We start from the raw sequence: 72,089 nt of genomic DNA, 5'->3' as shown, positions 1-72,089 counted from the left end.
GAAATGCTGCACAGCATCCCGGTGGATTAATGGTGGGGCTACCACTGAGGAGAGGAGAGGAGAGGAGAGGAGAGGAGAGGAGAGGAGAGGAGAGGAGAGGAGAGGAGAGGAGAGGAAACAAAGGTCAGAAAGAAATGAGGTGATAAAAAGAGGTGGATGGATGGAGAACTACAAGGGCATTCAAAGACACACAGCCAACCCATTGAACCTAAGTGAGAAAATGTAAGTGTGTAGGTGAGTCTGACCACCCGCTGAATTTCCGTGTGCTTACGTGGGAATAGACATGAGAACTGAAAAGGAAAATAACACTCATGGCAGAGATGTAGGAGCAGGTAAAAGAGAACAAAAGGCAGAATAAAGAGAGATTGTGGTCATATGTGAGTGTTTGGCATCGAAAAGGGTTTTGACTGTTGAAACATTTAATATCTGGTATCCACACAGCGTTTACTTAATATCGTGTGCAAATATCAGTTACTGTCAGATCCCTGCTCTGTCTTACCCCCTTTCAACCTGTTCAAATACACAACAGATTTACTCAAGCATTCCTCCTCCATCCTTTCTTTCGCGTTGCTCCGATTTTGCTTTAATGATAGCCAGACTGTCCGGCCCTCCTCGTGTCACTGTGATGCAGCCCAGGCATGACTAACACCTTTCTGAAGGCTGTCCATCTGTGGTGGGAACACAGGAGAGCCAGAGCCGGGGTCTGAAATGAAGCAGTCCTGACAGGCAGATGGCTCAGCTCTTCGGTGCCAGGACCGTGCCCACTTCCCCCCGCCCCATAACTCACCCCCTCTTGGCTCAGCCCATCTGTGGACTGGCCTTGAGGGGAATGAAAGTGACCCACCTGGGTTGAATGGGAGCACCCTGAACAGTGCCCATTTTGTCTTGATTCATTTCAACAAGTCAAAGGTCTGACAGAGCTTTAACATTCACTATTGTCCTGCTGTATAGTGAAACACTACAAGGGACAAAGTAAAGGGACTGTTACATAATGTGGAAGTCCATCTTGCGCTACAAAGTGATCATCAAACAAGTGTTGCAATGTGTTACGCTCTCACTTGGTTAGTGGTTGAAAGAAACTTCTGTATTCTCTACGTGTATCCTGTGACTATTTGTGTTACACAAACTCCATCCGAGTTCAGAGTGACAACAATATGCATCATGTTTATCCTTTATCTGTCTGTTATATTTGCTGTAACAAATTATATATGAGTGTGATGTTTGAGGAGCCCAGGTTAGATAGTTATAGCTTCAAGTGCTAATGGGGATCCTAAATAAACCTTAAAACCTTGAAATCACACTTGACAAATGGGAAACCACCCACACTCATCAAAGGAGCTGCCCCTCTAAAGGTAAGTGAAAGGTCTTTTTTTCTTCTTCTTCTCTTTCTGTGACAACACTCTTGGCTTTCCATGGCAGTTGCCATGGCTACGATAAAGTAAGCGACCACCTGTGGGCTCGCTTCTGATGTAAAAGAAGAAAAAAAAGAGACAAACCGCCAGACTGAAAACTGATTGACTGAGAGTACCCTGGAATAAATCCAACATTTCAGTCTCTCTGATGTTTCAGAACATTCACGCAAGCAGATAAGAAACATCTTGATTCAGCAGACAGCAGAGTCTCCTGATCAGTCAGATAGGGGCTCAGTCACAGTGGGCATGGTCGGCACATTTTAGGCTGGGTCAGAGCTGCCCTAACCTCCAGAGCCACTCACTCCACGTATTCCCCTCCTGCTGGACATCAATCTTCAGAGCTGCTGTCTTGGCAAAGAGAAGATTTGATTTCTCTGCTGAACAGAGCTCAACCCTTGACCTTCCTCCCCTTGTAGCCCTGGTAGTCCCAAGTAGTTGCTATGGTTACTGTAAATCGGGTGGTGGTGGTAGTTGCAGCCCTGCAGGATGCAGAGCCACTGTGAGCATTATAGGACCAGATATAAATTTGTACAAGCATCTTGCGAGGTGTAATTGAATGTAGTCAAGAAAGCCAGCCCTGTCGATAAATTACCTATTTATGTCTGGCCTTGAACAAGGTGACATGCATGTAATACGTGCCAGCATACTGTGCGGCATGATGCGCCGAGTCTAAGCAGAGGTGGATCTTGTTTAAAAACACAGTCATGTCTGAATGCGCTCCACCCCTGTGCAGGCACAGCAGTGTGTGTGCACGTGCGCACGCACAGACGTATACTGTATGTGTACGTACACGTGTCCAAGTGTTTGAGTGTGTGTTGACTCGGTGCCAGTGGGCTTCTCGTGCCAGCGCCGCTGTCTGGTGAGGCAGAGCAGTATGTCGGCTGCACAGCTGTGTGCGGGCAGCTCCCATTGGCTGAGGTTAACGAGGTAGAGAGCACATCTGCATCAGGGTAGACCACGGATGAGTGAAGCTGCAGCAGCGGATGCCGCCGCACTCTCGCTGTCTGACCTGCCTGCGTGACTGTGGATTTATTTATATGTCAGGGAGGGTGTCAATATGTCAGTGAAGGGAGAATAGCATTCATTCTGGGGAAGGATTATTTGCATGAGTTTTCCAAAGCGTTTCATGCATGTGCAATTTTTCTTTTCGCAGCCAGTTTGAATGTAACAGTCTGGTATGAATCGACTTTCTGATGGTTTAAGCTGTTTAATCTGTAATTAAACCACCGTTTTCGAGTATAGTAACAGAATTCTAGTAAAATAAATGTAAACAATTTTGCTACTACTCAGTTCTATATTTAACTAATGAACAACACAATTGCAAATGGTGTTCTAACTTTTCTTTAATGTCTAACTGTCATAATTAGATTAGATATCATTATTGTGAAGGCGGTGCAGGAAAAAACATCTCCATACAAGGTGACGAGCACCATAAATGCAAATACGAAGCATGTATTGAATCATATTTTTGTGCATGTAAAAGTTTGCTGTGGGTGACTCCACAGGTATTTAAACAATTTGGAGCTTCCACATGTAAGGCAAGTCTGTCTTTCTGTTGGGGAGATTTCCCCTGTATTCCTAGACTACAAAAGTACAAGCTATGATTTGAAAGATAAAGCCTTCGGCTCCATCGTCCGTGGGATAAACATGAACAGAGTCATGGTGGGATTTGGCATAAAACGTTCTAAAGGAAATAAGTTTGTGGGGCAAAATTGTACACTTCAGTATTTGGGCTGTTCCATTTTGCCCCACAAACATATATGACGACCAAATCACAGAATTAAAAAATGCCAAAATGTTTCTACCTGAAGGATTAATCCACCTCAAACTGGAGAAAATGAAGAGGATGCCAGGTGCATCTACTTCAGCGTGATGTGGAGTAACACTAAACACACAGATGCCATGATTCGATGCACTCGGTGCATGCAATGCTCTCATACCAAATGGGCTGGCGTGGATGACAATGACGGATGATTTCGTTTGTGACTTCTGCGAGTAACCATGCAGCTGCTATCAGCCCGCTATCTGCTGTCCACAGGCAGACTCAACTGTAGATCATTTTTTTCTCACCGATGGTTAGTTTCTGGTGATTTGAATGTTCAAGAGCTTGTTCACACTTCTTGTGTAAATTCAAATAAGGTGTATCGTGGTAGGCAGTTCATTTACTTTGTGTAATTGGTGTACTTATATTCTACTATACCAATTCATAGGTTTTGAGTGCAAATCTACATATTCTGAATGGTTGAGATTTCAACTTGTGTTTTACGTTGCTTTGTAGAGTTTGATCATTTTATATAACATCGAAAACCCACATATGACTAGTTGAGTTCTCAATACAATCTTTTCTCAATGCAAATCACTTCATGTAGAAATGTTCCACTATGAAACTGACAAAAAAAAAAAGTAGCAAAGAAAGCATTCTCTCTCATCCTCTCTCCTCCAACAAAGTGACAGAACCTGTTTTGGTCTGGGTCCACCATGTGAGAGCACTATCAGTGTTGTTCTCATTTTTCCATCAGTCACAGTAGTCAGGTACTCTGCCACCATGTATTCTCTGTCTGGGCTCAAATAGATTTCTAATTTACTTTGGGATTTAGTAGTTTTGTTCCAGTATATGGTTGTTGTTGTTTTTTTTTTTTAATGCTTTTCTCAACATCTCAAGCCAGCAAAAAAGAAGCCGCTCTTCTAATTACTGGTGCATCAGACATGAAAACAAATTCAGCAAACTTATCATGACAGGGAGGGCAGTCATGCAAAGGCAATAAATTCTGTGAATAAGCATGCTCCATAACTAATTTGGCAAAGAGGAAAGAGAGATAATGTGATTCTATTCACTGCTCATCAAAGTTGAATGCTTTCATAAAGGATTTATTTACACACCTTCACTAAGTATTTTTACAAAGCTCTACATCATCCAAAAAGAAAGTGAAGCTTTGAATGGTCCCACAACAAAGACAGTCCAGGACAAGTGCAGCAGCAACAGAAGTGAACTGAATGACAGGATGTGTGGACGCACTCCTGACTGGAAACTCATCTAAATGAGAGTTTGTTCTTGTTTATGCAAGTACCTTCCCCAGCCTCACTATGGTCTACTGCTAAGTATGAATGTGAGTTCACTCGGTCATGCATAAACATGCCTTTGTACTTAATAGTGTTGCAGTGCATCGTAGCATCTATCTAGGACAGTAGCATGTAGTGATGGTTGTTTACACAGCCTATTTACATTAGAAAGCCCTGTAACAATAGACATTCTCACCACGTAGATCCGATAGCTGGGGGTTTTAACGTAGAAGCCCATGGTCCTTATTGTCTGTCTCACCCAGGGAATGTAGAATTAACAGATTAGTCAATTGGAGGGGGGGTGGAAGAAGAAGAAAATGCCTGCATCTGCTGTTTGATTTAGAAAAGGAAAGACAGTAGTGATTGTTTGAGCAAGCGTATATGAATTCAAATGTCTATTTGAGGATAATGACTGAAATCGTGTGCACACAGGACCTGATGAACGTAAGCAGGCCTTGATAATGTGCTAAAGCGAGAGTCTCTCTTTCTGCCCCCCCCCCTCCTTTTTTCTTTTCCTGTGTATGTGTGTGAGTGGAGATCGAGTCTATGAACTGACGCATGTATGTAGAGCGAGACCGAGAGACAGACAGAGAGCGATTGCATGGAGACGGAAGGAGAGAGAGGGCAAGCATATTCCTCTTTACCTTGGATTCACTGGTTGAGTCACTGCAGATGGAGGGCATTTTTCATGCTGCATTGCTACACAGTTCTCTTTACTGCGTTATTTTTTATGACACTCCTCCCCAAGGATGTAGGAGTCTTAAGGAGGCCCCTGACTGTGATTAATATAACTGGCTGCTGTTACCGCCTGACATTTGAGTCCTTCTCCGACATGGTTTCACATCTGCTTCGGTCTTCATGGTGCAGGTGATGGAGACCGCCTCGTGCCATGCTATCATATGTGTGGATGGATGATAGTTAGTAGATAATTCAAAACTCCATCTGGCTGTTTCTAAATCCATTTTTTTATTGTACCTTCATTGTCTTCTCAGTGTCCCTCCTTCTGTCATTCACCGCTTTTCTTAGATGCTTTTTCTCTCTCTTCTTTCAAACGCACTCATGTAGCATCCGCCTCAGTCTGACTGATTGCTCGTGTAGCTGCAATATTTCCATTTCAAGTAGGCTCCAGATTTCCTTCTTGGCTGGCCAAACTGAATAAGATTCAGATTGAAATTGTCAAACACAGCTTGTTTGCCCTGGGAAAGTTTTTGGTGTAATTATGCAGCGGATTCACTGTTTGTTAGGGTCTGGAGTTGTGTTCTGAAGGAGTGTATTGCAGTAACAGCCCCCCGTAGAACAAATCAAAACTGGGTCAGAGCTTCAAAATATCAAACAAGGCGCCTTATTATCATTTCTGTGTATTGTCAAGCTTCATATCCTGCCAGAGATAAACTCTATAAACAATATCTTGGCACATTTAGGATAGCGATGAGGATAACAGAGGGAGAGGAGTACCCAGACTCCAGATGTCAGAGAACGAGGCTCTGTGGTGATATGTGTTGGTCCAATGCGGCCTCTGGCTTTTAAATAACCCATCGTTAACATCTCGGTGAAAGATGTCTCTTGCATGACGATCAAAGCCTTGAAATCTGGGTCTCTGTACCAGTTGAACTCCCAAATCTCTGGAGAATATCTCAGGGTAGCCCTGCTCACGTGGAACTGTGAGTGGAAAACCTGCCTGTGTGTCAGTGTGCCTCAATTTGCATCTGGTGTGTGTGTGTGTGTGTGTGTGTGTGTGTCACGTAAAGTATGTGTGGGTGGTTAAATATATATGTCAGTTAGGCACAGGGAGGTGTGCGGCAGCTGCACCCATCTGACTGCGTGTGCATGGGAGTGTGATGATGCGAGGTTGTGTGTGTAGGTGTGCCTGTCAGTGTTGTGAAGGGGGGAGGTCTGAAGGCATTTGGATGCTCTTGATGGAAAATCAAATGCTCCCCGGTTCCCTCCTCCCTCGCCTCGACTCCCCGTGTGGAGCTCCACATTTTTAACACGCTCCTAAAAGACAGCCTCCATCTGGGCGCCACGCTGCAAAATACACCCATCTCGGCTCTTCGCGTCGAGGATTGAATCTTTACATCTTTTTTCTCCTCTGAACAAAATGAATACACGTGACACAAAATGAAGTACTTTGACAAGTTTACAAACTATGTTCACCTGCTATAGCAGGCAGGTGGTAGGAGATTACAGCCACATTATTATTCCTGAAGCCGAATGATTTGTATTTGTAACAAGTTGAATATTCACACTCATGTCACTTTTTCAACTTTTAAATCATAGAATTTGTATTTCGGCTGAAAATGGTGAAATGCACCAAAAAGCTTTCACACAAATGAAGAATAAGCAAAAGAAGCTATAAAACTAAAGTGCCAAAATTTATTTCTTTAAAAAGTTTTTGTTTCGTTTATTCCTCTCTTGATTTGTTGGCTTCATACGAGCAAACATTAAACAGTATCTCCTGTGCAGAAGTTCTGATCTTCTTCTCAACAATCCGATCTCTCAAAAATAATGAGATGGGGTTTTTTTTTTGCACTTTAGTGGCAGTAATTGTTCTCTTTTTGTATGCCTGGGGAGTTTGTGTATTAAACTATATGGACTGGTGTGCCAACAACAAAAGTTGTAACAAGCATTGTGATAGCATGGGCTGTGTACAATGTTATGTTGAATGTGAGCAACAGTTACAATATTATATATACATATATAATACATATATATACATATACATATACATATACATATACATATACATACAGTATATATATATAAAGTACTTTAATGTTGTCAGGCCCATTGAGTTTACATTGTTAGTGTCAGGACTGAAGATTCAATATAACCTACAGTCGATCTATTAATGATGGATTTAAATAGCAGTATTAGTATTAGTATTAGTATTAGTATTAGTACTAGTATTAGTGTTAGTATTAGTATTAGTATTATTATGATTTCACATTACTGGGACTGATTTTGCCTGATTTGAAATAGGAAGGTTTAAAGATATAATACCTTCCTGTTGATTACACCCGCAAGTATGTTTAGGTTGACAATTTCAAATCTTTACTACATTTCGTGAGTTGGTAAGTACTAAGAATGCTGTGAGGCGACTGGATCAGGTGGTGGAGTGCATTGTCCTTTAATCCAAAGGTTGGGCTTTTGATCCTTGGCTCTACTTGTGTCTCTGCTAAAGTGTCCTTGAGCATCAGTCTGAACCATAAGTTTCTCTTCAAGCGGCCTTGCATGGCAGCTTTGCAGCCACTGGTGTCTGAGGAAGTGGCTGAATCTGACTAGCACTGTAAAGCAAATTTGAAACTGCTACAGAGGTGGAAGGTGCAATATTAGTCAAGGTGGAAGCCTGTTTGTGTGCTGTGTGCTTCTCCCTGTATGCTCAGTTCCTCTGGCTTCATCCCATAATATAAACACATGTAAGTTAGGTTTATAAGGACTCTAAAAGTGCTCCTGAATGTGTATGTGGATGACCATGTCTTTGTCCATGCAAACCGTATGATGAGCTTCAGACCTGCCCAGGCATTTTCCTGACTTTCTCCCAATTTTTGCTGCAATAGGTTATTGGCTTATGTTATGTATAGCCATGGCACAGGATGCAATATTTATTTTTACACTCATGGAAAAGCCACACAGGCACCCTAAAATGCACAAACACAGAGGCATATGAGGTGAAACACATGTTCATACGCATTCACAAACGCACCCCCACCATGCAGCGCATTAATACAATGATTGTATTTGAGCTCCCTTTTCTCCAGGGTGATGATGAGTCTTTTTTTCCTCTCATATGGTTGAAATGAAATCCAATTATATCTGTAATGGCTCTTCAACTCTTCTTCTGCTTTGAAGGAGTCAGCTTGCTTGAGTCACCAGTGTTGGACTCAAATGTGCTCAGTAAATCAGTGATGCGCAATGGAGCAAATGTGCAAAGGAGACAGATGCAGTGTGTGTGTGTGTGTGTGTGTGTGTGTGTGTGTGTGTGTGTGTGTGTGTGTGTGTGTGTGTGTGTGTGTGTGTGTGTGTGTGTGTGTGTGTGTGTGTGTGTGTGTGTGTGTGTGTGTGTGTGTGTGTGTGTGTGTGTGTGTGTGTGTGTGTGTGTGTAAGAGTTGTTTTTTTTCAATGCCTCTATTTTAGGCAACTAACAGTCAGAAGTGACTTAACCTTCTGTCAAACTTTGTCACTCTCCTAAATGTGTCACATGTTACAGCAATGGCTGTCTATTTGCATATTTTAATTAAATAGCTGGAATTTAGAATTAATCACTTCCTAAATTTATGGGGTAATTATATGGTGTTTGTCCTTGACTTGGCAGTGTCACCCACCCATGAATAAATTCATCACAGTCTTGTGATGGCAGACAAAGTTACGCTGACACCTGCAAACTTGGTTTCCTCTATACTTATCCCTCAATTACCCTCTTTTTATGTTCTTTTCTGACATAATAAATCACATACTGTCACAATGTCTTTGTCATTGGGCCACTGTGACAATTTGATCGCAGAGATGTGTGGGTGGAAAACATGTGGAGAAAGTGCATGCGTGCGTGCCTGCGTGTGTGTGTACGAGCACATGTGCGTGTGAGTGTGCGTTGAGCCCTCAAACTGGGGGCATACAAGACTTGAAGATAATGGAGGCAAAATGGGGGCCCCCATACTGAGTTAAGATCTGGCGTGTCAAACATAAAGCCCATGGTCCAAAACTGGCCCACATGAGGCTCTAATCTGGCCCACGAAACCACCAAGCAAATGGTAAAAATGTAAAAGAAAACTGATTTGTTTTTAATCAAATTTTACAAGTAGTGGGCACAAAACAAGACTGAGGCCTGAGTTGAGATATCAGTGATGCTGCCATAAACGCTCCCATCAGCTTCAAACCCATGCAGTCAGGGTGAGTTTATAAAAACATGCACAATGCTACAGCTGTAGGAGAAGCTGTTGAAGTTTTATGGACAGTTCACTATATTTTGAACTATATTTTGATAAAAAGATATGATTTCAACATATACAATTAGAGGTAGGGGCTGTAAAAAAAAAAAAAAAAATCATTGTGTCGGTGGTAAGGCCGCACAAAGCTATGTTTCAGGCCTGTGTGTCTGTGTGGGGTGTGTGTGTGTGTGTGTGTGTGTGTGTGTGTGTGTGTGTGTGTGTGTGTGTGTGTGTGTGTGTGTGTGTGTGTGTGTGTGTGTGTGTGTGTGTGTGTGTGTGTGTGAAGAGATTTCTCCCTACTAAGTGAAGTCGTTAATAGATCTCTTTGATAAACCGGACATGAGCAAGGTCTCATGTGTTTCCATGGCAGCCTGAAGAAGCTGTTGTGTGCACAGAGTCGCTGATTTAGCAAAGATGCTTTGATGCAACTGTTTTCATGACCTGTACAGCTCACTCGAAACACTAAGACCAGAGACATGTGTCAACATAAAAACATCATAGATCTCTATATCTTGGCACTTTTAGGAGAGCTTTTTTTTTTTCAAGCAAGAAGTGAAAACTTTATTCTGAAGTGTCATGTTCTTAAGGAAAGGGAATTGTATGAGGTTTTAAGTTTGACATCAGCCACATTATGATGGCTGAAATACTGTGTCAGGCCATTATTAAAGCTGCAGCTCTAGCGGGGTTGTCCCTATCCTGCACTGGTAAGTATTTATGAAAAAACTGTTCAAGGAAGGACGAGCAGTGAGCCAGCAACAGGGTCACAGGAAGCCAAGGCTCTGTGATTCACATGGGGAGTGAAGGCGAGCTGGCCCATGTACTCTGATCCAACTGATTATATTGTTGCTCGAACTGCAGGAGTTAATGAGTTAATTCTGATCTGGAACTGCATAGCTGCAGAACAGTCGTGATGCACTTGCTGAACCCTGCTCGCCACTGAAAGCACAACAACGGATACAAGAATTTGAGCAAAGTTGATCTTCTCGCATCACGTGGACCAAGATGCATCCTGGGAAAAGCAAGTCAGCCAGGGCATTTTGATGCTTCAAACAAACAGATCAGTGTACATCACCTTGACATAAACCTCTTCATCTGTCTAACAGATCAGTGATAGAACTTGTTTCATTCACAGCCGTATGGCCTTTTTTATGCTTTACAACAACTTAATGCATAATAGTTTGAAAATGTGCTGCTTATAAAAAGTCAGAAAACAATGGCAGTACAAAATGGAGGCAGAAGCAATGAATAGCCAATTCCCCAGACATTAGACTTTTGCCAAATTTCTACAATTGTCAAGATGTTCGCTGGAAATAGACGACAAATAATATCTGCAGATGATCCTGTACCCAGCGTACAGATGCAATGTATCCACATTGTGGTAATGCTTTTAATTTAAAATGTGATTTCAGCAGATGGATAAAAATCCAACTGCTTTTTCTTTCCCAAAATACAAACTGGCACCTGTCATTGTCCATCTGCTTTCTTTTCTCTTTTTGTGATTTAATATCAGCGACTAATAAACCCTCGAACCGTAAGCTTGTGCTTGAACCACGTGGATCCTTTTAGCTGTAGTTAGACTGAGTGCTTTCATGCAGCACTTTGGTGATGTATTTTCACTTGACAAATGTGTGCATACAGTAAGATTGAATGTACTTTGAAATATTGGCTCGTCTGAAAACTCAATAGTGCCACAAAAAAAAAAAAGATCACATATTTCCTTTTTGCTTCACTGCTGAAGTCGGAAAACACAGGCATCCTGTTTTCTCTTCACTCGGATAAAACTGCTGTAATAGAGCTTGTCTCTAGGTAAATATAAAACTTAGCACAATTGAGTGTATGCATCTGGTTTTTCCTTGGTCTGATTATCTCAAGATTTATGAGCACAATTTTCTCCAGACCTCTTTGACCTTGACGAGACAGCTGCTTCAGCTACACGAGATTAACAAGCTGGTGTGGTGGCTACTACACTCACGCATCCCACAACAATGGCGTAGAGCAAAACAACAAGGGTAAAGGTGTTGCACATTTATAAAACAGCTTAAAAACATTTTAATCAGCCCAGCAACCATAATCCTAATGCTTCTCAGTCGAGAATTCATTTTCTGACTGTTTTATTGTGCAAATCTCCACAATCTTTTTTTTTCATGTCGTACAAATTCTAGACTGGTAAGTTTTGCTTTTGAAACAGAGTTAAATCAACAATAATGACAAAAAAAGGTCAATTTATTATGCAAAATTATCTTTATAATGGTTTTATAACAGTAAAATGTCTCCCCGTTGCTTGTGTATGAGGCCCCGAGAGTGAAGAAAGTATGTCATCTTCTTTACTTGCTGGCCCCACTTTTAGCGAATGTGTGCTCATCCAGGAAATTCATGACGTCAACTGGGGAAATAACCGCTCTGGTGGTGGATACTCCCTTTGACCCTCCCACAGGTAGACGAGCTCTGCCCTATAAAACTTAAGAGAGGGTGCCATTTTTTTTTTTCTCCTTGCAAATGCTACCAGAGTGGGGCATGGACATACACAGATCATGAGCATTTAAAGGTACAAACACTGAAACAGCCTGTTCTGAGTAGAGCTCACAAGAAGGACTTTCACGTTTCCACCGCACGGTAATGTCCAGCCAAGTCGGACTAACTCGGTGTGCTTTACACCATCCGTTTCGCTCACACCTTAGTGATTATTCATTCTGCCGTGCGAGGTGGTCTCCGGGGCTCAATGATGTGTCAAAAGGCAAAACCACAATTGAACAGGAGGAGCTGAGGATTGAACTCCCTGCAATTCCATTAGTGGACAATCCTCTCAGCGAATTCATGCCCAGCTGTAACCCTTGTGTGTTCAAGTTTGTGTGGCACGCCTTCCTAAATGGCACATCCTGGTGAGGTCAAACTACTTGACTGTTTCTCTCAGTAATAAATGTATTTACTACTTTACAACAGGTGCTCTCGCTGATTCCCCGGTGAACTGCACCCCTCAGACATGCTTTCCTCTAAGTATATTATGATTATCCGTTCTGCAGGAAATGAAGAGTCCTGGGATGAGACCGATAAAAGGAGAGTAACTTTTCAGCAGCCAGAGTAGTCGGGGTCAGGGGCCACATGTCATTTATCGATGTCAGGCTTCTCCCTGCCTTGCCTGTCTGAATGCTGATCACTCACACGTGGTTTTGGACAATACGATTAGACTTAATTAAAACAGTCCATTAGCATAGAACTCGGTGTAGGCTGAGGACAATTCTGAGCAAACAGGCCTTTCTCCTTCGATAACATAGTGACTGTGTGACTGTTTACTTGTGTCATGAACGCAGCTGAATGGATGGATATTTAGTGGCCAAGACTGTTACAATAAACAAGTCAGCAATGTGTGTTTCAGGAACATGTTTTGTCATGGTCTGGAAGCCTGTCATTTTAACCAGGAACTAGTTATTGATCAGGTTTTTCTCCAAGGTTTTGCTGTAGGGCCACCAGTTTACAATCTCCCCTTGGGGAGATGACTAATCATTTGCAGCAATGAGAATTTGACTTAGTTAATCTCTGGATTGAATGGAGATTAACCGCCATGTGGGGTGATGACTCTCTGCTTTGTGTTTTTGTCTGGATCGCCTTATCTTATCTCTCTGCCTCGTTTCTGCGGGGCAATTCCCAAACGTTATCAACACAGGTCCATCAACATGGAAATCAAAGCTTTTGCAGATGCAGAATACAATTAGAGAGGGGGAGAGGAGTTCATGGTAATATTATACGATAACAGTTTATGAAGAGCAGGGAAGCTGAATGACAAGAAACACTTTCTTTTTTCTTTTTTCTTTTGTGAAAGTGGATGGTTGGATAAACAAGGTGGGACAAGCGTGATGTGTTCATGTGCAACTCATGAAACATTTCATCTGCGAGGTTTCTTTTTGTCTCTGGGCCTTGAAAACGAGGATTAACTCTCGCCTCACAGGACCCAGCTGCCTGATTCCACTGCTGACACTGACCTCCTTTGTTTTTATAATGACCAAAGAGTAGATGCCTGTGTGCATTTGTGCGTGTATCTGTGTGTTTGTGCAGGGGTGGCCGATAAAGGGAGGGAGGGTTACATGGGGGGGATTAGATCCCTCACAACATCAGCCTTGCCGCCCAGTAAACAAAAGTACATGGTGCTGTACAGTGTGTGTGTGTGTGTGTGTGTGTGTGTGTGTGTGTGTGTGTGTGTGTGTGTGTGTGTGTGTGTGTGTGTGTGTGTGTGTGTGTGTGTGTGTGTGTGTGTGTGTGTGTGTGTGTGTAAAAAAAAAACGTTACACTGCTTCTGCTGGTGACACCAGACAAAAAGAGGAAGACTGAGTCCATCTGTGAAAGCAGCGGGATTAAGCTGTGTTCAAGCCAAAAGCTACACGTCAATCAACCACTAAGTGTTTGTGCGTGTACTTCTGCCAGTGTGTGTTTCTGTGTGTATACAACAACTGCACCGGCTGTGAGGACCCCCAACACTGTTGTTTTCATTTGTAATCTGTGGGATGGAGCGAAGCCAGAGATACGTCAGTCACACACCCTGGCTCCTACACAGCAAAAAAAAAGAAGCAAAGAAAAACTTTTTTTTTTAAATCATATATGAAGAGCTTTTATGCCTCAACATGAATCATGTATGACTAATAGCTCCTTGCCGCTGTAATATGCAGTGTGAAAAATGCTTTAACACCAGGAAAGCTGACATATGAGATGCAACAAAACATATTTTATGCTGATTTATCTGCTGGAATGTTCCCCACCCTCGGAGCCCAGACTGTGCCGGCTCTGCACACAGCGGTGACCCCCCACCCATTCGCCCACCCGTCCATTGCTGGTGCTGTCTCTTTGAGACTTGTTGTCGAGCTGTCAGGACCCCCAACTGTTCCCCCATAATGCACTCGCACTTTCTGCATGGCACCCTGCGGGGGCCAGTCTGTAGCCACCAGTGGTGCAAGCAGCTCATAAAGGCCAACGTGTTCATATAGGTGTGTGTTTGGGAGCTTGACCTGGATGTAGTTGCCCCCCTCCCGAGTTGGCAGACCATGAAGTTAGGGGGGGAGTCATTATTACCCCCACGCTGCATTGCCAGTGATTGAACCTGGCTTGCTCTCCAACACCTTTCACCCTGGCTGAAAGGGGAAATTGAAATCAATACAGCCTATGATGAGGCGACTGGAGTGGGACAGGGGTTTGGCAAGAGGGAGGGGGGAGCTATGGCTTGACGGATGGCTGGGTAAAGAGGAGTATGATCAATTACCCTGATGGATTGCTTTTTTGAGGGATTTCAGAAATGAGACGGATCTCTGCTCCTTAAAGGCAAATTGTCCACAGAAGAAATGGGTGGCGGGCTGTTTCACAGCACTTTGCATAACAGTCTGCGGGCTGGAATATTATTCACTTACATCTCTGTTGTTGTGAGAAGTGGCAATGGTCCCTCCTCCTCTACGGAATCCTTTATTTTTTCGAAAATGTTTAATCCTCTTCGTCCCCTCCCCCCTCAACACTGCCTCCCTCCAACGGATCCCCTCTCACTACATTATTCTCTGTGCATTTTAATTTTTTTTTCTGTCACCGGGGGCCCAGTTTCCCCGCCTACTCTCCTCATTTTAGCCTGAAACTGGAATAGTGGAGCCAAGAAATAGTTAATCTCTCCGGCTGCTGCTATGATTGGCCGCTGTATGCAGCGCTTCAGCCTCCTTGAATGAGAAACAGGGTAACCAGGCAACTTCAGTGCTGGAGAGAATAAGATTTTTTTTTTTTTTTTTAAAGAAGAAGAAGATAGAGATTTTTACTGGATTTCAGAATCAAGGGGGGGGAAAAAATCCAGCTTTAAAAAAGCGAATGCACTGTGATTTCACCTTGTGAGTTCGGCAAATGGAATTAACAAATGGATTTTCTTAAACACGCGTTCTCTCTCACTCCCTCTCTCGCTCATTGGGGGGAAATAGAGCGCTCAAATGAAGGGGACACAGATGTGGATTAAAACGCATAAATGGGACTCCTCTGAAAAGCTTCCACCAAGAAAAGGTGAGTGACATCTCTGTTGTTGCCTTTTCTGTCAAAATGTGTCTTTTAAAGTATGGAAGTGGAGCTGTTTGAGGATGCAGCTTCGGCGACACGTCAGGATTTATTGGATAGGATGCGCTGGCCACTGAATGAAAATGGGCTGCGGAACAGTCCGCTATGACTGAGACGCTCTCACGTTTACACTCAAATTCAACAAATATGATCACAAACGAATCCGCGAGGTGGATCATCGATTGTGCCCTGCTGGATTTGATTCTGGGATCCTGTGAAAAGCAAACGCCGGTTGCCTGTCAAATAACCTGCTGTCCCATATTGAACTGCGCATAATTTGGAAATTGACATTGCGCTTTGAAATGATTTCGATGAGCCGGTGACACATCAGAAGGACGGTGCGTTAGACTATCAGCTGTCATGTAAAAGATCCAAGTGTAAGGAAAGACTAAAAGCTTCTTTTTTCCACCTCGTCTCAACCCCCCCCCCCCCCCCCCCCCCCCCCCCCCCCTTCAAATGAAGAGGTGCTCTGGTGCAACCCCCCCCCCCCCCCCCGATATTCAAATGAAGAGGTGCTCTGGTGCAACAGCAGTAAGTCATCTTCAAATGACTGCGTGTTAACCCACTCTGATGCTAAGTGAATGAGTGAATGATGACGCATATGTTGATAAATGTATTGATTTCTGTGTGGAAGCGGGTGGGAAACGCTCAGCAGTCTGCACTGGCGGTTGAGTACCTGTGGATGGATGCTTGGATGGGAGCGCACAGCACAGCGCAGCGCGGCGCGACGCGGCGCGGCGCATCGGCACCGATGTGACCGGCAGCGCGGAGCCTCAATCAGCCTCAAGCCGGCGCATAGACCCGCTTATGAGACTGCCCTGGTCAAGCAGCGAGGTTCATGGGTCATGGTCGGGGCGGTAACAATCCAATGAATCGTGGAAGGTGTCCGCTAAGGGGGCGTTTGCACTGCGTCACAACTGACAGATGCGCCAATGTAGGGGATTTTCCCAAAGAGATATGACTTTATTTCACTCATCTCTCCCATGCGATCATACAACGTCAGTCTTCTTCTTTTTTTTTTTTTAATACTCCGTTGGGGTATTTGATTTTATATGCCAAACATCACCCTGTGCTTAAGATACACTTGAGAGGGTTTAATGTTCAAGGTTTAATGTATTTCAATTGGTTTGATTCCATGTTTCTCTGTGGAGTTCGCATGTTCTGCCTTTATATATATCCAGATGCTCCAGGTTTCCCAAGATCTCAAGAGATGATTGTTGAGTTTAGGTTAGTGACTCTAAACAGGTGTGGTAGTGATTGTTTATGTTGAGACTTTTGCCCTGTGATTGGCTGCAGCTACCAACAACCCCAATGCTCCAAGTTAGATACCAGTTGGATAAAGTATGTATAGAACATACATGTATGTTCCTTCTCAGAACGTCCATTAACTCTGCAAAAAACTGGCTATAAGCCAACATAACTAGTTCAAATGCAAAGTTCTCCATAGACCATATGTTGGTCATGACGCCTTGTGTTTTCTCCCTGAATGCTCTTCTAAAGGGAGGCCAACATTGGAAAAAGCCAAGGCCAAGAAATATAGTCACACAAAAAAAGGCTGCTGGTGAAACAGTGTGGCTCACCTATTGCACATATTGCTGCTTCAAATGACCACCAGTTGTTTATATCGTGGCACAGTGGGATGTAAGCAAAGGTCAGTGTTAGCATTTTGACTCTGGTGCCAAAGTTCATTCGCCACTTCTGCCAATCGCCCAAACTGCCTTTTATAATCTCCTTACAGAGGATGTTCTGCAACAGATCCTAAGCTGCACTCGCTGGCTCGATTGTAGGACACATGTGTTGCACACACACACACACACACATTCACACACACACACACACACACACACACACACACACACACACACACACACACACACACACACACACACACACACACACACACACACACACACACACACACACACACACACATACACGCTGTGCAATTTCCAGTTGTCATCCCAAGATAGTTCTTTGCAGCCCAGTGTGAGTTGTGGGGCTTAAGATGGAGCTGAACAAAACACTAGAGAGCATTAGCTTCTCCAGTAAGGGCTTCTTTGTTGGGTCTCCCAGTGGAATCAAGACACTTAATTTAGCTCCTGACAGCAAAAGCCGCAAACGGATATGGAAACTATATCTTATCCGATTAAGGCCATAATAAGGTTTCCCCTTTTGCAATTACTGTAAAATGGTGAAAGTGGGTTGGATATTTCTTTTTCATGTTATCACAGTACAATTCCGGAAAAACTAGAACATTTTGGTTGTTTTGCACTCCTGACATCCTTGGGGTGGTTTCATGAATTTGCTCATAGTGTTGCTCCGTGCGTTTTTAGCCTGATGCGTTATCGCCTCTGTTGTTTTTCCTCATATCACAGCAGCATTACCTCAACTTGAACTCCCTCAAGATTTCCCAAGTGCTCAGAGATAATGCATCTAACGAACAAGGGTTACGTTGACAGTATTGTAGCGTTTCAGCATTAGACACACAATCGGTGGAGTGGCCTGAATCTTTTATAACAGTAGTTTTAATGAGCTCACAAGATTGTGTCTGTGTTCTCATTTTGCTGGTGGCCTTATCACATTTAGTTCTTTCATTAAAGAAAATTTGGCCTCTGGCAGACACAGGTCAGAGGTGATTTGGGTTGCCTCAGATAAACAAAAGAGAGAGATTTCTCAGATAGTGGTACATTGTAAATGGCTGAATGATGCACATGCTCCAGTGGGAGTGTAATCAACATGACAGGTGCATCTAAAGTTGGGAGCAGAGTGGGTTGGGGCAACCAAATGTGTCAGGATAAAGGAATCAACCTACAAGCTGGAGAAGTAGGAAAAGAAAATCCAATTCCCCCCTTGGGAAATCGGCCAGAATTGCTGTTGGACAAATATTTTACCAGCCTGGAAATAGTCCAGTGCATAACCTACCAAAACAGAAATTACAGCAAAAAAAAATGATTTATAAGTTTGTAGTTGTAACTGATTAAATAAAGATTAAAAAAAAGTCTTACCAGTGAGCTTCAGATGTGTTTGTCTACATGTTCAGCCGGAGCCACACTAGCTGTTTGTGCCTGTCTCCTGTCTTTATGATAAGCCCAGCTAACAGGCTGCTGGCTCTAGCTTCATATGCAGTGTTACTATTTCCTCATCTTACTCTCAGAGAGAGCTACGGCTTCTGCTCCCAGAGAATCACCCTGCAAAGAAAACCAAACATTTAGCTGAGACAAACCTCCAATGAGGCACTATAATGGAAAGAAGACTCAATAAATACACCATCAACAAGCAGTTATGCAACATAAAAAAAACTGAGATTGTAATATTTTCTTTCCAATGTGTTTTGTTGGACCTGCTTGAGTAATAAAATTAGAAATAGGCACACACTTTAAATTTCCTACTGAAGGCAAGTTATTATCTTGCACAGTGAGTTAAGTTTCTTCATCTTGTAATGAGGCCGTAAATTGCATCTATGTTTTTGTTCATATCCTCTTGCATTTGAATTCATTCAGTTCTATCCAATGTACATATTATACCAGGAAAATATGAACATTTTGTCAATTAATATCATATCTTATCAACATGCAGCTCAGATCTGATGAATATTGAACAGTCAACCCAAGAGGAAGCACTTATCTGAATAACAAAATAATTAGTGCCGTACTTGTTACAAATTAATGAAAATGTGTGTTCTGTGGTTCATTTGAACCCAGATGTAATTTAGCCAATTGTAGGTATATGTGTGAGTGATGCAAAGGCAACAGTCAAGCACCATTGACTTTGAATGTTTTCCCACGATTATGTCTCTTGTCATACTGACCCTGTCAATGTGACAACGAGGCAGCGACTCCTCCACCATGGAGAGTCTTTCTCCAGTCAAATGGGGCAGCGAGCTGCCAGCCCATCACACAATTATTTCCATTGTGCAGAGCTGGTTGGCTAGTGATCCTTGTGCCATGGCCTGGAACATCTGGTGAGTGAGTGAAGTGTTCACTGTGAAGCCAGCAGTGTCAGCATGCCTCCTATGTTTAACCAGAGCAGCCATCACTGCTCGCTTCACTTCCAGAGGACTGGGCATCTTCAATGCATCAATGACACCAGCCATCACAAGGGACATGTAGCACGCCAAACCAATGATTCATTAGGACTCGATTAGCTGGGAGGCATGGGGCGCCCTGCCATATGCCTTGAGGTTCAACTGCAATCTGTACCCACTCCCTACAACTGTACTCTCAACTGTCTCTGACACTGCACAGTCTGTACATGTGTGTTGCATCAGTGCTGGTCTGCACCAAGTCAAGGCTGCAGTCTGCTCCTTTCCACCCGGGACGTCGTCTTTGTTCCATTAAACTAAGTCAGGAGCAGGAATTTAGCGGGTCTTTTTCCAGCCACCCAGTTTCTGAGCTGGAAATGAGTCACAATGACCTTCAGCTCAACTCATGTTGCGCCAGTTGGCACCGTATGAAATACTCATCCATCTCCTGAAGTATGAGACTGTGAAGCTCCAGATACTGTAAATCTTAGGAGGTAAGAAAGGGCCCCCGCTCTGTATCGACTTCTCTTCTCTTGCCAAGAGGCGGCATGTGCTGCCGACAAGATCTATCCGCCCTCAAATCTAGTTTGTCTTCTTATCTGTGCCAAGGTAAAGGGCCCCTCCACCACCTAATTCTCCATGCCCCCACCCCCTCAACCAATCAAACTCTTCCACCAAAAGAAATTAATGAAATTAGATTGGAGCCGAAATCTTCCCGGAGGGCAACAAACACACCAAGATCTGTGATGAGATATGAGGTGATGTGGCATGTGCACACGCTGGCCTCACATTTCTGTTAGTAGATGTGAGCTGGATCCTAATATTGATGCATTAATGAGGATTGCCTCAAAATTTCTAAAAGGTCAACACTGATAATTTGCCACACTGTTACAGTGATATTCAAATATTTTTCTTTAGTTATTTTTAAGGCAAAGCAGCTGTTCTATGTCACTGGCTTACATGTTTTCAAGTGAATATTAAAGAAGCAGCAGAAGACCTTTAATCCTCACATCCCTTTTCCCATCCCATTTCATGAAGTAGGAGACGGGAGGAATTAAGTGAGATCTCACAAAGTCACATGCCGCCTACGTTTGATATGCTAGCCTTTGTGGTTTCACAAAGGCTAGCACTAATGAGGTGGGCAACCTAGACATCCCAAATCATGGGTACATTTATGCGCAGGCCCCTGAGAGCAAGACAAGGAAGTAATTGTCATATAAAATCCTCGCTGACTCAGAAAGATACACAGTCTTAGACTTTGATATATCACGTGACTGCAAAAACGAAGACAGAAACTTCAAATTGTTGTGATGATCGGTGTTCTTGTGAATGTTTTCTGAGAGAAAATCCAACAATCACAAAGTCAAAATGCAGACACTTGTTTTGAATGATAGAAAAGTAACCAATAGTTAGTTACTATGTAAATTTTCTCTGATTCTGAAAATATTTTTTCTGTCGTTTTTGTACAATTTCGAACTTCCCTGTGACTGTTTTGAGATCAAACCAAAGCCTGTAGCTTTGAGAAGTTGAATGTAAACAAATGTTTTGATTTTTTTTAACATTTGACTCCAGGAAATGGGGGGGGGGGAAAGCATATTTTAACAAATTGAAGGCGTAACTTTTCAATAATGCCAGCAGCACGAATAGAGCAGAAAAAAGAATATCAAGTGAAGTTACAACAGCTTTGCCCCAGTTGTAGGCACGTGCAGCCACCCCACTGCACTCCTCCAGCAATTTCACCGCATTACCCAGAAACACTACGTTCGTGTGACCCAATTTATCAGCCTCTCCTCCCCATTCATCTGCTCTCACAGATGCACTACAGGAGGCTCCATAAGCAGCAGAGCATTCATCACCTCTGAGTAGTGAGGTCCTTCAGTTTCATCCCGTTGGCCTGTTATACAACCCTATTCCCCACAGGCAGGACAGCAGCTCCATATGTGGCTGATGATGATAATAGCGTGGCGGGCTGGCAGCAGCGTGCACTCCAATAGCTGAGTTGCATTTGTGCTTGCATTTGTGTTTGTGTTGTATAAAATATGTAATCAAATATAAGCTTAGCACTGCCTTTCTTTCACTGACAGTCAGTTTAAATATTGTATCTGCCAGATCTTCGTACTGCGGCGCTTCCTCGGCCTCTGGAGGTAATTGAGATGTTTAGTTCAGCCTGGAGGAGCTATCTGACACAGTTCTCATATGATTTTATATTCCCCTGATTCGTGGACTTTCTAACTGCGCACAGTGCATTCTTTATATTTCAATAATTTACATTTTGGGATTTTCCAAAATTTGCTGCTGTAGTAAAGTATACGAGATCTTACATGGTGTTGCAAGTAAGACTGAAAGTCTTGTCTCTTATTTACTAATGAAAATGTTGAAAAATTAAATAAATGTTAGAGGGCATTTTTTGTGTTCTAGTTAATCAGAATATATTTAGAGATTAAAAAAACTGATTTCAAGGAAACTACTTGATGCTTTTTGAGACATATTCCTGCAAATTGATCATTTTATTTGCCGATTTACTTCTATTAGTTTGTACAGTACAGAAACTGCAGATTGGGACAATTTCTTACCAATTTGTCAGCCGAAGTACCCTCTGTAGTGCCCATTTTCACTCCTTTTTTCTTTTTTTTGTGCCCATTTTCACTCCTAATTGAAAAAACAAACAGTGATTTGACTATTGAGTGCTAACGTCAGGTTTCCCTGACATTTGTTGTCACAGAAACATAAAAGATGTAGTTATAGACTTTCTATTCATTTAGATTTAAACAGCAAAACTATTTGTTAAGGTTAAATAACAGACAGTTGGTGAAAATGAAAACCATCCTTCTGTCAGGCAACATTTTCTTAAAAGCACTCAAGACCTCCCACTCCAGTCAATAGCACTGTATCTTATAAGTTGAACATTCGCACAAATATGGATCACTTCTCCAGAATTAAACTACAGGATGGTTTAAAGTTGTGTTTAAGCTCCACCGAAAAGTGACGTCAAATCTGTGAAATCAACCTGAAAAAGTCTATAAGCTCAGATGTATAAGATGAATCCTCCATTCATCCATTTACCCATCTCACAACATCCCCAGTGTTCTCACTGTACTGGTTGTCAAATCTTCACTGGACAAACACAGTCAAGACCAACAGTAACACACTAAAAGGACAATTAGGAGACGCTATTATTGTTATTCATTCAATAGATTTAGACATGAAGCTTCCATTCTAATGTAACCTTAATGCTGGGATTGTGTGTTGCTGGTCTATAATATATCTGTTTCTATGTTGTGTCTCTGGGGATCTGGCCCCTCTGTTGAAACCTTTAAATTTCCCCAGGGGGGTGACCCCTTCACACATTTTGCCATTGTGAGAATATGTACACTGTTTAATGTGAATACATGTATTGAGGGAATCAGAGTAGCCAGAGAAAACCTGTGAATGCACATGACGAGGGGAGAGTGTTAACCAAACCACAACTATGGCCTATTATAGTGACCTTGGGCAAGGTGTTCATCAGTTAATTTGATATTTAAGTGATAATCTCGTCTGCTTTTTTCTTACGGACTTCATGAATGTCTGCAGAGGAGTTCATCTGTTTACTGTAATATCAGTCAGTTGTACACATTTGTATCAATCCAAGAGATTCCTTTCTCTTGCAGCACTAACATTGTTCTCGAGCAGTTTTACCGAGCATGGGAGTTAGACTTTTGAAACACGGCTGACCCTGAGTCTTAAAAAGCCACATTTTAATATGCGGTTCTTTTATGCCTCATTTTCATTGGTGTCATCAAAATAAGAAAGAATGAAAGACTCCATCCATCCATCCATCCATCCATCCATACGCATGCCCACACACACATCAACATTCACACCTTAGGTGCTGATTATAGTCACTCACAGTCAGAGTACCAGGGAAAAAAAACATGCTTGCACAGGGAGAACATGCAAACTTTGCACAAAAATGCTCCCAATCCCACTTGAACTGGGGATTTCTTCGCTGTCGGGGGACAATTTGTGTTAATCTATAAAATCTTCCCACTCCAGAGGATTCTATAAGTACCAGACTGAAGGATGAATATTTCACCCTTAATGGCCAACAGCATTTGATTTTTACTAAACACTTGCACTTGTTCTAATTTAAAACTTTGTAGCCTTTTTAATTAAACGTGTTTCCCGCTTGTTGCCACGCACGCAGAGAACAGCTTTTATATTTTTGATGCGTAGGTGCGCCGAGCATCAAGCATCTGGCACAGCATCGGCGGTCAGCATGACGTCTTCTGACGAGACCCTTTAGATCACTTCTCATCAGAGCATCGCAGTTGGAAACTACCCCGATGCGTCGCTCTAATCAGCCATCAAGTGTCATATTCAAAAGGCTTCACTGAGGCTTTTATCCAGCCTCCGCTTTGAGTTTATACACAACAACACAAAACACTGCAGAAGCAGCTTCTTGGAGGGACAACACTGGCACCGCTTGTGTGTTTTCGCGATCTCTGGGAGATCTTGACCTTGCGATGCCATTGTAATGAGAGGCAGTCGAATATTTCACTTATCATTAGCAGCATGATTAGCTGCCAATGGGCTGTGCCTGGCGTGGTTTAATCCTCCCAGTCTCCAGGGTGTAATAACATATGAGATGACAACAGTTTCACACCCAGTTTCACACCTCCCGTGGTTCCATACGTCGCAGCAGCCTAATCACTCATGTGAGATTAATGAGAGACGTTGAGGTGTGGTGGGAGATCCACTAATTACACCCGTACATACTGTATTGTAGTCTGGGGAGTCGAGAGTTTGTGTGGGTGAGGGGTTTTTTTTTTTTCAACTATTGTAAAGTGCAATTTTACTTGTTAGTCGGAGTGGTAGGAGATGAGCTACAACAAAGGTGCCCTCAAGAGAAAAGATGAAATACCTTTTTTTTTTAACAGTGCCTTGAAGAAATGACAACACCTGCACTAAATCTTAAAAAACCAAATCTCATAACTACAAAACACCCCTAACTGGAATGCTAACAAAAGTTGTGGCAGAATTCATTTCAGTTTCGTTTCATCTTCCTGCAAAAAATTAAGTAGTTGAGGCATAAAGGTAAGAAATAATTATTCAGCGTTGCCACCGCAACTCACTCATACAGTTGAAATAACACAGACAGTTTCTCTGGTTTCTATGAGGAAAGGCAGTTTGGAAGAACAACAGTGAAAGCGAGGCAGTTTCATCAAACTCCACCTGCCGACTGTGTTGCTAATATAGTGAATAATATGAAATTAGGTTTATACAACCTTGACTAATAAATGAGCAATGCAGAGGAGAGTCACTTTCTGCAGAGAGAAGCTTGAACCCAAGAAGCTGTATGAAAACTATTGACATATCGAGACCCTTTTTTAGCAGAACTTTCTTCGGAAAAAGATACGAAATCTGTAGATCTTTTTTCAGTCACTTTTAAAAATGATTTCAATTGAACAATAATGTCATGATGATGTGGACGTCGTTCTCCAGAGAGTAGAAACTGAAGAGGAGATTACAAAACTAAATGAATACATGTAGCAGACAGTCAGTTGAGTTGCTGAAGCCCAAATGCTGAGAGGACTTGCAAATAGTAAGTAGCTTGAAAACAAGATCAAAGTTCATTAATAAATATGTGGATACATTTATATCATTGACATGAAGAGTCCAAAATAGTAAAAAAAAACAAATAAATAGATTGAATAAAACAGGGATAACTTGTTTAAAGAAACACACAAAAAAAAAAAATACCGCCATGGGAGTTTGGCACTAAATAGTTATGGTCAGTGATTGACCTCACATGTATGTTTTCTGGCCTGTGAAAGTAAACCCGTGCATGCACAGGGACATGTACACATGTGGTCCTATAAACAACAATTAAATGAAGAATGAAACTCTCTGGGGCCCCTCTTCTCCATAAATAACACAATGTTGGTGTTTCTGTCACATCACTTTGCTGAATTTACAGTACCTGGATCTGAGGCACACATCCCCCGTGTCATTGATGAGTTGTAGTTTGTTCACTGAGAATAAAGACAGTAATATCACTTTCTGAAGTGAGGAAAGGATAGTTGCATGTAAAAACAAAATAACAAGATACTTCAAAGACCAGGACTTTGAAGTATGTCCATGTACACACTCATTAAATGAAACTACTCAGTAACACACTGTGTCTGTGTGTGTGTGTGTGTGTGTGTGTGTGTGTGTGTGTGTGTGTGTGTGTGTGTGTGTGTGTGTGTGTGTGTGTGTGTGTGTGTGTGTGTGTGTGTGTGTGTGTGTGTGTGTGTGTGTGTGTGTGTGTGTGTGTTTTAGCATCACTCATGAGACAATATGACAGCGAGTCAGAAAACAACAGGGCTTTTCTGTGTGTCCCCTCAGCTTCATTAATGCTGTCTCGCCGACTGCAGGTAATGTTTTTTTTTTTTTTTTTTCTGTGCTCAGCAGTTTTGATCATTTCAACTTTTATCTTTACTACACAGAATCTCAGTCGTGTGTGATCGTAGCGCCTGTCCTCAATGCTTCTGAATTAAACGTGTGCCTGTTAGGACATAAACACTGCAAACACCAAACTGAAACACAGATTCACCGTCTGGTTTCACGAACAGGCTGCTTGTATATCTTAATTATGTCCATGACCCATGCAAGCCATTAAAGAGGACACCTTTTGGCTATTTATTTAGCTCAAAGAGAACACAGAGGGAGGAGGGGGAAAAACACCCTAATTGTCTCATTAATTAATCTCTGCGTGAAATAATGACCAGACCAAGGTATCCACAGTTCTTTTGTAACTCACAAAAGAAAGCGGGGCAGGGGGGGGGGGGGTGGCAGCAAAATAAAAACAAGCTGCAACCTCTTTTTCACAAGCGGGCATTTTCCTGGAACAGAATGAGATGTAGGGAAAAGAGGGCAGGTGAGAACAAGGGTAGGAAGAAGAGAGAGAAAAAGAAGTAAATATGTGATTCAATGAATTGGGGAGGGAAAAAAGGCTGTAGAGATTAGGAATGATAAATATAGAGCAAATCAAAACGAGCTGAAAGAGAGACAGAATGAAAAAAAAAAAAAGATTGGCTGTGAGGTAACATGGTGTTTGTCCAGGCCTTCTGGAGGCAACCCAGTTCCCTCTCTCTCCCACCGAATGTGGTAAATAGCCTGTTTTAACACACTGTTCAGACACCGAGACACAGCACAACAACACACCAAATCAACAGTAAATTAAAGACTCCTCAGGGAAGCCACAGAGTAACATTAGAGGAGGTGTTTTGGAAAGCCAGATTCACCAATTAACTGCTCTGAGAGAGATCCAGGACTCTCGGCTTCTTGCCCCACTATATGCAATGAGTGTGATTAGATAAATAAAAGAGGATATGTAGCCCCTCTTGTTTTCATGCTATTGTTTACCGCCACCATGGGGAGCTCGTGACACTTTATTAGCCTGAATATGTCTGTTATAGAGGCAGCGGCAGCCTCAGAGACGCAAACTTTCCAAATAAACCCCATTAATATTTGCATCTTGAGATCTCTGCTGTGATCTCAGACGCACACAGACATGTACACATTTTTCCCGTCCTCACCCTTCAAGTCTAAATTGGGCCCTGTTATCCTGCAGCTGAGCTCGTGAAAAGGATAAAGCAGGAGCTCTTCAGAGGGCAGCTCCTCGCTGCCATGCCCAGCCATGCTGGAGCCACGCCTGCCTGCCTGTCTGCCCTGCTCAGAGGCCTTTGCTGACATAAATCTGCACAGCAAGACCACTGTGTGGCAATGCTTATTTAGTTTACCAGCTGTAGCTGCTGAACCCGAAGCAATGAGGCCTCTCTTTCCTTCGGAAAGTAAATGAGAGCGCTTCAAACACCCAAACTGTATTTTTTTGGTATGCATTTTCTCACTACACCACCCGCCCACCACACACACACACACACACACACACACACACACACACACACACACACACACACACACACACACACACACACACACACACACACCCATACACACACACACCCATACACACACACTAACCTTCCTCCTTCCCTCCATCGCACACTTCACTGTTCCATCGTCAGAGACCCTCCATCTTGTCAGAATGAGGTGAACTAATGGGCCGTGGCTGAACAGCCTGAGCTCAGAGGCTATCAGTTCCCCCTGGAAGGCCAGGAAGGCAGAGGAAAGGAGAAGGAGAAAGGAGCAGTCCTTCTCTATTTTCGCTGCAATATTTCAGGTTCGCCATCCATGCAAAGGAATGGTTTAAAGTGCAATGCTAACACAAAGTGGTCTCTTGCTTCATCTAATTCAATTTCATTTAAATGTTATTCACACTTAGTTGCTTAATGAAAACTGGGCAATTTGCTCAATTTCAGTCCCAAAAATGATCTCCAGTGTCGTCCTGAACAACGGCTGTTATTTAGCTCAGCTTGGTCTCCAGGAACACATCTTGCAATTTTACCTTTTTACAAATGATGGCTACACTGCTGTTGTTGATATTAGAAGTTTGCGCTTTTCTTTTTGCCACTGGTATAATGAAAGGTGAGCTCGTGTGGCTGTGGCTTTGTTGACAGTAGCAATATAGAAAATTTGAGTTGCTGCACAATGAATTCTGCATTGATAATCTCAGAAACCAAAGATTGCTTTCAGTGAAATCAAAACTCCTATGAGAAAATCAATGAAACGTGAAGTGTGAAAAGTATTTATACTGCAGAAGCGAACATATGGACATCGATGTAGTTAGTATGCCGGACCATGGGAGGGCGCTGTTGCTTGATTTTGTAATGAAACCACACAGACATATGTACAGAGAAGAATACGCTATGATGTGAAGAAAATGGAGAGTACCCGACACCTGCATGGACTGATGGCGCATCGGATGCTATCAGGGGTGAGTCTCAGCTATAAAACTGCTGATATGGACGATAAAACTGGACTACTGAACCGCGAGTTATACCATTGCGGGTCGCCATGTTTGTTTACAAGGGATGGAACGGGAAGGGAGGGGAGAATTGCGCACGCGCAGTACAGGCTAAATAGCCTCCAGTACTCTCGGTAGGAGGGATGAGCGGCCGTGAAACGATCTTTCCACTTTGGGAGCCGGACTAAACATTTTGCGGATACAGTGCATTCGCACACTGGTGCCGTGTAAACGAACCCCCCAAACAATGAAGAAGGTTTTGCGGATAGACTCGTAATCGCTGTCGTGTAAACAGAGCCAGTAAATAACTTCATACAGCACAGTGGTGTTGTAGTTTGTTTTTGTTTTTTCAAAATTAATATGACCAGACTACAATCATGCCACAAGTGTGAACAATTATTTCCAGCACAACGACACGTATATATATATATATATATATATATATATATATATATATTTATATATTGAGCTTCAATTTTCCCAGCTCAATGACTTACATCTGCAGTATTACAACGTTTTCCTATATTGTGAAGAATTGTGGCATTGACATGTACTGCATCACAAGAATTTGAGGCCAAAAGAGGTCATGGATTGTTTCACATTTTCTTTGCCTGGAGATTAACATTTATAATTTTTACTTGAAATATCTCAACAACTATTGGATGACTTGCAATTAAATTGGCTAAAGGAGTCATGATCCCATTGAATGAACTGTGTGATTGCATTGATCAACACTTAACTCCCTGTCAACATTGAGTCAATATTTCAGGTTTAGTAATCAATATAAAGTAGACAACGACCAGATCGCTTTCATTATACATTTTTCAGTACACTTTGTGATACACTGTCATAAGCATTTGGCTTTAAACACTGTTTAAATACATCACAGAAACACTTGGATGTTCGTTTCTAAATTAGCATTTTTAAATTTCTTTCTCTGTGGCCATACAGCCTTTTTCTGAGTAATACGATTAACCCGCTGAATTACATGGTCAGAAATGTTAATAGATTGCAGTGTTACCCCACAGACTCATGTGCCAGTCAACTTCCCGCTAGTCAGGAATTTAATTAGTCCAACAAAAGCAAATTAACCTTTTTGTAGATTTAATGGCCAGCAAGGACTTTTAACACCACACAGAGGCCAGTTTTGTTGATAGCGAGGCTTTGATAAGAAGTGACGCATGTGCTATGTATGAATATAGCAGGAGGTATTCATTCTTTAGTGCCATAGGTGACACAAGGTAACACAGCAGGCCTGTTCATGAAGGAGCCTGTGCAGGCCAGGTTGTGACAGTTGTGTCCCACTCCATAAGCTGAGGGACATTTTGTAACAAAGATGACCAGCGCGAGGTGCCAGAGCCGGTCTGTCGAACAAACGCTCCAACAGCCCCGGGCCATGCCAGCCTTGGCCTGGAAGAGACAGCGAGGGTCCGGGGGAAGGGGGCCTCCCCTCTCTGTCGTAGTCACGTGCAAGCTGGAGAGTGCAGACTGCACCTTCCGCCGGGACCACTGTGAATGGAGGTGTAATTGGCCATATCCAGTGATAGATGGCTGTTCAACCTTTGTTACTCATCAGTGGCAAGATGCGCAGAGGCTTGTCTCACAATATGAGGTTGATTGTGCAGTCTATTAAACGGCAGTCTCAGGAGGAAATGTTACTTACTGGAACGCCGCAGCTTAGGAGAATCTCAAGAATGATCTGATTTAAAAATCAACTTGTGTTCAGTGATTGCCCATTATATCGCTGAGACAGTAAACATGATTGGAAAACTGATCGCACCTAATGAATCGTTTTCATTACAAGTGCAGAAAGCCGACAAGACTCAATGCAATTACTGGTAATTATCATCTTTTGTTTTTCTGCTGCATAAATTAAAAATATAAATTACAATTTCTATTTGATTACAGCAAATTGGCAAGATTTGTTTATTATTTATTTTCTTGCCTTTACAGTTGCAGGCCTTAATTCCACCGTCATGAGGAGCGTCTCCTCGTGATGTTTGTGGCGATATGTGTTTGAGTGAACGACTGATGTGCTAAGTGTTAGGGACGAAAGAGTTGTCATACATCAAATTAATATTACAGCACTTTCTGTTCAATAAACCAGATAGAGGGCAGAACGAAGCTGACAATAAACAGGAGACAAACATTTCAAGAAAATGATTTGTTGAATTCAGGTGGACAGAAGCAAAGGGAGCGGCGGGTTGATGGAGGATAGGGAAGAAGTGCAAGTAGAAATGAAATTGACTTTTGCTCAGGGAAGTTTTCCTTTGCACTTGACAGAGGTGGCACTAAAACGGAACAAATTAATAAATAAATAGTGGCTTTTGTCGAAGGCTTTTGACATTCCCGAACAGTTGGAAAAATGACTGATGCTCGTTAACTCTGACCCAAATCCTAAGAGACGGAGGGAGCTGTTAAAACACGGAGCAGATTGGGGAGTCTGGGTGACCTAGATAGCATTGGTTTTGAAAAGCAGCCATACATCACATTAAATCGCTCTTCCGTCTAATACAATGAGACGTATCTCTCTCGTTGGTAATGAAAATTACATTCTGATAAGGTTCTTTGTGACATAGAAAATACCTCTCCCACCACTGACACTTTGAGTGTATGTCTGAGACGTACTTGTGGGTAGATTGCTCCTTCATCTGGACCGAGCTGACATTATCTGCCTCATAAGTTCGCGTGAATCGTGACACATTGTCTAGACAGCCGAAGAAGAACCGCTGGTGCCGAGGCAACCGCAGCGACCAGCTGTTGTTCAGGGGAAGTAAATGTGTCTAAACATTGCACTTCATTATAGAACAATGGAAGAGTTAAAGGACTTGACTGCAGGAGGTGGAGGCAGAGAGACGTCTGTATATTTTTAGATAACTCTTTTTTTTTTTTTTTGCATGTGTTTTTTGGGTTAGGCGAGAGACACCTGTGGGTTCACAGATAGAGCGCCTGAGGGCAAAAGCAGCTCGAGTTCTTCAGCTTTGGTACCTGAACCGTGTCTCCATGTATGTATGCCGTGTATACAACACAAATAAACTCTTTTTTTTTTTTTTTTTTATTTGTGCTATGTAGCCGTCTGTCAATTAAGGTTTACTTTGTACCAATATCCAAATGCTTTATAAAATTCATCAGAAAAATCTAAATTCAAAAGCATCAGCTATGAGATTATGCTTTTTATGACCTGTAGGCTTTTTATGGCTACAATTTCTTTTGTACTATCACCATCCATCTATCCATCCATCAGTGCATCCATCATCAAATCCATCCATCTTTTGCCGCAGCTTCATCGAGGTTAGGGTTGAGGGGAGCAAGAACCCATTCCAGAAGATGATGAGCGATTGGCAGGGTTCAGTCTTAACAAGAACCCAGTCCATCACAGACGTCGATCTGTATAGACAGGCAGTGACAATGACACACACACACACACACGCACACGCACAAGGGTATTGGACTGTGAAGGAGATCACATTGGCCACCAGGTTCAAACCAGAAAAGGACTTATTGTGTTATCATGCCTTGCTTCTATTAATAATGTCACAAGATGGTTATCAATGACAGCAGCAGTGAGAGTGCAATAGTTCACTGCAGTCAACCAATATTTTGCGTAAGATTGTTAAGATAACATTATCTTCATAACTCCGAATAATAGACCTTGACTTGAAAATGTACTGTTTTCCGACACGCTGACAATGTCATACAATGTCACACAGGATAATGTGCTGCCCGGTGCAGCAGCTCTTTTCAGGCCAGTGTAGGCTGAGGGCCTGTTTCTCTAACAATGGCGAATCACCAAGCAGTGCCAGCCACGGTGCCAGCTTGGCACAGCCCCCATGTTAGCAGTGGATGATTCAAGGGCATTAAAGCACAATGTGGGGGGCTTCCAGTTTATAGACGGCTGTGCCAGGATTCCCACCGCAGTTTGCCTTGAAACAGCCCGTCATTCATCGCTCTCTGCTGCTTCCCCTCCTCTCGTGCTGTTGGCCCGAGCTGGGAGAGTTCACAATCCATCTCCTGAAAATGTCCTTTGCATGCACAGAAGCACCGGTCATGCTTTAAAGCCCAATATTTACTTGGAAACAATACATAAAACAACAGCGTTAAGTATTTCACCACAGGTCTCCTTCAAGGGTGGGCGCTGAGCGGCAAGCACGAGCTGCACTCTCATTAAGGATTGATGATCCAGAAGAGATAATAACATCTTTGTTGATTTGTTAAATTGGTGCCTGCCATTTTGTATGTTAAATTAATGTTGTAATGAGTGATCAAGGCGCATGTGTCTTATTAATTTTTAACCACCTCCAAGTTTAACATTCACCATTGTTCCTGTCTTTGCAGTGCTCAGAGTCAGTGACTGTGATGGGCTGTCCGACCGCATCTGAAGTACTCTCCCAAAGAATAATATCCACTCCTGACCTACTCTGAAGAACAATATTTGATTCAATCAATGTTGCAGTCTCCCCCGAGGGGAATTACTCCTGAGCAATAGGTGAACCCTCAGAAAAGAGCAGCGGTGGACCATGTGATTCCTGACCTTCACGAAGAGAACTCAGGTACACTCCAAAAGATGTCAAGTCTGATGTGATACTGCTCTCAAGAGGATTGCCAAGCTTATAATACAATCATCTTTCAATGTTTTGTTTAGCAGCACTGAAACACAATGGGCCCGCAGTGACCAAGCATACCTATCAATGCTGGATCTTCATTTATTGAGGAGTCCCGGACAACTCAACATGGATTTGAAGGATATTTTCCTTAACACAACGCTACTGTGAGAGACACCGGAGTGGTGGAAACTGGACACTGGAAGCTGGGAGGATTAGCGAGTGTGCTGCTGCTAACCCATGGTGGATCTGCTGTGAGCAGGACAAGGGACTCAGTGGTGGAGGATGTCAGCAGAGGCCGAGCTCCAGCCGGGTGTCAAAACCAGCCAGCGAAGGGAGTCGAGGAGGATCAAAGGTATGTGGCATCGTAACAATCTCACTCCGCTATGCAACAGCAATGCATCTGCTCCATTCAGTAATTCTGTGCCTTTGTAGACTGGAATGAAGTCCTAAAGTACTAAAATACAACGAGAAAGAGGCCAAGTGTGCATCTAGCTGCATTTTCAAGTTTGGCAGGCAGTCAACATAACTTTGTACTTTGTTTTGATGAAGCTAAATAATGTTAGACAACATGGAGAGAAGCTTTACTCAGTAAAGTCTGCCGTAAGGCTCCCCGTCTCATCCCAGGGATCCACACGTAGTAACAGCTATTCCATGTAGCCCCGGGGTTCGGTAGCGCCATGATTTAGGTGTCATGGACAGGGTAATTCACACTCTGTCGCTTTGATGAACAGCATAAGTGATGTAATAGAACGAGGCATTCTCACAATGTTCACTGGGAGATTGAAATGGGATTGAATTGGCTGAGAAGAGGAAAGAAGAGGTGGTTGAGGGCTTGAAAGCATTGGATTCGCAGGAAAGAGAGAGCGAGAAGAGGATGCTTTCTTATTTGCCCTCATTCATTAATTTTTTTTAAATTTTATTTTGACATTCGCTTCTTTGAGAGTTTATTTTATTTTATTTTTTTTGCCCCTTCTATTTCTCTGTGCATGTTTAAAGCCACTCCAGCTCGTCTAGTAAATCTGGCTTCTGTGGGCTCGCTGTAACGAGGCCGTGGGGCCAGGTCCTCGCTGGCTGTTTCACTGGCTCTGTCGCCTCCTTAGATAAATGGCCCGGCTGGAGGAGGGCCCATCGATTTGAGTTAAGTGGAGGGGGAGAGCGGAGCGAGGTGGCAGTTACACACGTGGCCATGCGGCTCATCAGAGGGAGGCTATCAGCTCAGGCTATCAGCCCCTGACTTTACCATGTTAATCACATCTGCTGCAGGGACCATTGTCACAATCAGCAAAGATGCTATTTAGATCCATATAAATGGAAATCGGGCAACATAAATGCATGCAGTCTGTCAGAAGCATAGCCTGTGGTGGTTTCCATCCTACTGGGACCAGGTGAAGGACACTATTGAGGATCAGGCTGATGACATTCATTTAGATAAAGCACTGCTTGAATTCATATGAGTGGAAAGCAGCAGAAAGAAATGATTGTGATTTAAAGGATGAGGCTGTTTATTTCTTTCTACTGGCAAGTGACAGTGAAAAAAGTCTAATGCCACCAGGCTTAGATGTTTCTTAATATTTTCTGATGTCCTTCTGGAAAGGAAGGCATATATATATTTTATTAAAGTGGTCACAGATATTTTGATGGCTGTGTTCATTACTAAAACAACTGTCTCCTGTGAAAGCACAGTGAGTCGTGTATTTCTTAATATCACATACATAATTTGAATTAAAATACGCCTCGGTTGTTTTGAGTGAACATTGACATTTTAAAATATACAGAGCTATTCATTTGTTCATTTCTGTGAGATACATGAGACATTTCATCACTCACTCTCATGAGACTGTATTCAAGGTAGATTATGAAACACGCCCTAACGAGACACAAAGGCTCAAGGGGCCTGTAAGCCTGAGCCTTTGCATGAAGTCTTTTCGATTAACTTTGTATTTCTGTCATATTGTCAAAGGCTTTATACTTTTGTGCCAACAACAAAGCCCTAAAGGTCTTACTGATGGGATTCATTCTGTGTATCTTAAGTATAAATCCTTATAATGTACAGGGAAATCATTTTATTCATCTTTGTCCAGGAGTCTATTGTCTTACAATTCACCTATGTGCATGCTAAAAACAATGAGACCTGTATCTACTAATACTGGGAAGAAACAGCAATCCAACATATTAATACCAACAATATTTGCAAAGTGCACTAATTGACATGCAAAATTCTTATTGCCAATCTGTTGAGATTTGTTGAGAAATTATATTGTGATTTGAGAGAATTGTAGACTAGTAGATAAGTTAGATAATAATTAGACTGCTGAGACGTCACGACAAGTGGATATGGCAGCTTTTATGCTGTGAAATACACTGTTCTTTCTACCCAGTCAAACTGATTTTCCTGGTTTGAGCAGTCCGTAGTTGAGTTGCACTTGGCTTACTCCATACTCTAGCTTGCTCAATAGGCAAAAATCAACAATCTCAATGTATGAGAGTGCATTTGACTGGGCCTTTACCAAGCACATTTTGATATGGTTTCTATTTGGTTGAACTTCAGTACCAATACAAGTGAGGGATGGGATTTACTAAGTACATGATAAATATAGATTCCAGTCTTGTTCTCCAATGCAACATGTGCTGCTTTTTCTTTGGCTTATTGATTGATAATCATGCAATTCTAATGCACTCGTGAAAACCACAGAGTGCCCAGGTTACGTGGTGTTTCACTTTAGGTTTTCAGAGCTAAGGATTCATCCTTTTGAAACAGTTTTTAAAAAAATAAATAAAAAAAATCCATTGCAGCAAAAGTCTGCCTGCCATAGTAAAGCCAAAGCTCCCCTCTACCCGTCGACAGAATTACTTTACATGCGTGACTTTACTCTATCTCCATAGCAACTGTTGCTCTCCCACTGTAATCTGTGCACAAGAAAATGATTCATTTCAAAAATACAGACAAGGAACGGAGGACAGAGAGACATTGAGGGGAAGGGGAAGAAGACACAAACAGCAAATCACATCACCAGTCACCTTTCATGCTACTGTAAGAGGCAGTGCAAATACCAACCAATTCACCATATCCAAACACAATTCCTTCATTTGACAGAAATATTTGCATTTAACCAGCTGTTTCTTCACGCTGCTTCTCCATCAGTATGATAAAAGGGTTGCGGAGCGCAGCCGCAACCAACACCAGCAGTACCTGCATGTAGCTCTGCAGTGATTCACTGATCTATGCACAGCATTGATAATGAGCCCAATACCCTTCATTAACTCTGTAATTGTTTTAACGATCTGTCATTTAACCAAAACTTTGACGCTGTGTTTGGTGCCAGAGTCGAGCAGGGGACTTTCAACATTAGTGCGGGTTGGACAAGGGAACTTGGGCTGCTGTTCATGTTTGTAAATGCAAATATGTGTGTTTGCATGAAAGTTATTTTGTGCACATGGGGGAGGCGGATGGAAGGTACAGATTTGACCTCCTCAGACATCCATTCTCTCCTGCTGCTAAAAGTCATCAGCCCCTTTTACTGATAGAAAATGCCGACTGTTCCCCTTTTAGGTACATCAAATGCCCAGAGGTGCACAAAATAGTGGTTACTACCGCATTTTTCAATCCGATGAAGGCTCCTTGCAGCTGAGTGGCTGGTGTTTAAGCCAGTGTGTATGCATATATGTCCGCGTGTGTATTAATTCTGGTTGTAGGTTTCAAAATCTACCTTCAAACTCATGTTGTATGGATTTGTTGTCCTTGTGTAAATTAAATCATTTAATTATTTCCTGTGTTTTAAGGTTACACTAATGTTAAGCTTAGAATAAGATAAGGAAAATGTTGAAGCAAGTGGTACTTGGAACAAATTCAAAGCAACGTGGCAGGATATTAAGTAAATCAATGTAATATCCCTTAAATGCATGGACATCTGTGTGCATGTGCATGAGAGCACGTGTGTGTGTTTGTGGCCTACTGGCCGACGGAAAGATTGACGAGACGAGACGGTCAGACACGGATGCACACTCAGTGAGGTTCAAAGGTTAAACTTCCCTGATGCCCAGATCCCCAACAAAAAGTTTCTAATTGCCAAGTCCTTATATCTAGAGGGGCACTTCTGACTCTCCATCTGTTGCCATCTGTCCCTTCGCTGTCCCCATTCTCGTGTGGCAAGAGATGGATGCAACACTATGATCAGAGACAAGCCCTGTAACAGTATGGAGCAAGCCAAACAGTAATTGTTCTCTCCACGGTCCTGGTGAACAGACCATGTGTCAGGTGGGGGATTATGGTTTCTGATTTGAAGCCCACTGATATTCTGGATGTCAATTCTCAGCTCCACTTCTGGAGATTTTCCCATTTTACCCAATTAATTTCCGGTAAAGCTGCTGGAAAATGAGAAGAAGAGGAACAATATTGTATCGAGAGAGGTGCGTGACGAAGGCTCTAACTCTGAACACTCTGAACATGTACGTCAGACCACCGGGACTCCCAAATGGCAGAAGCTCGTGTGTACCGTACTATATGGAGACAGGCAGCAGACAATACTTCAGGCAATCATTGGCCAGACAAAAAATTAGCATCGTGCTTGTGGACCACAAACATTGTGAGGACCGCTCAACCTTGCATAATTTTAAATTCAGAAAGCCAGAGAAATATGTGTCACCTCTCTTCACAAACACACACACACACACACACACACACACACAGACACGCACACACCTTCTGCTCGCTTCTCTTCTCTTACAGTGTGTAACAACATGAAACAGCATGCCCCACAGCTCTTTAGTTTTCAAATATGGCACACTTGTTCATCTTGATCTGAACCCAGAGCACGTCGTGTGCGAGTTATGCCACTGAGTCGAGGCTCTCATTCGATATGCAAGGCCTAGTTTTTTTGAGGATCTGTGCATAAACCTCTAAATCTCTCCTGAAGTGTTATTAGGGGGAAATGGCACGCTGTACGTAAAGAAACAAATGGCACAGAACATCTGGTTAGAGCTCATCTGAAAGAGTTGCACTGAATTGGACCGATTGTATTTAAAATGCAACTGGAGCAGCATGCATTTTACATTACATTACGGAACGTATGAGTCAGTAAAATCAGGATGGAATATATAATACTGTGTGAATACACCACCGTTTCTTTGGCGTATGGATTCCGCGAATCAAGAACAACACTAATTGTAATGAAAGTCGCAAGTTTTTGTGTCCTGCTGGGTTGAAGAAACAGCAAACGCATCCCCACGGTTCTTTTTAGGGCGTTTTACATGTTGATCTGAAAGTTCACATCTCCACATGGCTGCTGTGTGCATTGTAGCCTGGTTGATGAGCCGAGGTGCATGGTAGCTGTATGTAAGACTCATTATCCTCTGGCAGGGAAACAAGTCTGAATTAGACCCAGATTTGACATTCACTTGCTTAGAGACTTTAATGACTTTAGCATCGTCAAGCCCTCCTCCCCCCCCCTTTAGAGAATTGCGCCCTCATGAATTAGTGAGAGGGTGTGCATAGCCAAGACAAGTTCTCGCATTTGAACTAAGTCGTAATTTTTTTCCCCCCCTCCATTTGCACAAGCTCTCTAATTTGTTCTTTTCCCAATTTTCCAATATTTCTCTTTGATTTTCCCTTAAAAATTGCAACCATGGTAAAAAAAAAAAAAAAAAAGGCATTCCCTTTTGGTTTGATCTTGGATGAATGGGAACAGTGTGTTTCAGGGCGGAATAAGCTCATTTTGGCGTAGTATACTCTTGGAGTAGAGCCTGACAGTTTCTGTTAGCGATGTTACACCTTGTCTTCGTCTCGTGCGCAGCTTCACCAGCCACTTAGATGTGCTCCTAACTGATGTGCTACTGTGTGGTCTCGTGACCTAGATTTGAATGAGGATGGGGCCTGTAAAGTGTAAATTCTCCAAGGTGCTGGTGACCTTGATTTGAAATCCTGCTATCTCTTTGTGTAAATGCAGGGAGAGGAGCCGGTGTTTCACGACTTGGCAAACCCCACTCGTACAATGCAGGAGATAGCGACTGAGACCCGCACCCTCATAATCAAAACGGGGCGACGGCAGACAGCAGGGAGACAAAATGAGAAAGGTGTCAGTGTCAAGGAGATGTCGGGGCAGCTGTGGAGACAGTATAATCAGCAGGAAGGAGGGGATGGGGTGGGGTGGGGTGGGGTGGGGTGGGGTGGGGTGGGGTGGGGTGGGGGTGGGAGGGGACGACAGCATAAAGCCTCGGGCCATCCAGAAACACTCTTGTGAAACCCCCCCCCCCCCCGCCACCCCCACAGCTCACACCATCATCCCGCCACCTTCCTGCCACCATCCAACATCCATCACGCACGAAAGGCTCGGGTGGATTGTGGGTGAGCGCTCGACCGAGATGATTCCCCTCAATAGGGACCATTCAAGCTGGTTTGTCACCGGCAAGCGCACCCATGGGAAATGCTGGGTGCAGGGGTGCAGCATGAGCAACCCCAAAACCTTACCATCCGAACTTGCTGTCTAAATGCTCCACACATCATGGTGTAAAGTGTTTTAGCGTTTCAGTTGTTTCCTCATTTGGTCCACCGGCTTTATACAACTTCATTTCCAATTTCAAGTTCAATTTTCTTTCAATCTTTGCTGGCTGTTGTTAATTTGCAATTTGCTCTGCATTTCCTATACCAGCAGAGAGAGCACGCACACACACACACACACACACACACACACACACACACACACACACACACACACACACACACACACACACACACACTGAAGTTGGTCGATTCAGTTGAGCTCACACATCCTTGTTTCCTGTAATCACTCCCTCTTTCATTTACTCTTACTTATATATCGCCTTCTCCCCCCCTCTTCGTTCTCTTCTGTCGCAGGTCAAGACCGCAGTGAGGCGGGGCTTATTAAGCGTTTCCGTGGAGATGGCGTGCGCTACAAGGCCAAGCTGATCGGGATTGATGAGGTGACAGCGGCGCGCGGGGACAAGCTGTGCCAGGACTCCATGATGAAGCTGAAGGTACGTACTTCATTGTGTGTGTGTGTGTGTGTGTGTGTGTGTGTGTGTGTGTGTGTGTGTGTGTGTGTGTGTGTGTGTGTGTGTGTGTGTGTTTGTAGGAGGGGGGGCATCATTGAGCTTCTTCACTCATCTCAGACAGATTTGGAAAAGACATGCTCGGACATGACTGTATTGTCTGGAGAATGAGTCATGGGTTCTGTTCTTCTCGTGGGTGTGTGTGTGTGTGTGTGTGTGTGTGTGTGTGTGTGTGTGTGTGTGTGTGTGTGTGTGTGTGTGTGTGTGTGTGTGTGTGTGCGTGCGTGCGTGCGTGCGTGCGTGTGACTCACTTAAGTTCAGCATGAGCTGACCAGATGGAACAAATTTCAGCCCTGCTTTATTATTCCGCAGCTCATTGTCATGTAGAAACCTACTGTAAGCTCGGTTTTGCTTCTTGGGCAAAATGATTTGCACCTTTATACTTTGTATTTCCCATAGTAGGCTGCCTGTATTTTTAGCATCGCTCAAAGCATTTTGCCTTTATTCATATAGCGCCTTTTTTTTTTTTTTTACCTTGGGGGCAAACTGGCTGCTTGTTCAGAGATTCTTAAAGCAGTATATCATTTAAGTAGGAAGTTTTGTACTTTTTAGCATCCTTTCTACAAGCAGAGTAACCTCCCCGTACTGTCACCCCCAGTTTGCTTGTCTTGTGACACTCACCCTCACAACAAACTCCATGATGTTAGACTTGTGTATGTATGCAAACTGCGATAACATGACCCAGATAGTGTTTGAGCCAGAGTTCTCTACAGAATTCTGCAAGTAAATTAGGTCATATTCAGCCCCACAGTCAAAAAAGAATTCATAAAGAAAGACTCACTATTAGCAATTCTTGATGAAAGCCTTGAGTATTCTTCAACGTGCAGTGAGCTGATGAAACTCTCTGAACTCACCTTTCCCCAATACCCCACTTCCAAAGCCACTAAAGCTACACATTTGCTGATGGAGTGCAATATTGGGCCTCGTTGAGATTTTGTTATTCATTCCAAATGACAAAAATTAGAGGAATAAGTTTTTTTTTGTTGTTGTTGTTAAGAATGATGGCTCATTTTCAGCCAGTTTTGGTATGTGAAGCTTTGTGACATATGGAGAGTAAGACAGAAACAAGTAACCTGCAAAATTAACCTGGTTAATTCAGTCATTGTAATTGTGCAAATATGAAAGACTACTATTTTACACTGATACTTATGTGTAGTTTTTTATGTTTAAAAATTGATTTTTCTGTGCGCCTGCCTCTTTAAGAGGGAAGGTCCAAAGGTTAGTATCCTAGGCACTAGTTGAAGTTTAATCTTTTTCTTTAGCCAGATGTTTGGCGTGTAACTAGTCCCGTACTGTTGGGAGCATGTACACAAAAAAGCCCACAAAAAAAAACCATATCAGTGTAAAAAAAAAAAAATGTTTTCTTATTTTTGTTAACGACTCAGCAAATCGTTTCCACAAAAATATCCCAATAAATCTGTGTGAAAATCTGTTGTAAAAGCGGATGGGACTTTGGTGAAAATGGGAGCACCTACACAAAGAGAATATCAATATGTGCAGAAAATTCTGTTACAGTGTCGTCTGATTTTTTTTTTGATAATGATTCAGCAAACAGTTTCTACAAAAAATTTTAAAATCTTAAAAAAAAAAAAAAAAGTGAAAAATTTGCCAGTGAATGAAGATTGAATTTTGTTGAAAAAATTAAATTGCATTGCTACTCGACAGCAAGCAGCAAGCACGCACACTATTTAATCTGAAATTTTCTAGTTTTTGTTGCTGTTAAAAGCCACGCACTGATCCCTGTGACCCATCAACATGGAAAACCTCGAGCAAAAGCAAATATGTGTGACAAATCCTCCATTCATCCATCCATCTTCTATCTTGTTCGGAGTTGTATCTGATCCCAGCAAACTATGGGAGAAGGTAGGTTCAACAAATGCAAACAGTCCAGAAACATGCATGTGAGGTTAATTGGTTGCCTGTGGTGTGTATGTGTGTGTGTGTGTGTGTGTGTGTGTGTGTGTGTGTGTGTGTGTGTGTGTGTGTGTGTGTGTGTGTGTGTGTGTGTGTGTGTGTGTGTGTGTGTGTGTGTGTGTGTGTGTGTGTGTGTGTGTGTGACTGTCTTCTGCTATTTGCCCTGTGATGGACTGTTGACCTTTTCATGGTGTAACCTGCCTTCTCCCATACTTTGCTGGGATCTGCCACACATCCAATGATTTTACACACCTGAGTTCCCCACTATTGAGTTTTACTAGCCAGCATGGTTGATCTCCTTAATAGTCATATGACAATTGGCTTTGAGGTGCCTCCTCCCTGGGGAAATGAGTATATACTATACATAGTATTGCTTATTTAAATACAATAATGGGCATGAATGTATTGCATAGACAAACATCTGAGTGCTTCTGTTTGCATTCTGTGCACCGAGCGTTTTTGATGCTTCTACTATGCGAATGTCGCACCCAACTCACAGCACCTGGCACCTGTTTTATAATAAATACATGGCACAGTTAAAAATGAAAAGTGGTGCATTTCATAAATGAGTCACTCTCATGGATAATAGCTGTGGCCAATCCAATATTAGAGTGTAACAGAGTGACACACATAAGCAGTCAGGACCAGTGTTTAAATAGCAAACAGATAATGTGGTATTCATTAAAGGGCCAAAACCTGTAACACAGGAGGTGCAAAGCAAACGGTCACCAGTGTTGCAAAGTGAAGAGATTAATTGAAGGCACCTCATCATATTGATTGAAGTTCTTAATTTGAACAGATATGAGCAAAATGTAAAAGGTTGCATTAAAACACATGTGCTGCATTTAAGAGAAATGTGAAAGTTTTAAGGCTTGGAAAATATTTGAAGTAGAAATTAATTAGATTGGCCAATGTGCACCACTTAAAATTCTGTTGGATGCACCACCAACAGCAGCTGGAAGCTAAACACCGTGGTGTTATAATCAGCTGCTTCAACCAGTTCTCTTTTAATTTTGCAGTCAACTTTGTTTGAATTCCGCAAACATGGGGCTGGCTTTTGGGAACAACTAAGCTTTTAAAATTACTCTAATTTATACCTCTGCCTGGATTCTACACTATGTTGCTGGCTTAGTGCCGACGTGATTTCCAAATAGTGAGCAACACAAAGTTGAAATGATGTGAACGGGTGGTATTGTAAACCTGTCTGATTATTATGGAGAGTCCTACAGGGTTTTTAAGCAACATTGTGAATATGGTGTCAAAGAAAATGGAATTACATAATGAAACCAGCTGCCGTCTTCATTTCACAACTCTATTGTCCATATAAATGACAGTTTCTAAGAGGTTGCACAGTTCCACTTCTCACAAATCCATTCAGTATCCTTTTCCATTTGTGCACACAAGCTTATTTGCACTCGGTGACTGTGGGATAATGTGAACAGCTATATCTTGCCTATTAAGCATGTTGTGAGTGATTTTACTGAAGTTTAAATGTGTGGGAAGCCCCAAGGGGAGAAAAAAGATGTATAGCCAGAAGGCAAAACCTCTCATCACCCGTATTCAGTCCAAGTGATTTTTCCAATAAACCAACTCTCTCATTGCCTTCTTCTGACATTTCTGTAGTGCCCTCCATATGACTCCAGTATTCACCCGCTACCAGCCAGTTACAGTCAATTGAGCAGTCGATACAGACCTGTTATTATCTGAACAGGGGATAGAGGAGGGGATGGGTCTCTATTGAGCTGCCTCTCGCTGCCGTACGGACTAATCCACCAAATGGAGAAGCCAATGGCTGATTGACAACATTCATCGACTCTCCTGGGCCGCCCGCCTCTTTCTCACTTCATCTCTTTCGTATCCCTGTGGCTTATTAGCCTTCTCCCCTCGTGTTTCCCCTCGACTTACATTCCTTTAGCCTTTCTTTTCATTTGGCGTACTCGGAACACAAGAGATCTGTTATGTGATGAAGTTCTGCCTTTACAAAGCTGAAAGCCCACATTGGTTGACTGTCAGAGAGGTTTTTAAATACATCAAATTAAGGTCGCAGGTTACAGTGACATTAACTGGATGGAAGCATACAGCAGTGTTTCTAATATTTTAAGACTCTTAAGAACAGTTTTCAATATGATGTCCAAACACATTAGTCAAATGAACCTTTCTGATTCCACTAACACAAGCAGACACATTCCAAGCTTCAGAGAAGTAACATTGTTTGCACAACTCTGCAGACCAGAATGCAAAAATATACCTAATGAAGTGGCAGATCAGTATATTTTTACCCTTAAGCTTGATGTCGATTAATACAATTCATGGTGGCCAGGGTTTTGAACACTGACAAGGCATAAGAAAGAAGATCAAAAAGGAGAACGGTCTGACGTACAGAGGAGGTCGACCATTTTTTATCAGAAACAGGCCGGCAGTTTGTCAGACATATTCAGCACAGAAGGCAAGTCTTTCTTCTCTTATCTTTTCTCGTCTTTCCCCACTTCTCTCCTATTTTTTTTTTCTCAGGCATTGTTCTATGAAAGACGTGTCAGGCACACAGGTTGCATCAAATGGAACACAGTGGAAATTTTAATTGTTTTCTTTATCAGGGCTGAGAACAAAAAAAAAAGAAGAAAAAAAAGGACACGCTGCTGAGATCTATGGGAAAAAACTCACTTCAAAGGCTGGATTGGTTGTTCAGTCAGCACGATGTGAAGTTGCCGGAGCAAGCTGGTCGGTCAGCAGCGCAATCCATTCTGTCAGCAAATCTCACCTTATTGTTGTTAGCGCACACTTGTGTATTGTCACGTTGAAGTGCAGTAGACCTGTTTCAAGAAAATGGGGAAAAAAGGGTGCTTGGGGAAAAAAAAAAAAAAGGTGGCAATAATAATAAGAGACTCGCTGCACAATTCCTCTGAGAGTGAAGCTTCAAGAAAAGGCACATGAAAGAACACTCTGTCCTATCACACCTTATGTAACTCCTGTCACCTCCCCCAATCTCACCCCCCCCCCCCCCCCCGTCGAACCTCATCCCCAATCTCTCTCCCCATCTCCCACTGTCACACTCACCTGAGTAGGAAAAAAAGGAGGTTCACCATCTTTCATACTGAGCTCATATCCTTTCATCTCCTCATGTCGTTTCTTTTAATCTCCTGCAGGGAATGGCTTCCTCGGCACGTTCCAAAGGAGAGCACAAGCAGAGAGTCTTCCTGACGGTCTCTTTTGGCGGTATCAAGATTTACTGCGAAAGATCGGGGGTGAGTAGCATGTCAGTGGAGTGGGGGCCCTTTGTGGTGGGGCTGCGCTCTGCCAGCTGCTGCACCGCGGACTTACTGCACAGGACAACCAGAGGGCAGACACGGCTCGCCCGGCTCAACTCACAACGGCTGCCGGGGCCGCCATTTTATAATCCTGCCTGGCACGGGTGATATATTCGTACAATAGCTGCATGTTTCTATCTGCGCGTTTGCCATGAACCAAAAATTCCCCGAAATATTAATGCAAATGGATAACATGCTTTCCACAGGAGAGTTTGCCCTTTAGCTCACGCGAATGAAACTTGACAGCATTAAATTACAGGTCCTGAAATTCATATTTGACCCTGAGTCAAGCAGTTTAACATACACCCTGGTATGATTAGAGGTATGCTGTAGGACCTACTTAAGATCATTCAGGCCCTGTCTGTCTGCTAATGATAGTGGTGTGAGCAATGTTATGGTGATGCTATGAGACGGACTGTTTCCGGCTCCGTCCTGGCTTCCATCCCCCTGGCGGACTCGGAGGCCTGCTGTTCCATTACTGGATGATCGAGGGGCGCAGCTCTCCCCCGTCCTGCGGCGCAGCGCTGGCTAGATAGACCCACTCTGCTCATCAGTGCTAACCGATAATTAGCACTCAGTTCCACCCCTTAATGATCATTGCCGCTAATGCTAATTACACCACGGCTCCACCTCAGCTGTCGTTAGAGCTAAACTGATAATTATGCAACAGCGTTTGTCCCGTGGCTGCCGACCCCCAACCCGACCACCAGCGGTCCATCCCCTCCCAAAAAAACACACCCATCTTTGATGATATCTCTTTTCCACACGACTGGTGGTGATAGTGCCGTGTCTTCTTTTTTTTTTTTTTTTTGCCTCTAATGAAAAAGCACATTAGGCCTCCCGCTTTGACCTACCAGCTCTTCAGCTTTTGACATGCTCATTTGTTGTTTTGAAAATCATGCCCCCTAATGCTCTTCATTTTATTTACTGATTACTGGCAGTACATTCACACTCCACACTTAATATCCCTCTTGAGTTATTGAGGTGGAAACGGGGATCACTCCACCACAGGCTGTGTCAGCAAGCGCTGAGATGGAAATACTTTATGTAAAGCTGATGTGATTCTCCGCTGAATCTAGTAGACTAGTCATATTAGTTTTGTATTTTACATTAATCTGAGTCGTTACTTCCTGCTGAGCATCAGCTAACATTCAAATCAAAGCTCCTTCTCAGGTTTAAGCTTATCTTTGCTAATAGGGAAGCAGCAGGTGGATGTGCTAAATGACAGCAGAATTACTCAGTCTCATGAGTGTGCTGTCCATCACAGATGCCTGGGGTATAACATAAAGTATATTTTCAAATAAGAAACGTTTTCTGCTTTCCATATAAGGGTTCCTTGATCAAGAACCGCAGGATCGCAAATCTTGATGAACAAACATCACAGAATTGGTTTCTATCCGGTAAAATACTTGCTTATATAATATAGTTATATAGTATATATTATAGTAACAACAGAGTACGGTGTTACTTTAATATACTATACTATACTATACTATACTATACTATACTATACTATACTATACTATACTATACTAGCAAAACTATGTGAAAGAGATTTGCACACGCTCGAGTCTCCCTCTCCTGTCAAAGACTTTCAGCCTCACTCTGTGTTGGTTGGTTGCATTTGGCTCAACAATATGCAAAGATGTTTAAAGTAGGTTTGACCTACTTTGTCAGCACACTGTGTACTGTACTACGCCTTATTTAAAACAGGCAGCATTTCAAATAAAGCAACGATGGGTTTTCCATTTTTGCATCTTTTAGCTGAAGTTGAACATGCAATTGGTCCATTGTTTTTTTTTTTGTATAAACACTTACATCCTTTGTTTATTAAGGTGCTCCTGCATCACCACTCGGTCCACGAGATCAGCTACATTGCCAAGGACACCAGGGACCACCGGGCCTTTGGCTATGTCTGTGGGAAGGAGGGCCACCACAGGTTTGTGGCCATCAAGACCGCACAGTCTGTAAGTACTTCCCTGCTCTGTTGACAGTGTTGTCCTCAGGGTTGCTGTTCAACTTATAATTAACCATGTTTACACCTAGAACGACATGTAATTTACATTTCTTGTTTTAAAAAGCCGGAGGTTCTTCCCTTGCATTGGCCAAACAAAGAATTTCTCATCTTCAGTGTGAACAAGAAGAGTGTAACGCGCATTTTACTTTTTATGTTGCATAAAGCAAATGTGTTTGTATTCATTTTGACTTTTATAACATAAAGGAACAGCTGTAATGAGACCTTACAGCCAGCTGCTTGCCGCCTTTTTATTCTCTTCTTCAGTGTGTCCTCTCTTTCTAACTCTCCTCCAGGCGGAGCCTCTCATTATTGACCTGCGTGACCTCTTCACTCTCATCTATGACATTAAACAGCGAGAGGAGATAGAGAAGAAAGCCCAGAAGGACAAGCATTGTGAACAGGCGGTCTACCAGGTAGGACTCCCTGATCTCCTTGGAATTTGGTTTTTTTCTCAGTTTCATTTTTCTATTCGGAGGCGAGATCACACATTATAACTCAGCCAGCAATTCATTCACACAACAGATATCTTGCCACTCACAAGCTTCCTCTAAAGCGCCTCACAATACATGTTTGTCTGGCCCATTGCTTTCTAAGCTAAATATTTTAATACACAGGAAATGCAACAGGTTTCGATGTTTTTATCCCAGCTACAGTCACATATGTGTGCCAGGAAATCTGTGTTGAGGTGTCTGTGCTGTATCAAATCACTGCTAATGTGAAAAAAACAACATACTGTCAGACTCCAATTACGCTAGCTCGCAGGAAAAATAGATGCATGCATTTCCTTTTGTTTTCATCCCTTCTTTGTTTCTTTTCTAATGAGACTGGAAAAGAAAATGTATCGTCTGCCTTCTTTTCCATAATCACAGACCATCCTGGAGGATGAAGTGGATGATCCAGTTTACCAGGTAGGTCTGTCGGCACTCAGAGCAGGAACAAACACTGCTGATGATGCTTTTTTAGCTGCTGTTTTCTGTCTTAAAGCTTGTGGTGGGGGGGGGGGGGGGGGAATTACAATTAATCCCTAATTTGTATTTATTTTCCTGCTACTGATCCGCTTGAGTTAATGATTCATAATATTGCACCATTCCAGTAATACACAGTAGACCATCTTAGTGGACAGTTTTGTTCAACCATTCAACTCCCATTTGCCAGTGCAGTGTTGTACAACCATATTTTTAAGTTGATCTGTGTCAATGTTCCGATTTTTCCCCAAAGACATGACCCCTCACCCTCCCCTCACTGCCCTACACCCCGAATGATTGTTACCCCCCCCCCCCCCCCCCCCCCCCCCTCTATCCCTTTCTATTTGCCCCGTGCATTTATTTGGTGGAACATGATTTTGTTTCTCTATGTTTGCTCACACTGAATACAGACAACACTAACTCTTGATCTGAATGCTTTGTTCAGTGGTAACGTCCAACCACCTCCCAGATCACCTCTGTTCTTTACTCTTGAAGTGTGTTTTGCATAAAGTCATTCCATTTGCAGCTTTCGGTTTATGTTGATGTTGGTTGACAAAACTCCAGGCCTGTGGCCAGAATCTTAAAGGAATAGTTTGACATTTTGGGAAAGAGGCTTATGCGTTGCTTGCTGAGAGGTAGATGAGAAGATCAATACCGCTCACATGTCTGTATGGTAAATCTGCAGCTGAAGGCGGAAACCACATCGCTTACTTTAGCCTAGCTTAGCACAGAAAACCAGCTCCCCTGCATGTTTTTGAAGGTCTTGAAATCAGCCTCTCATGCTAACCAGTTTGAACAAAACTAACAGATCAATCTTGTTTAACGAATCCACAGAAACGCAAAAATAAATACAAAATGTGAATTTGACGTTTTATTTGAGAATTAAATATTATTTTCTTGGCCAGCTCAGAAAAATAAAGACAAAAACATATTTGTTATGGAAAACAAACAAGCACAGATATAAAGTGTTAATTGGTATGTTAGTGAATGATGCTTGCTCCTTCTTCTGGTACCGATGTACAAACTAACCAGTCACTGCCTCCAGCTGACTGTGCAGATCCTGAGAAACGAAGCAATCTTCTCATCTTATCCTGAATATGACAGCAGCTAAGTGAATCTCCATAAATGTCACTCTACTCTTTTAATTTGAGGTCCATGTTGGCATCTTTTTTTTTACATCAACGTCAAAGGAAATCATAGCACATTTGAAGACTTCTCTCAAGGATCTCAAGCAAATATTTTGACCTCTGGGTCTATTTTCTCTCCAAGAGGTGGATCATCCCATCGCTGAGGTTGAATCAAAACCTCTAGCTACGACCTCCACATTGCCTTGAATTATTGCCTGACCTGTTATACTTGTGCTCTTTCCTCTTCCCACCTCACTCTTTTTTCTTTCTCTTTTCATCTTCCCCATTCCTCTTTCCCATGCCCCATTTTTTTTTTTTACAATCCACATATTTCCGATCTCATTTCTTTTCCCTCTTGACGCCATCCTCGCTCCCTTGTGCTTTAATTTATTCTTGTCATGTTTCACTACCTCTATCTCTTGTTTTATATGCCCACATCTCTCCTCTCTCTTTCTCTCCCACTCTCTCTCTCCATTCTTTTCTTTCCCTCTCTTGTTTTCTTTTCATATCATTATTCTGTGCACCTCTACACCTTGCCCACTACTTCTGTTCTGTAGTACATAGTGTTTGAGGCTGGACACGAACCCCTCCGTGGCCCCCAGTCAGAGGAGAGCGTTTATCAGGTACAAAGACAAGCATTGCCCCCCCATCCCCCTCACCCCTCCTCTACTCTGTGATAGATGACAGTAGCAACAATACTAACAGTATGGCTTTGTTGCACTTCTTCGTGAAGTTACTACGTATGGATTGCTTTTGGAATAAGGATCCAATGAGGTTTTCAAAGAAGTAGATCAAACTTAATGTGGCAAAAGCCAAAACAAAAAAAATTAAATAATATATATATATATATATATAAGAAATTGGAGCTGTGGCATATGTTCTGAAAGAGGTGCGGTTCATTATAAAGCTGTTATCCTGAATAACTTCAAGCAGGTGATTTAGAATTGCCCATAGTTGCCATGGTGTGAGCAAGTGTCGCGAATACTATATTACTCAGTATCTGATTTGTTAGAAAAGAGCTGGTCTTGTTTCACAAGTTCCATATTTTTAAGGAAGAAATTCAGGTGAATTTTGCATTGCTTGCACAATAAAAGCCGTTCAGCATTGTGGCGGTTTAATGCAGCAGCAGTGAGTTAATACTGATCCAATACTGTGTAAGAGAATATACAGTGAATAATGAGAATGATGTCAATGAGGGTAAATTGCACAGCATTACATGCATGTGTCAGTTCTTGGGAAACACTTCTTTATTCGGAGGCTAATTAACCCCGACATGGGAATGGCAGACAAACAACAAAAACCAATTAACCAGGCGACTATATACAGCTTAGTACCAGTTTTTTGAAAATAGGACAGTCTTAAAAAAAAAAAAAAAAAAACTGAAGCTCTATCAAAATAAATGTGGTGATATTTAAAAGGTAACACCTTTATTTGTAGGGTCTAACACAGCATTGAGTGGAGTCAAGGTCAGTTGTTTAGTCTGAATAACTCACCCGCAGCCTGTATACCATGCGCCTTTTATATATCCAACACTCTGACCTTTTGGTTTTAGACCATTTGAAGAAGCGGTTAGGACTCCAGGGGCCTATCGTACGGTTTAATCCCACCCCTCTTTTCTCTCTCTCTCTCTCTCTCTCTCTCTCTCTCTCTCTCTCTCTCTCTCTCTCTCTCTGTCTCTCTCTCTCACTCTCTCTCTCTCTCTCTCTCTCTCTCTCTCTCTCTCTCTCTCTCTCTCTCTCTCACACTTCCTCTCCCCCCTCCTCCTCCTCTTTTTGCCTCTCTGTATGTTGCCTTCCTCTGAAGATGAAAGATGCAGAGAGAGAGAGATTAATCACTTGCCATGCCATTTGATCTCCGAGTGAAACAAGATCAATAGACTTGGGGAAAACGTAACCAAAGTTAACCAGTTGAGGGGGCGATAGAAGAGGGAGGCAGCAAGGTTAAGAGCAACAGATAGTTCAGTTGAATGCGTGAGAAATAAACGGAAAAGGAAGGCCAGACCTGAGGCTTTTTTTTTCTTAATATTGTCAGACAAATCAGTTGAGACATACTGTTGCAGAATAACAATAAGCTTTCTTAATACTCACAGAACCGGCACGCACCTTCCTCAAGCATTGTTTGCAATCAATATTGATTTAAGCAGAATTGATTCAGCACCACAGCTTCAGAATTTCCTTGATCCCATTTGGTTAAAGGAAGAAATTACAACCGAAAAATGACCTAGATGGAAATTGATTTAACCAGCTTATCCTATTTTAATAGACTTGTTTAAGTTATTATAGGTATCTGTTTTTAAATCGCCTGCCAGTACAACTAAAGCAGTACAAAGGTGTTGCTCTGTCACTTACGTTTCAATCAACGTCCAATCCAATGCAGGTCCCAACCAGTCAGCAGAAGGAAGGGATCTATGATGTCCCAAAACGCCATTTCATGACTGTAGGTGTTTTTATTTTTATTCTTTGTTTCTTTACTCTTTTACTTGCAAACCTCTCCTGAACATCCTCTTGAAGGAAGTGCCCTAAGCCCCCTTTGACAGCATCCATTTACAATATTTCTCCAAACTGTATTTAATGGATTCCGCTTTGTGCCTCAGCCGGCTGGCTCCGAAAAACCCTTAACGAGCCAAGGACAAGTCAGACAGGGGTCTATGTCTGCTCTCGCTCTCTGCAGTGATGATGAAACAAAGCTACATTGGTCATGCCAAGCCTGTTTGAAGAGTTAAGACTAATTGATTGCTCGACCAAAGTCATACATGTCAGCAATTTCACAGAACATTAGAAGGGCAGGCCTCGTATCCAAAATCCAATTCTGCACAGAATCTGACGCATGTCACAAACAGATGGTCGAGACAAAAAAAAAAAAGAATCTGTTTGCTGGTCCCACCTCACTGCTGCAGTGGACTACATAAATGAAGAGGTGGCTATTCTGTCTTCCTCAGAGGATGAGGATGAGAGGTTTGTAGGTGGGGTGGGTGATGGGTTGAGCTGCATGCAGTGTAGTAGTAACAGCTACGTACAGTCAAGGCCACCAAATACTCATAGAAGTCTTTGGGTATTTTGTTTTAGTTTTTTTGTTTGTTTGCTTTTTTTTTTTTTGATTCATTTGACCAGAAAACAGAACGAGAATCTTTATTTTTCATCAAAGTGAAAATATATTTCATCCCATCCTGAAAGGTTTTATAAGTTCTTCATCACCATGCAGTGAACACTTTGTTACATCTCTCCAAAGTGAAACAAAATCTGCATTCATTTTGCCCAAATTTGTCCCAGAAAAAGATTTCCTCACAGCTATTAAAAAAAAAAAAAAAAAAAAAAAAAAAAACCAAAGCAAAGTGCTTCTATACACTTCACTGCGTGCTTGTCGCCCGGCATATCAGACAGATGAACTGTCCCGGCCCCGTTTGCTATCTCACCTGAGCAGCCCATGCCAGTATAAGTAGCAGCGCTTCCATATCTCTAAGTGTTACTGCTTGTCTGTTCATTCAGTTGGAGCTTTTTGAGAGCCTCGAGCTCCCCTGATGTGTGTCAGTGCCTGCAGGGAGAGACCTCTGTGTACAATGTTTACTCTTTTTTTTTTCTCTCTCTCTCTCTCTCTCTCGCTCTCTCTCTCTCTCCAAATTCTGACTCATTTTGTGCCCCTCAATGGTTCTGAGGTGCAGTGCAAACTGTACGATCCGTTATGTCCCAGCATATCCGAGGAGGACATAAACACCCTGTTAGCAGCAACATAGATTGCTGTGATCCGTCCCTTTTTTGTCCTTTCTTTTTAACAATGTCGTGTCCGTATATGTTTATTTGTAGCATGCAAGTATCCTGTGTCTTCTGTGTGTTTTGTGCCTTTACAGTGATTCATTGTCTGCTTTTGCATGGCCCCAGAGACATTTCATGCGACTTAGTCATTCCATACTCTTTTCTATAGCTGCGTCCCCTCCTTTAAGTAGTCTGAGTGGAGGACAGAACAGGGGTCAAATCTTCCTATAGGCTGAGGTGGCCTCATTGTCTCGATTGGGTGGTTCCAGGAGCTTCTTCTTTCATTCGATCCATCAAATAAACATAGTCCTCATTGTATGTATGTGCTCTCGGAGTAAAATCAGCATAATAAAGCAGGCCCGGCTCACTCAGAAGCCCCTTTTGATTGGCAGACATAAGAATACCTCATCAGAAACTGTTTTATGGGACTGAATAGCCTTTTACCCACACAATTATAATGAACAATGAAAGATTCATTTTAGATCCATTTTCTGATAATGAAACCAGGGGATAGTTGTTTCTTGCCATCCACAGCACAAACTGCCTTTGTGAATAGATTTCACTCCCTGCACCTACCCATCCATGCCACCACCGTACTCTATTTGGAGATGAATTCAAGGTTTCATGACGGTGCAAGTCTCTTTGTCTTGATGTATCACTGGATTCTGTCTTTTTTCTCTCCCTCATCCCGTGGTTCACCTCGCAGAATATCAACCACTTTGATCTCTTTGGCGACATGTCCACTCCACCCTCGGTGAGTACGGTCGCACAGAACAAGGCCCACTTTAAAGTTCGTAGAATTAATTAGAGTTCCAGATATTGCAGTCATTTTTTTTTTTTTACCCTGTCGGGTCATTTTATTAGGACATCCACAGAGGTTTAGATTACCTGAATATCTGACAGAGACTGCAGATCAAAGATAATTTGCAGGGTGGTGACTTTTCGCTGACTTTGACAGTGGCAACGTGTGTGTGTGTGTGTGTGTGTGTGTGTGTGTGTGTGTGTGTGTGTGTGTGTGTGTGTGTGTGTGTGTGTGTGTGTGTGTGTGTGTGTGTGTGTGTGTGTGTGTGTGTGTGTGTGTGTGTGTGTGTGTGTGTGTGGTTCATCCCAGATGCCCCCATCACCTGCCAACACACTGGACCCAAGCAGGAGCAGCCGCCAGCAGCAGCACACCCCTGCTGAGCTGTATGCCCCCTTCAGCCCCACCTCCGTGCCGTCAGGTATCTAGCGCAGAGTAAAACGCTGTATCTTCTCCACAATGCTAAACATAACAGGGGTAAAAAAAAAAAAAAAAAAAAAAAAATGCTGATGGCGATGTGTTTCTTTGATGTTCAGCTTGTGAGAAAACCTTGCCAAGATTTAGCAGGATGTGAATTTTTCTGACCACACAATGTGCAGCATTGTAATTATTCTGTAAAGCTGAGAGAAGATACAATAGCACGATGTTTCTTGAAGGACCACTGCAGTAGTTTTAATAAAACAACTGACATTGTGGGGGGGGTTTTTCTCCAAAAAAACATCCAAGAGTGCGCTAACAGCGGCCTGCCAAAGAGCAATGTTTTTTTAATGCGAGCAACAACAGAATCCACATCATTTCTTTCTCAATGTGTCTGTCCAAGATAACACCGCTTATGAATTCTACGAGCCTCATACAAGAATAGTGCTGTATCCTTACACTCCACGTGCACGTTTGTCTGCTGTGCCTGTTTGTACGGACGCTCCCAGTTGGAATTAAACTTGTTGTTGCTGGCGCGTTTCAGCCTGATGAGTGCCACCTGTTCATGCAGTACACATTTGAGAGATATCATCGTAAGCATAATCTGCGTTCGCAATATTACGGCACTGTTCAATTTGTTTTGGGTCACATTTCATTCACAAAATTAGAGTGAGCAAATAACATTGCAGCGTTTCCAATCCTGCTCTTGGAAAGGATGTAAGCGTGGGTGTTATTAAACTTTATCTGAGCGCAATATGTTTGAGCTGTCTTGGGTTTTGTTTTACCCTATTTGTTGTTCATTTTCTAATTAAGCTACCGAGAATAGGACATTATGATTGTTTTAAGTTACCTTCAGACAGGCTTTATTGTTTTCGAGGCTTTAATCTCGGTCGATGTCTTGGCACTATGGCAAAGATGACTCTTCAAAACAGTGCATTAACAACCAAGCGCAGCATAGATTTGACAAAAATGTCAACATTACAGTTTGCAGGGTCTCTATTACCGTGTTTGCATTTCGGAAATTAGGCCCATAATGGCCCTCAGGCACTGTCAAGAAAAATCAGTATTTCTCATCTAAGCCTGTAAAACATTTAGCATTCTGTCCTGAGCTGCCCTTTATTTCTGATTTAATTTAAGATTGAATAGCTGTCATTTTTTCTATAGCATTGTGGGGATTAACTGCGCTTCAGTTTTTGAAAATCTATGTGTTGAATTTACAATTACTGGAGGCAGAATGTTCTCCCTAAAAATAAGCTTTCGATACTTTTCCTGCCTTGATATCTCTAAATCGTATCTCTTTCTCTCTCATTAAGGTTACATGACCATGGGTCCAGTGCAGGCGGCTCAATGGGCTCAGCAGCCATTTCCTGCCCAGGCTCAGACTCTGGCCTTCCCGGTTCAAGGGCCCCTCCAGGTGGCTCAGGTTCTTCCTGGTGGTCAGCCGGTCATCTGGAGCCAGGCCAACATTTTCCCTGCTACTCAGCAGCAGTGGGCAGCTATGGCGGCTTACATGCCGGCCCAGACGGTGGGTGTGGGGGGCCACGCCATCCCAGCTGCCATGCTACAAGGCCTGGTACCCATTACCACTATGTGCCCCCAAGCTTGCGACCTATCAGCCCCCTCTTCAGCCATAACCAGCCCCCAGCACACGGCCGACCCCACGGTGCTCCAACGGCAGCTAAGCTTGGGGAAGGAAGGCCTCGACTCGGACGCAGGCGAGGGCCCCTCTACCTCGGGAGTAGCAGGAGCAGGGTCCTGTGCTGCGTCAGCAGCGGTGAGCAGGTGTGGGACCCCAGGCCTCATGAGTGTACCAGATACACTGGCTTGCACTCAGCTGCTCCCACCTCCAGCTGCTGCTCCCCAGGAAGAAGAAGGAAGCTGTAGTGACCTTGATCTCTCTAGGATGACCTTGAGCCCAGGTACCTCCACATCACCGTCTACTGAATCTCGTAAGTTTCCGCTTGTTGTTGTCCTGCATGAATTTAACTTAATAAACCAGCGTCCGTTGGGCTTCATTTGAACAATTCAAAAAATATTTTTGATCCATCTTTCAGTCTTGAGAGTGCCCTCACTATCTGAATGTCTCTATCTTCTTTGTCAATTTATCACTTTTAATCACACAAGGCCATCTAAATCTCTGTTTACTGCCAACATTGGATCTTTATGGTCAGTTTTATTAACAAAGACAGGATGGATTGCAGTAAAACTTGGATGAAAAAATAGTAGCACTGTGTCCAATTACATTACAATTTAATTTGTCCTGAAGTGGTTAATGGTAAATGTTAGAAAGTCATCACAAAGGCAGGACTATGAACGCGACACTTTACTGTACATACTGCCTTCATCATCTGTCACATACTTTATATTGAACTACAGACATGAGCCTGCATTCATGTTTTTGCGGACTTTTTAAAAGTTGCACTGTGAAAATTATGCAATCCCTCCCTTTTACTATAGGGGATGCTGTTGAGTCATTTCAGTTCCCATGCAGTAGTTCAGATTACGTTCAGTGTGTAAATGGTGTAAGGCTGCTTATGACGTCGGCTGCATCCATTGTTCTGGAGCTTCTATAATTGACTCAATGCCCTTTTTGAGGTTCAAAATTGTATTGTAAGTCTGAAGTTGGAAAAACTTAACGGTTTTGTTGCCTCCAGTTTTTAACTAGTTGAGCATATTATTTATTGGTTGTATTGATTTGATTCATGTTGTCCTAATAAATTGAGATCTTGCATGAATTTTAAGAATATAAAATAACAAAAAAAGGTTTTTAAAAACACGTCTATGTTGGCTAATACTTGTATAGCAGCAGATATTATGAAGACAGAGTAGCTTGAAGCGTCAATCAGTATGTCTGTTCGAAAGCCACAGATGCTGTCAAACCTGAGTGACGACAGAGGCAGCTTTGTGCAATACAGCCAGGATGAATGTCACTGTATGTCCATGTGTTTATAACAACCCTTCAATCCAAGCATGTGAAATGATCATAAAATCTATCATTGGAATCTAATGGTTTATTTTTCTTCTGCACATTTATTTTGCTATTACATTTTCATTGAACCGTTCATAAAGTTATGTGGGAAAACTGTTTGGGGTGCTGGTAACAACTCAAAGACATGAGAACAATAGCCCTCATTTGTTTTGAAAGATATCACACACCAAAAAAACAACCCTTGATTCAGTTTGTCAGTGTGTTATATCTTTGACTTATCTTGTGCTTCGTTTTTTGTTTTTTTTTTGTTTTTTTTTTATCTAAAAAATAAATAGTCAGGGAAATTTTGTAGAGGAGAAAGTCTCTTTTGAAATGTAGTGAAACAGAGTAAGAAAGTAATGAAATATTCAACTGATATAAACATTTAAAGGAATTTAATACTTGAGGGAATGCAGTTGGTTGGGTGAAAATCTTTTTTTTAAGGTATCAGGGCACACAAATGACTTCAAGATGGAAAGTTATTGCAGGTTATGCCAACTATAAACAGTATCCATTGCCTGTTATTTTTGTCCACAATATTGTTCCTTTGAACATAGAGAAGAGTTTATGTGTGTATAAATACTTTGCTGACCTTTGACTGGACCAGTAAATTGTGCATTATTTGATAGTGTCCGAAGAACAGAACATTGAGTATGTTAGAAATGAAACGCAGAGGCGATGACAAGCAGTAAAGGTCATGATCTAAATTTAAATGCACGACTTCTCTGTGTCGGTTATTTGTATTTCTACCTCAAAATAGGGCGGATTACCATTAAACGCTAAATGCTGCACATTGTTTACAAAGTTGAACTCCTTCTATATGTCCTCTCACTGTATCTCGTGAATAATCATCTTTGCTTTCTATTCCCTTCCATGCAGCTTCCACCCCGGCCCCTCAGCAGAGCTCATCTTCAGACTGCCCCCCATCCCAGGCCAGTGACCCCCCCACGGATCACTCGCCCGTTGACCCCGAGGGCAACGCCAGCAACACCAAGGAGGAACAAGCGGTCAGTTTTTGACCTCTCGGGTTCACGCATTGGTCAATAAGATTTATGGATTTCATTTAACAACTGACTGTCATGATGCTGCAATCCATTACTGTGGCATGAGTGATCCCGTCTAAACCCTGTTACATGTAATTACACAGAAATGAATGTCATGTGATTATTATGGCCAAACAGGATTGCATTTACCCTTTTTAAAGAAAAATGTCAAGTCAATTTAACACGAAAGGTCGACTATGATTGAAGTGTCTTGATTAGATCATATGTAATAAGCCAAAATTGCATTTCAAGGTAATTATAGTTGCTCTTGTTTTCTGACAGAAAATGTGGAAGGCTTTAGGAGCTGGTGAATTGTTGATCTTGATTGGAAAAAAAAACAAAAAACATCTATTTTAAAGGAGAATATTAAACAGTGTTTCCTCTTTCAGAACTGTGCTGTTGACAGGTCGGAGTCTCCTCTACCCTGTGGAACTCCTGATCCTCCACAGGATCAGGCATGTCCACAGGAAGACAGCTAGAGAACAACACACACTGAGTGAGTATTACATTTTTCTTTTTTGATATATAATTATTTTCCCGTCTATCATCGCCATGTTCCCCACTTTTCTCTCCCCACATCCGTTCAATATCTCTATATTTAACTCCGAGCATGTGCCTTGATTTTGTGTGAAAATGAATGGCCCGCTTTCAGTTTGACGACAAAATTTGCTTTAGTGAAAAATCTGTCATTCCACCTTTCTGCAACACGTCAAGCTGAGGAAGGTTCGACGTTGCCACCTGCTGATGAGATTTATAACTGCATCACCGCATCTGAGCGATTTACTAAATGAATTCTGTTTGTCCTTCAGGGGATGGAAGCTCTCAAGGCCTGGACAGATACTCATGAAAAAAAAAAAAGAAGAAGAAGAAAGAAGTGAGAAATGAGAGACTGTGAGCAGCAGCAGCATCTCTCACAGCTGGATTACACAGATTTTTTTTTTTTTTTTTTATTTTGTTTTGGGATTTTTGTTTCCAACCTTCAAAGGATATTTTGGCAGTTCTGATATCGGATGGCTATCCTGAACCTGCTTTCCTCCAGAGGCCACATCCTGTGCTATGCTGGACTTCTCAGCATGACGACCACACTTTGACTTGACGTCCAATCAATTAATCTTTTGACCGGGAAGTGACCTTTGACCAAAATCTACAACAGGAGGCGGTTGCATCCTCCTGTAATGGAATAACACGTTTGTACCTGTGAGGATTAAAAACAAAAAAACCACAAAAACAAACATGGTTACACTGACGATGCAAGCTATTTTTGAGAAACTTTGAAGAGGAGCAGGGTCGTACTGTATGACCTTCAGTTTGTCAGCTGCCACCAGCAAAAGACTGCACACAGCAGGTGGATTTGCCAAATGTTCTCATTGTGTTGCTCCACCAACTCGCCCATTTGCATGAACAGACCCGACGTGGATTCAGCGGACTTGCTGTGAGCAGAACTGTCCTCAGTGGCTTCCTTCTGGACTCTGGAATAGATAAAAAAAAAAAAAAAAAGATTTGTTGGTTTTGTTTTCTGATTTTATAAGCTGTGAATTCTGAGTTGATGGCATCGAGTCATTCCAGATCGCAAGATGACTCCGAGGCATCAATGTGGAAATCAAAATTTGCCAAACATCTATTTTGTAAATAAGAATCTTCCCAGTCCCCCATACCTGAGCCTCTGTGCCATAAGATAGCTCTCTGCCTCTTGAATGCCAACTACCTGTGTTTCTCTCAAGCAATGCCCCACCAGCACCTCCATTTTTGACGTCTGGACGTTTGTTTCGCTTTCGCAGCCATTTCTCTTGCTCTTTTTTTTATTTTTATTTTTTTTTATTTCTGAAAGCGTCGTCTGTTTGGTCGGTGAGAAATGAACTGTGAATCTGTGTTACATGGTCATTCAAATAAAGCCTGCTGTTTCTGTCTCACTCAATCTGAACTTGAAAAATGAAAGAAAATAAAGGGAAATTTAAAAAAAGTGAGTACTTTTAGCGAGAGGAGGCAGACTTTCCGCATCTTTTGTTTTGTTTTTTGATATTCTACATTTCCAGCTGAGGTCGCGTTGTTTACAATTTGCCTCTCTGAACCATATCTCTGTTGGGTTTCTTGAATAAGTGAGCTACATCAATTCTTTCTGATATGACATGGCTTAATAATCACAAGCTCAGAGACAGTAGAGTGCATTTCGATGCCTTATCAGGTTTATTTTTATTGTGTAGTCACTGTTCTTCTTGTCAGGTCATTGTATACAGTAAACAGGTCATTGTTGTAACAAAGCACTTAGGCATATTGTAGGTCTGCTCTGCTCCACTGAAGTGAAATGGTCCAAACAACTGGCAACTTTATATAATATGAACAATAGAGATATCACTATTAACTGCTAGACTTACAATAACAAATGGTAACTGTACCCCTGCTCGTGTGAGAAAAATGAGAAATAGTCCAAAAATATTTTGTAAATTTTATTTATGGAATTAAGAATTGTCATGAAAAAGAGAAAAAAAGGACTTTTGTACGTCTATGACTTTCCCCATACACTGTACCAATGCCACTGTTCAGTCACAAATAAAATATCATGTGATTCCCATTATTGAACTTGCTTTTATTTCTGAATGTGCACAGGAGCCAATTTGAGAAGAGCCATTGTGTTTTAAACCACATAAACAGCCAACAGAGGCTGCCCTACACACACAAATAGAGTAGAGGGGCCCAATGCAGACTGTCAAAAAGAGCTGGTTTATTCTGAATCTTCCTCAAAGAGTATCACTGCAATGGTAATATAACTTCTTACAAGTAATAGTCTTGCAAAAAAATGGTACTCCTGTGAAAAATACAGAACTTTTAGCAGCAAAATGCAGTGATGGCATTTTTTAAATGATAAATTGTGTTTAAGAGTCCTCTCTCCATTGTTGCTGTGAGAAGTTGTGCTCGTTTTTGGTTCGGATAGTGTCATAAACACATTCAGCAGATACAATTTACGAGTGCTTGAATAATTTATAAGAATGAAAGAAGAAAATGTTCAGATGACTGAATAAAGTTTCTTTTTTATCCCTGGGCTTTCTCTCTAATCTTTTGTTTTTGTTAAGATATTTGATCATTTAAAAATGTATTATCATGAAATTAGGCAATCATACAGCATGTTTACAGTGTAAAATGTAACACAACTGTCCTGAATCTAGAAAATAAACATTTAAGGTGTTTTGGGATGAGTGAAGAGTTCCCAAAGAGACAAAAGCCAAGTTTTGACAGTATAGTAGTACTGTTGCATTACCTCTTACTGAGTTAATATTATATGGTTGAGTCATGAGATGGTGCCATTCTGTAAAACCCAAAGTCAGTGAGCATGAACAAAGTTTAACGGTCACCAGTACACAAACATGACTCAAGTCTTTGCCAGACATTTTCTTCATGACATAGCCTTGTATCCCTGCCAAGTTCCTGTTTCATGAAAAGCTTATTTTGTTCATATACGATTTTGTATCACATATTATAGATGATGGACACGACCTGTTGTGATAATTGAGTTTGAATTCTGTACGAAGACTGTTCAACACACTGCACCTGATCCTGTGACTGAGCGTTGTGTATTTGGCTTCTCCTCTGGCTTTAGCGGCAGCGGTGAGTTCATACCGAGGCCAGTATTGATCGCTGTGTGTTTACATTGAGAGCTGAGCAGTGTCTTCTCTCAGTTCGTAGTCAGTCCCAACACACAGCCATGCTTTCTGTGGTGATGCAGAGGACAGCACTGGGGGATCACAGCATACTACTACAGGTCACTCTGAGTTTTGTACTCCTCAGGTAAGAGATGCATTCCTCGCTTTCATTCTGTGGTTTGAACACTTTCAGTATTTTCTTCTAATTCACTGGTTGAGTTTAAAATTTGCTGACATTAAATAATGTTTTGCTTGTCTTTGGTTGTCAAAGAAGCCCTGAGACCCATCATACTCAAACCAAAAGTGACTGCACTCATCGTCTGTACAGATCAGTCTTAAATCAGTCTGTTATTGTCTGTTAAAATGTTGTTGTTTCTCAGTAATGTTGCCAAAACAGCAGCAAGCAGCGAGCATCCTGGGGTTCGCCAAGCTCGCTCAGTGGGTGACCAAGTGGTAGTTCACTCGGTGGACTGTATTTTATCAGAGTGGAGTACATGGTCACGATGTGACTCCTGTCAGAAAAAGAGTGTAAGTATGATAATAAGAGGAAGAGTGGGATGTGGCACAATGAAACAGCAACATTTCTCCGAGCATATTTGTCGCTGTGTATTTGGTTGGGGGCGTTTCTGTGTGGAGTCTGCAGTTCTTCTTCTTGGTGACTCTAAATTTCCTGCAGATGTAATTGCAAATACGTGCAATAAGCTAATTACATCGCACAAGTTAGCACACATTAACAGAGTCTTGCATGTTAAAACTCAGCACAAACAGTTGCACTGATCCACAAAATCGGTTAGTAAAACGGCTCATATCACTTGGCAAAGGTGTCTTTTGATTCACAAAATAACTTGATGTATTTAGATTGTGGAAATGAGGTACAATACCTGAACATAACTTACGCTGGCTCACGGAGAACATACAAACTCCTTCAGGCAACTGCAACACCATGCTAAACGGTTACTGTCCTTTAAAACACATTTAATTCAAATACATGAACTCTTGTGGAGCAACTACTAATTGTGATAACTATAAAGAATTCAACAGCCAGCATCTTTTTCCTTTTAGATAGGAGGGCCCACAGTTGGCAAAAGGTCTCATCTGATGTAGTCCAGTGCTCTATCTCATCTCCTTTACAAGGCGGTGGATTCATAACCTTGACATGACAAAGTGAAAACGGCTCACTAATGTGATTTCGGCTGTTACCAGTCCCCAGAGGCAGTTCGGAGCCATCTTTATTGGGTAATAGTGAGCCCTCCCCCATGTTTCTGTGAGCGTTTATCTGTTTGTCTCCTTGAACCACACAGTATCGCTATGCCAAGCTGGAGCAGCCATCTCAGTTTGGAGGGGAACCGTGCAAATTTTATGGCAGGGAGGAGAAGGTCTGTGATGTTCCTGCCCGTTACACTTGTGACAATGTTCCTCTGTGTGAGGGATTCCTCTGCGCTCAGACAGGTACAATCTCCCTCCATCCGAATACTTCGGTGTGATTGCTGTTGTTGTATGATAAACAACGTTAAAACCCTTCTTTGTCTGAGTGAAACACCTTTTCATTGAGGAAGATTCTGAATTTGGTCCATTAAGTAACCAAGTTGTCTCCAGTACTCCAGAATCAACTCTCTTGTGGGATTCTTGGAACTCACAGAGTGAATGTTTTGACACCCCTGTATTGGCCTCAGTTAATCGACTGATGACTGGTATTTTATACCCAGACTATGGAGAGTGATTTCTAACATTTTATTCACGAGAAAGCAAACAAAGGCATCGCAATGAAAGGGGGTCAAACTCTTCATGTGTGTCCTTCAGGTCGTTGTATTCATAGTACTCTGCAGTGTAATGGAGAGGATGACTGTGGCGACATGTCAGATGAAGCTGGCTGCAGGAAGGTTCCCAAACCCTGCAGTCAGGCGACCGAGGAGTACTGGGGAATTGAAAACCTTGCCAAAGGGTGAGTCATGTTTCCCTCAGCCTGTCTCATAAAAGAGCCCATATTTTTCTCTTTTTTTTTTTAAGGTTTAAATATGTAAACATGCTGCTCTTTTCAAAGAAATCTGCTCTCTCTAATTCTACTGCTGTCACTGTTGTGTCAGAATAAATATCTTGAACAGTAACCTGGAAGGAATGGTGCTCGATAACAGATACTACGCTGGAAGCTGTCTGCCTCATTACATCCAGGATGTCCGATACAGGAAGCCTCACAACTTACAACAGTACACTTTACAGGTAAGACTGATAAAGAATGATGCGTTTATCTCATGAGATTTGATAAAGTACAACATTTATTTACTCACATTTTCATCACATCTATTGCAGGGGTGTCAAACTCAAACAGCAATTTGATCTCAAGTGGGACATGCGCACTAAAGTGAAAGCCCAAATAAGCTATGAGTCGAAATGTTTGGACAATTCCAAATGTTATCTATCGCTTTAATACAAAGAGATCTAAATAAAGAATTACAAAGTTCATATTCAATGGAATATCTTTAAAAAAAATAACCTAAAAAAATTCAAACCTTTTCAACAAAAGTAACTGCTATTTCAACGTTATGCCATGTTTAACAACGCCGCTGGTGCATAATACATTGTTGTGTTAGGTCTTATGTAAATGACTAGGAAATCACAGCTACCTTTCTCAAAAGACATGCATCACTGTTTTTCTATTTTTTTCTTTTTGTAATGTAATCCTGATGAATAATTATAATATCAATCTAATAGCCCACACTTACATATGTATAGCCCAATGTGCCATGGTCATTCATGTATTAAAACATTTGTGTCTTCCACAGACAAAAGGCTCATATGATTTTACCCTGCAGTCTTTTGAAACCTATTCTGATTACATGGACTACACCATGAAGGAACGGATGACCCAAACCATTGTCAGCTTTGGCTTTGCTATTCCAGGTGTATTTGAATTTGGCTTCAACTTCAATAAGGCCAAATACACCAAGTCTATTCAGAAGATCCGTAGAGCCTCTGGCAAGGTGACATTTCAGAGGCTGATGGTACACCATTCAAGTATACCAACAGGGCACATTTTCACCTGATATTTCTGATCTGCCAGACCAACAGCTTTGTGAGAGCCAAAGCAGAACTGGAGCTGGCCCAATATATGCTGAAGTCAGAAGATTTGATGCTTCACCCTGAGTTTCTGCAGCGCCTGCGCTCTCTGCCACAGTCTTATGTTTATGGGGAGTACAGACAAATCTACAGAGACTATGGCACCCACTATGTCACTGAAGCTGTCCTTGGGGGAGACTATGAGCACACCATTATTTTGAACAAGGAGAAGCTTGAGAGGACAGGTAAAACTGATTAGACATATACTTTCCTATACAGTGCTAAAAAAAATAAAGCCTGGATCCATGAGCAAAAGAGTTTTTCAATAATTTCTTTTATATACTTTTTATATGTATAGTTTTTTTTTTTCTTGTCTGAAGATTATTCTTTGGAAGACTACAAGTCCTGTGTGCAGGCAGGCCTCAGGCTCGGGGCGAACATCTATGGAGTGTATGTGTCTGGCGGGGTTCAAGGTGGATCCTGTGACGGCTTACTGAATGAGATGGGAGGTGAGGTTGCATATACGATCAAATCTCTTTCACTTCCTCTGCTGCATGTCTGACAAATCAGCTGTTTCCATCCAGCGGACACAGTCCGAGGCAGTGTGGTGGAGGACTTTGTCGCTGTTGTAAAAGGAGGCACCAGTGAATCCATCACTGCTTTGGTGTCTAAGAAGCTGCCAACCCCACAGCTGATGAGGTTATGGGGCGAGGGTGTGCGTTTCAACCCTGACTTTATTCGAAGAACAGTGAGTTTCTCTGGATAAATGCTTTCTCATTATCTCACTTTGTCTCTATCTTTCTTCTCCACCACATCCTCTTGTGGCATTACTGCAATTACCACCTATTTCTGTTCCTCTTTTAAACTATTTCATCTTGATTTGAAGCTGTGATGAAGCTCTCCGCAAGGAATATTCCCTGACTAATTGATGTGACCCCCATTGGCCCAGTTTCACAGATACAAAGTACAGAACTTAGATGATCAATGGTGAATTGAAATACAAAGCTGTGATAAGTATGCCAAATAGATAGGCAACACAATGTGGCCTCAATACGTGTGGACATTTCCATTTGCCCCTGTCCAAAAAACATTTTTTATTTCATGATTTGTCTCATCAGACCCGCCCGCTGTATGACTTGGTGACCTCCAGAGACTTCTCCTACGATGCTATCCTTAAAAGAAATTTGAAGAGAGCCCTGTCAGAGTATCTGGCAGAAGTCAGCTCATGTCGTTGTGCTCCTTGTCACAACAATGGAGTGGCTGTTTTGAGAGGTAATTCATCAAATATTACCATTTATGTTATTTTAAATGACATTTTCTTGTTTTGTAGGATTAATAGGTTTTCCAAAGTCACACTCTTGACCTGGACATTTATGCTATGAGGGATGAAAACTATCATCTGTTCAATTTAGGATGTAGATTATTTTAACAGAAGTGGCCAGCATCTTCAAGAGCTGGCCTAGAGAGAAAAAAAAAACATGTGCACTAAGAATGACTCATGGGTAATGACTGAGGTCATTAGTTTGGAAAGGGCTGATGTACGTGTATTACAAAACTGGCAGCTTTTAAGTCTGAAATATTGAAGCAAGCTGCAGATTTTCTATTGAATAGAGTTTGGACCAAGTTTGAAGCAAAAGTCAGCTCAATACAGATAATTTTGTATAGATATTTGCTTTACCATCCAGGGAAAGCAGCGGCCTACTGCACACCCGGGGTAAAAGACAAACATGGAAAAAGTCACAAAGTTTGAAACAGAAGATGAGGATAATAGTACCCTATATCCCCTTTGGATGTGTTGTGTGTTGCTTTTGAGGCTTTGGTTGTAGATGGGAAAACTTCTCAATGTAATATTTGATAATCATTATAATATGTTCATTGATATAGTAAATATTGTGTTCATTCTCAAAAGGCACGAGGTGTGACTGTGTGTGTCCTGTTGGTTACACTGGACTGGGCTGTGAAATCACACAACGACGAAAAGGCAAGTCAACCAAAATACAAAAAAAAAGAAACACTCCCATTTATTTTACTAATATGCACTAATCCTACTCTAAGCCTCCTGAGACATGCCGTATGGTTCAACTCTCCCTCTCTCACAGAAATAGCTACCGATGGCAGCTGGAGCTGTTGGGGATCATGGTCCTCCTGCAGTGGAAAGAAAATGACACGGAGTCGAGAGTGTAACAATCCAGCGCCAAGCAATGGAGGCATGACCTGCAGAGGACTGCAGCAAGAATCCAATGAATGCTTTTAAAAATGCATGCAGACAAACATTTAATAAAAACTCACAAGGCCTTTCTTGGGCAATATATTCAGCTGTGGTTTATTTGTCTGTCAAATGGCTTGTGTGATACAAATGATTCGTATCTATATTAAATTACATTTATAAACACTGAAATGGGACATTTCCAATGAGTGTTTCAGAAGAAATATGGAACCGTGTGTGTTTGCTTCTCTTCTATGCAGCATTTAACTCCATTTGCCAAAAGCACTGACCTGAATTCAGCTTCTGTTAACGCCAGATTTAACCTTCACTTTTTGGGAAATCTACAAAATGTCACATGCTGACACTCTGGTGCATAATAAAAGAAAAGAAGAAAAAAGAGATTGCCATGACACATTTTTTCAGTCAGCACTCTTTTATTCTTAATATGATAGAGGAGTCTCTTCAACAGCGCTCGGCCTGAGAAGAGGAGCCCAGACAAGTTGCTCCACCACCATCAGGGGGAGGATGGTTACATGATCGTGTCCTGGTCTTTCTCCCAGCTGTGCAGGATGACCAGGAAGCCCAGCAGGACCACGCACCATCTATCTTTGTATCTGGTAAGTCAAATTAAAACAGGCAGAAAGTGATTAGAACCAGAATGCAAAATGTATATTTGTTTGTTTGTTTGTTATCCTTTCTTAATTATTTCTTTGGTCATTAAGTTTTAGTTTATTTATGTACCTTCTGTCATGTATGAAAACGGAATCTGTGACAGCTCATTAAATCTGATCCAAGTGGGGGAAAAAAAAAAACGTGGCTGTGAACCTCACCTCTCCTGAGTGTCTCCTCGCAGGCTACTCCATGGTAGCCTGAATGACAGATGCACTCACAGGAGGTGCCTGACAGGACAGGGATCCCATTGTGCCGACAGGGAGCGCAGTGGCAGGAGTCAAACTGCTGAAGATATTCATCCAAAGCCCTCTGCAAGTTGATGGCTCGAGCACCTACATGGTCAGCAGCGGTGCTGAGGCGCACCACTTCATGAATGGGCATGGTCTGGATCAGGGGGAGGGAGGGACAAAGAGACAAAGTGGAGGATATAAAATTACGAAATCACATGGCCACAATGTCAAATCATATGGGGAAAGAATATAGCTATTTTCTTCACATTCAAGTGGCTATACCTCAAATTCTATGAGGTCTGGGTTGTATTGAAGAGACGCCCCCCATTTTCTGTAGGTTTCGGGGTTTCTGACAGCCAACAGGCCAGTGCTGCTGTCTGTCACTCCCCCTTTTACAAGTGCGATCACATCCTCTACCACCGACGAGCTGCCATCTGCATCTGTGTGTCAAAACATACAAATATTTCAAATCTTTTGTAATAGAGCAGAAGCACATTGCATCAATTCAGCGGATATAAATCAGACATAGTTACAAATAAAGCTATGCTCAGATTGAAGATTGAATTATACATCACAAATAATATGAACCTCATAACACTTAGGCTTTGTTTACCTTTACTGAACTTTCCATTTTTATTACATGAGTTTCCTTTCAACTTGAAGTCAACGCTTGAAGAATCTCCAAGTGGATAGTTCAAACCAATGGATGCACCAATACATCTTCCAGTTTGTTCACCATTAATCTCTATCAGAATCAGGAAGGAGAGGAAAAGCTTGTTTCACACAACATTTCCTATCAGATTACGCAGAATCACAAACCACAGCATGCACAGTACTTGATTTCGCCATTGACGTTTTGTTGACGACTGCAACATATTCCAAGGTCCCACCCATGGTCCCTTCTGTAACGTAGTGAGTGCCAAATGTGTTGAGGAAACGGGCATACACCCCAAAGTCGTATTGCTCTGGTAGCTCCATGAGGGAAAAGTAGAAATCTTCATGGAGCATCAGTTTATTCGTTCTCATCTTGAAGAGGACCGTTTGTACTTTGGACCAAAGTCGAATAAATCCGAGGTCCTGGGGAAGGGAAAGCCAAAAGTCAAACCTTTTTAATGGTATTCATAATGCCTGAATTTGAAACACTTTCATTGCTACTGAAAACATACTGAACAAAAGCCTATCAGTGAAGTTCAAAAGTTTGTGACGTGCACTGGTGTGCTCCCTTAAAGAGAGTTACACAATATGATATTGCTGATGTTGCCAACATGTCGATGTCTGGGACAGTGGATCATACCTGGCTCTTATATTGTGTTAAGTTTTTGAGAAACTCTGTTTCTTTGCTGCCGCTCAATCCCACTTCCACATAATAGATCCCGATGGAGGCTCCCCCATTATGGGATGACGTTGTTTTGCGTGCATTCAGCAGGCTCACCATATCCTCATAATATTCGTGAGAGCCCTCTGATCGAGCTTGAGCCTGCATAGGGTGCAATTTCATATCAGGATGTGCTTTTTAATTTAAAAAAACAAAAACTGAAGAACCACAATATTACATTACCTCAAATTGGTAGGTATGGTAGTTGTAGGGTTTTCGGTAATTTTTGTCATCTTCGTTGTAGTGCAGGTTCTCACAGAAAGCATCATAAGTGAATTTTCTCCATTCGCCATTATAGACATATTCACACTTCCCTCCAAAGTACTTTGGATCAAGGACTTGATCTACAAAGTCTTGAGTCAAGACGTTGTAGCTACAAGAGAGAACGGAAAATTATGATGTGATTGAAACAGTCTCATTCGTCAAAATGTCTTTTTATCCATCCATCCATCCATCCATCCATCCATCCATCCATGTTTTATCCAATTCACATGTGTGGGCTGCTGGTGCTGTTCCAAGCTGATGATGAGAGAAGACAGAACACCAGGAGAAACCCACATACACACTGAGTGACCAGTTACCCTAAAATGCATGTTTTAGGACTGTGAGCGGAGGCGCACATGGGGAAAACATGAAAACTCCACATAGAAAAGTCCATAAGTAGTGTCAAATCACATTTATCCCCTATAAGGTGAGAGTGTTGAGCAAACTTCTCGAAACAAGTCTGGGAGTGAATAACAATTCTTGTATGATCTATAAAGTGGCTAAGTTGTGTTTATTGTCGTGTCCTGGTTGCACTGGGATTTAGTGGCTGTAATTCTTTGCTGTGCACCACCTCAAAAAGTGAGATAAACTGCAGCATGCTTGATGATAAAATGTTGGTGATCTATATGCTGTAGGTACCCCTGAGTGCCACGTTCAACACCGGGGATTGGCAAGAGGGTGGAGCATTTATCATCTCTCAGGTTGAAAGTTTCACATCCTTCCTCATCAGAGAAGTCACCGCAGTCTGACTCTCCATTACAGCGAAGTGACTGGCTGATGCAGCGCCCTACAGAAGCACACACAGATACACACGGAACCTCAAATCCCCAAAACATATATAACATGTCCTGCATGTTTGTTGAAATGTTAACGGATAGATTACCTCAAAGAGAGAGTGTCGGTGGAAGGGACTTACCTGTCTCTTTGCAGGTGAAACTCTCTCCGCAATAATCCTTCACCTGGCATTGTGATGCATCGGGACATGCAAACGTCTCCCACAGCGTCTCAATACAGTTTGTGCCACCAAACTGAGAAGGTTTCTCAAGGTATCGGAAACGGGACTAAGACATGGTTCGCAATTAGTTGAAATCACTTTGTAATGTTTCAACCATCATTTCATTTAATAACCTAAAATGACTGCCGCATGCAGTTGAGTGCGAAAACATCTTCACCCTTTTGTCTGTACAGGCGTCACATGATGTCCACGATGACCAGGTTCGCAGCTGACAGTTGATGGGTATGGGTCTGTTCACAGATCGGGACATCCTTGCCGCTACCCAACTGGCCCATAAAACATTATTATCATCTTAGTTTAACTTGTAATGCCCAAGGTGAATTGGCTACAATAAATCACAGCTATCCAGCTAATAAGTAGTGAAGTGGGGAATACTGCACCTGTTATCTGCTGTTGTCCATGGCCTCCTGGCCGCATTCACAGTTGTGATAAAATTGTTGAGCAGATGCAGTGTGCATGAAGCCAGGAGTAAATTAATAAATATCCCCATTTTTTTTTTTAAATGTGCAACTCGTCCTAAATGCCCAAGTGCCTCATTACAAAACAGCTGTTGTGATCCAAGGGGATGTTCTTCCACTGCAGTCTTTACAGACCAGAGGTAATGATTGATCAAGAGCAAACACATGCTCTTACAACAGTTGGGAAAGTTTTTATGTTTTAATGATCGTTAACCTCCAGGTCCTGTCTTTGCTCAAACAAACTTTCTTTTTTAAATGAACCAGCCTGTTGCTTTATGCCCAAACACAAAGAGTTATGTTCAATCACTATTTCTGCCTTTATTTGGATAGTACCTTTCATGCAGGTAACCATTTGACAATATGATGATAAGACAAAACCTCTGAGATAACAAAAACTGTACGGAGAGTAAACAATTTAAAAATGCATAGAAAGAAGAGTTAATAAAATGACAGCAAAGAAATCTGTATAAAAAAATATTTGGGTTAAGAGAACAATTAAATAATAGCAGAAAAGGTAAGCTAATGCTTTTTCTGTCATTTTAATGTTTTGTTTTGGGGTTTTTTCTTCTGTTATTGGTTGAGTTTTTTGGGATTTTGTTTGTAAGTTCTAGGTTATTCTGCAGAATTTATAAGTAAGGCATAAATAAGCCACTGGCATTAGTCTGTTTGCTTTTTATTGGTTAGTTAAAGTGAATAGTATTTGTAAATCCTGTATCGCATTAGAACCAAACATAAAACGATTCATTCAATCCATCAAAACCATTTGAAAGATAAAAGAATATAATATAACGAAAATAACTGAAAATAAGTAAAGTATAATTAAAAAAAAAGAG

The 72,089-nt window shown here is 42.1% G+C and overlaps 3 protein-coding genes across 3 annotated transcripts; 2 read left to right on the top strand and 1 right to left on the bottom strand.

Annotated features, from left to right (window-relative positions):
- Window positions 1–33,260: 33,260 nt before the first annotated feature.
- On the top strand, window positions 33,261–58,826 carry dab1b (DAB adaptor protein 1b; the record flags this gene model as incomplete). Its single annotated transcript, XM_080504159.1, has 13 exons — window positions 33,261–33,330; window positions 39,829–39,968; window positions 45,101–45,199; window positions 47,098–47,229; window positions 47,573–47,692; window positions 48,149–48,187; window positions 49,929–49,994; window positions 51,748–51,807; window positions 53,827–53,874; window positions 54,232–54,340; window positions 55,650–56,285; window positions 58,184–58,311; window positions 58,737–58,826. The coding sequence occupies 13 exons, from the start codon at window positions 33,261–33,263 to the stop codon at window positions 58,824–58,826; spliced, it is 1,737 nt and encodes a 578-aa protein (XP_080360285.1).
- Window positions 58,827–62,044: 3,218 nt separating this feature from the next.
- Window positions 62,045–67,290, top strand: c8b (complement component 8, beta polypeptide; the record flags this gene model as incomplete). The annotated part of the gene is made up of 12 exons (XM_080503037.1): window positions 62,045–62,127; window positions 62,363–62,510; window positions 63,284–63,431; window positions 63,783–63,924; window positions 64,067–64,199; window positions 64,763–64,960; window positions 65,041–65,281; window positions 65,417–65,545; window positions 65,621–65,784; window positions 66,155–66,308; window positions 66,946–67,017; window positions 67,136–67,290. The coding sequence occupies 12 exons, from the start codon at window positions 62,045–62,047 to the stop codon at window positions 67,288–67,290; spliced, it is 1,767 nt and encodes a 588-aa protein (XP_080359163.1).
- Window positions 67,291–67,704: 414 nt separating this feature from the next.
- c8a (complement component 8, alpha polypeptide) lies at window positions 67,705–71,288 on the bottom strand (the record flags this gene model as incomplete). Its single annotated transcript, XM_080503036.1, has 10 exons — window positions 67,705–67,856; window positions 68,073–68,298; window positions 68,427–68,584; window positions 68,981–69,221; window positions 69,439–69,621; window positions 69,703–69,892; window positions 70,423–70,570; window positions 70,700–70,844; window positions 70,956–71,064; window positions 71,179–71,288. 10 exons carry the CDS (start codon window positions 71,286–71,288, stop codon window positions 67,705–67,707), a joined length of 1,662 nt encoding a protein of 553 aa, XP_080359162.1.
- Window positions 71,289–72,089: the final 801 nt, after the last annotated feature.

The sequence above is a fragment of the Blennius ocellaris genome, assembly GCF_963422515.1.
Source record: "Blennius ocellaris genome assembly, chromosome: 10".
Lineage (NCBI taxonomy): Eukaryota > Metazoa > Chordata > Actinopteri > Blenniiformes > Blenniidae > Blennius > Blennius ocellaris.
Note: the sequence above shows the minus strand (reverse complement) of the source record. Positions and strands in the feature narration are given on the sequence as shown.